Source organism: Cetorhinus maximus, chromosome 14 (assembly GCF_964194155.1).
Source record: "Cetorhinus maximus chromosome 14, sCetMax3.hap1.1, whole genome shotgun sequence".
In the NCBI taxonomy this organism is placed as follows: Eukaryota; Metazoa; Chordata; class Chondrichthyes; order Lamniformes; family Cetorhinidae; genus Cetorhinus; species Cetorhinus maximus.
Window position 1 is genome coordinate 48,137,233 of NC_135892.1, and position 72,089 is coordinate 48,209,321.

General features: G+C 44.8%; 1 long non-coding RNA gene across 1 annotated transcript; it reads right to left on the reverse strand.

The window, feature by feature from the left end:
- Positions 1–31,096: 31,096 nt before the first annotated feature.
- Positions 31,097–43,544, reverse strand: LOC144690126 (uncharacterized). Its single transcript, XR_013578758.1, has 3 exons — positions 43,208–43,544; positions 33,051–33,154; positions 31,097–31,182 (listed from the first exon to the last, which is right to left on the reverse strand). It is a non-coding gene; the product is annotated as an uncharacterized LOC144690126 (long non-coding RNA).
- Positions 43,545–72,089: the final 28,545 nt, after the last annotated feature.

Sequence of the window (72,089 nt, forward strand, 5' to 3'; positions counted from 1 at the left end):
TGCGTGCTATGCAATAACGTCTGGCTATGATCTCAAGGATGATGATTGTGTGCTGTGTGTTGCATAATGTTGCCTTACAAAGAGGCCTCACTGTGGAATATCCAGGAGAGCAAGGCATTTAAAGGCAGATCAGCAGCAAACTCAAGAGGGTGGCACTAAGTCACATATTGAGCATCAAAGGCTGGTACTTACAGGGTTTTAGTTCAGTAAATCAGAACTGCAGCTTGTGTTTGCTGCAGTAAGTCACATCATACTCACTACAAGCAGTCACTTACAACAAATGCCTGAGAGATTTGCTGAGGGCGGTTTTTCGGTTTTGCTCTATTTCTAGTTGAAAAGACCTAATGGATTTTGAATATGTATCAGTAAAGTTAGAAGCTGTCTTCTTTTTCTTTGTCTGCTTTTCTGCAGTGGCCAATTTCACCTAATTGTGGAACTATCAGCAACTGGGTATGAAATCCTTCCCTCTGCCAGTGCACATTGACTCTGGGAGCAAGTGCAAACGACTTTGTGAAATTTGCACAAAGGGATTGTCGATCCTGTCAGAGAGCACACAAGAATTGCTCAGGCAGTTGTAATATTTCCTCCTATGTTCTCTCCATGGATCAGGCAAGTCAAATATGACACTGTAAAGAAATATTGAAAATTACTGAGGACTACAATGCACCCCAAAGTGTCAGCAGCTGAGGATCATATTCTTTTCCTATTCTCACCCAAATAATCTGTTATTGGGTCGATAGAATACTGTCATTTTTCTCCAACATTAATTCTCGAGATGTGGGCATTGCAGGCCAGGCCAACATTTATTCATCCCTAGTTGCCCTTGGCAGGGCTCCCTGAATTGAACAGGCTAATCTACCCCAGAGGGCATTTAAGATGCAACAACATTGTTGTGGAACTTGAGACACACACATGCCAGGCCAGGGTCTTCAGTAAACCAGTTGGGTTTTTAAGCCAGTCTAAAGGTTTCATGGTCACTTTTATTAATTCCACCTTTTTATTTCTAAATTTTTTTAAAAACAGAATTAAAATTCTCAAACTACTGTGGTGGGATTTGAAGTTGTGGCAGAATTTTAACTGCTAACGTTTCAGTTGCAGGTGCGTGGGGGAGGGGGGGTCGGTGGCAGTGGGGGTGGGGGTCGGGGTGGCGTTGGCAGTGGGGGTGGCGGTGGGGGTGGGGGTGGTGGTTAAATGCACGGGTTTTACTATAAAGTGTTCAGAACAAGCACGGAACCTGGTGAAGCTGTCAAGTCAGTTTTAAATATTTAAACAGCCAAGTAATTGTGGCTTTTTAACCCAAGATTTTGGCTTTAATGGTTAGGACACAGGCTTTCTGCACTGCGTGGAACTCACCCAGATCAACAAGGTGACAGCATTGCAGGGAATCATTGACCAATGAAATTGACAGGCCGGAAAGCCTTTAGACAGTGAAACTACATAGATGCTGCCCTGCTTACATGCAAGGCTTGTGTGGGGGTTGACACCTGAAAGTGTTATGCCACTCACCTTTCCTGCCCTAATTATGTGATTGAACCTCTTGTAGCATTGCATCCAGCTGGGAGGGACCCACACCCCTGCAGCTCACTTACTCTGAGAACTCCAGGCACACCTGTTTAGATTGACATCATCTATCTGCCCAGACAAAGCATGACTTCTATATGTTTTTATAAGAACATTGAAACATAAGAGCATCAGGAGTAGGAGAAGTAGGCCATTCAACCCTTCGAGCCTGCTCTGCCATTCAACGAGATTATGGCTGATCATCTATTTCAACACCATTTTCCTGCACAATCCCTGTATCATTTGATGTTTTTAATATGTATAACTCTATCAATCTCAGTTTTGAACATACTCAGTGACTGAGCCTCCATAACCCTGTGGGGTAGAGAATTCCAAAGATTCACCACTCGCTGAGTAAAGAAATTCCTCCTCACCTCAGTTCTAAATGACCTGCCCCTTATCCTGAGACTGTTTTCTCTGGTTCAAGATACCCTAGCCAGGGGAAACATCTTCCTGCATCTACCCTGTCAAGCCCTGTAAGAATTTTTCATGTTTGAATGAGATCACCTCTCATTCTTCCGAAGTCCAGAGAATAAAGGCCAAAATAAATTTAATCTTTCCTCATAGGACAATCCCTCCATCCCAGGAATTAGTTTAGTGGACCTTTGTTGCACCCCCTCTATGGCAAGTATATCTTTCCTTAGGTAAGGAGACCAAAACTACACACAATATACCAGGTGAGGTCTCACCAAGGCTCTATATAATTGCAGTAAGACATCTTTACTCCTTTACTCAAATCATCTTGCAATAAAGGTCAACATACCATTTGCCTTCTTAATTGCTTGCTCAAAATGTTTATTTATTTCAAAATGTTTTGATTATTTATTTCTTTGGAAGGGCGTAACACAAGAGAAATAAAATTCTAACATAAGTCGCTTTGTTATGGAATAAGAGAAATAAAGTGGGTCCTGACATCAGTAATTTCATTAATATCATAACATAAGTGCAATAAGGTGAGTCCTGATACCAGTGTAACTTTATTAATTTAATATTGTTTTAAAAATGTCACATTGTGTGAGCTAAAACTGTTGTTAAAAATTGTCAGTCCATGGGAACTGGAATTCCTTGGACCTGCTGCAGTTTGAGTATCAAAATTATCATGTACAAAATGACTGATTTCTATGAATGTGAAAGGGACAGGTGGTGGAAGGTGTAATCATCAAGAAGTTTAGTCCCGATCACAAAGTGCAAGAGCAGCAGTTCCTATTTGTAGTAACTGTAGCTTTAAGGAAGGTAGTGACTTTAGCTTTAAGACTTATTGTACCATTAGTATCATGTGACAGTGTGAACGAATCAGCCCTAAGTGTGGGGAACCTTAGGGGTGGAGTTTGTATCTAGTTGTGGATCTTGATGGAAGCATATAATGGCTGCTGAAGCCCTGTAAATAAAGTTCACTGTTTCTCATGAGAAACCTGTCTGGAAAATCAAGTCTCTAACAACTGGTGACGCGGATAAATTGGTTCCAGCGCTGTCCCTCGTCCAGTGAATATGAGTATCTTGTTTTAAACAGAAGAAAGGGAAAATACAGTCACCAGGCATGCCATTTTTTAGCAGGATTGACCCCTTTGATCCATCCACAGAGGATTGGAGTCAATATATCAAACGCCTCGGTTTCTTTTTCCAAGCAAACAAAATAACGGTGGAGGAAAAAAAGAAAGTAATTCTCCTAAGTGTCTAGGGGAGTAAAATTGTTAATTTAATCCATAGTTTGATGGCTCCGAACGGTCCCGATTCGAAGACCTTCAGCAAATTGGTAGACCTCGTAGAGGGTCATTTTCAACCCAAACCCTCTGTAAACATGCAGAGGTTTGAATTTAACTTGAGAGTAAAAGCCCTGGGGGAGACCATAGCAATATACGTAGTGAAGTTGAAACAGCTAACTAAACATTGTGACTTCGGATAGACCCTGGTCTGCAGTGTGCACGATGATGCCGTTCAACGATGGTTATTAGCTGAAGTAAATATCGATTTTAAAAGAGCATTGGAAATAGCACTTGCGGTGGAAAGCGCCAAGTGGGATTCGCAGGCCTTACAGGGTGTACAAAATGGTGCCATTTTTCAGTCGGGGTGGGAACAAACCACCGGGCCTGATGCGAAAACCAGGGAGTCAGCCATGAAGTGAGACACAGTACAAAAACAAAAATACCTGGAAAAAATCAGCAGGTCTGACAGCATCTGCGGAGAGGAACACAGTTAACGTTTGGAGTCCGAATGACTCTTCATCAGAACTAAGGAAAAATAGAAAAGAGGTGAAATATAAGCTGGTTTAAGGGGGGCGGTGGGACAGGTAGAGCTGGATAGAGGGCCAGTGATAGGTGGAGATAGCCAAAAGATGTCATAGACAAAAGGTCAAAGAGGTGTTGATGGTGGTGATATCAGCTAAGAAATGTGCTAATGGTGACATTAAGGGTAGAAAGCAGGACGAGCAAGGGACAGATAGCCCTAGTGGGGGCGGGGTGGGGGGAAGGGATCGAAATAGGCTGAAAGGTAGAGATAAAACAATGGATGGAAATACATTTAAAAATAATAGAAATAGCTAGGAAAAGAAAAATATGTATAAATTATTGGAAAAAGGGGGATTGGAAAGGGGGTGGGGATGGAGGAGAGAGTTCATGATCTAAAGTTGTCAAACTCAATATTCAGTCCGGAAGGCTGTAAAATGCCTAGTCGGAAGATGAGGTGCTGTTCCTCCAGTTTGCGTTGAACTTCACTGGAACATTGCAGCAGGCCAAGAACGGACATGTGGGCATGAGAGTAGGGTGGTGTATTGAAATGGCAAGTGACAGGGAGGTCTGGGTCAGGCTTGCGGACAGACCGAAGGTGTTCTGCAAAGCAGTATCCCAGTCTGCATTTGGTCTCTCCAATGTAGAGGAAACAGCTCTTGGATCTGTTTAGCAAAGAAAAAGCTATCCCTCCCATAGCTTCCGCAAGAATTCAAAGATGGGCTTTGATTTTATCAGCATTTGAATATACTTTTATGCACAGACCAGGGGTGCATATAGCCAATGTAGATTCCCCAAGTCGCCTTCCTTCGCAGGAGAGCATTGAATATGCTCCAACTCCCCAAGAGATCGTATTAGCGATGAATTTCTTGGATTCTTCGCCGCTCTGCGCAAGACAAATAAGAAACTGGACGAACCGTGATCGAGTCTTGTCTAGAGTACGAGACTAAACATCGAAAAGATGGTCCCAGGAACCAGTCCCCAAAGAATTGAAGCCATCCTTATCTCAAAGGAATGAATTGAGTAGTCAGGATGATGTCCTATTATGAGGTGCACGAGTATTGATTCCTTCACAACGAAGGGAACCGCTCTTAACTGAGTTTCATAGCACGCATCCTGGAATTTCCAAAATGAAAATGCTTGCAAGCATCTGGTGGCCAGGTATAGACAGTGATATGTAAAAATGGTTAAACACTATCTCCAGTGCCAGCAACTACAGGAGTTGCCTGTTGTAGCCCCACTGCATCTGTGGGAATGGCTGATCGACCCTGGGCGAATGTGCACATAGATTATGTAGGTCCATTGCCAGGCACCTTGTTTCTACTAACAATTGATGCACATTCCAAATGGTTAGACACGTATGAAGTTAGATCGCCAAAGTCAGGTGCGACTATAGAAAGGTTACTCCAAAGTTTTTCGATACATGGATTGCCAGAAGTCATTGTCTCAGACAAAGGTCCTGCACTTACAAGTGCTGAATTTCAAAGATTCGTGAGCCTAAATGGTATCAAACACATAAAAACAGCACCATATCATCCGTCTTCTAATGGATTGGCCAAGAAAGCAGTACAAACTTTTAAAGTTGGGATGAAAAAATTATCAGGAGGATCATTGGAGACTAAACTTTCACGTGTCCTGTTTCACTATAGAATGACCCCCCCACACTACTACAGGTTCAACACCTTCAGAAATATTTATGAAGCGCCGCCTTCATATGGGATTCAGCCTGGTACTTCCCAATGTGGAGGGGAAGGTAGAGAACACTCAAGGGAATCAAAAAGTGACTTATGATTTGCATAGCCGAGAGCGAGAATTTACTGTCGGTGAAACAGCATTTGTACGAAGCTTCAGTGGTGGATTGATTTGGTTACCCGGTGTAATAGGTTCTGTGACTGGACCGTTGTCATACTACGTAGAAGTGGAGGGCCGGGTCAGCTGAAAACACATGGATCATTTGAGTAAGACCATAAGACATAGGAGCAGAAATTAGGCCATTCAGCCCATCGAGTCTGCTCCGTCATTCAATCATGACTGATAAGTTTCTCAACCCCATTCTCCCGCCTTCTCCCCATAACCTTTGATCCCCTTACCAATCAAGAACCTATCTATCTCGGTTTTAAACACACTCAATGACCTGGCCTCCACAGCCTTCTGTGGCAATGAATTCCATAGATTCACCACTCTCTGGCTAAAGAAGTTTCTCCTCATCTCTGTTCTAAAAGGTCTTCCCTTTATTCTGAGGCTGTGCCCTCGGGTCCTAGTCTCTCCTACTAATGGAAACATCTTCCCCACGTCCACCCTAACCAGGCCCTTCAGTATTCTGTAAGTTTCAATCAGATCCCCCCTCATCCTTCTAAACTCCATCGAGTATAGACCCAGAGTCCTCAAACGTTCCTCATATGTTAAGCCTATCATTCCTGGGATCATTCTCGTGAACCTCCTCTGGACCTTCTCCAGGGCCAGAACATCCTTCCTGAGATACGGGGCCCAAAATTGCTCACAATAATCTAAATGTGGTCTGACCAGAGCCTTATAAAGCCTCAGCAGCACATCCCTGCTTTTATATTCTAGTCCTCTCGAAATAAATGTCAACATTGCATTTGCCTTCCTTACTACCGACTCAACCTGCAAGTTAACCTTAAGAGAATCCTGGACTAGGACTCCCAAGACCCTTTGCACTCCAGATTTCTGAATTCTCTCCCCATTTAGAAAATAGTCTATGCCTCTATTCTTCCTACCAAAGTGCATGACCTCACACTTACCCACATTGTATTCCATCTGCCACTTCTTTGCCCATTCTCCTAACCTGTCCAAATCCTTCTGCAGCCTCCCCGCCTCCTCAAAACTACCTCTCTCTCCACCTATCTTTGTAGAAGGGAGATACCCCAACAAACTGATGTTCCCCTTTAACCATTGTAGAATTCTGTGGTCTGCGTTATGATTGATAAACCAAGGATAGATCCAGTGTCCTGGTTTGTTGGGGCTAAAGGATCTGGGTTGCACACTTGTTTCAGGGTGGCTGAGTTGGTACCAAGGCAGAGGAGATCAGTAGACCATTCTAAGAGGAAACACATTCTGTTTATTTACAAAAGGAACTTAGCAGCTACACTTGTGTACTTACAACTCAAAACTCTGTCTTTACTCTTCAGACTCTAACTCAAGACTAGTGACTACAGAGGTAGCCCGCACTTCTCTGCTATTGGGTACCAAGATCATATGATCTTAAATTACAAATTTGTCTTAAATGTATATTACACATCAGATTACTACATCCCTCCCCCTTTACTCAGAAATACATTTTACAATTTTTCTCAAAATATCAAATTATTCACAGAGATAAGTAATTTACAAAGCCAGTCTCTCTGATGGTTTCCTTATTTGTGTAGAACGTCTCAGCTCTACAGCTTCTGATGTTTGATCCGGAACCTCCCTCACTGTGGACATCTGAGCATCTGGTTCTTCAGTAGGTACCTGCAAATCGGTTTCTTCAATTCCTTCAGGTACAGTTGGCCCTTCAGACACATCTGTACTTAGTTGAGTTATTTCAACGGGAGACACTGATTCAGTCACGAACACTGGAGGAATCATTTCTGGGTATTTTGTTTCTCCTTATATGTTCTTCTTGTATGATCCACATGTCTCCATATGACTCGATCTTCTACTTTCACATGGTAGGAAAGAGGTCCCATTATTGCACTTATTTCACCAAACAACCATGTCGGTCCTTCTCTAAAATTCTTCACAAATACTTTCGCTCCTATGTTAAATGTCCTGTCATGACTGTGACAATCATGTCCAATTTTCTGATTTCCCTGACTCCTTTCCGCGTCCGCCCCAAGTTTGGCATAATTAGGCTCAATCTCAATTGGAGATGACGCTTCATTGACAATTCCGCATGTGTGACACTTGTTGTCATATGAGGGGTGGTTCTATAATGGAAAGGAAAACGTGCTAATTTAGTCATTATAGAATCTCCAGACAATTTCTTCATACCAGATTTGAAAGTCTGAACTGCTCTCTCGGCCAGTCCATTTGAAGAAGGGTGGTGTAGTGAAGTTCTCACATGAGTAATACCATTGCGGCTGATAAATCGGGTAAATTCAGCACTCATAAATACTGTTCCATTGTCTGATATGACCACTTCAGACAGTCTGTTGATTGCAAAACTTTGCCGTAGCTTGTCTATTGTAGCAGAATTATTTGGGCCAAAATGTACTAGAAGTGTAAATGATTGTAACAACTGTTTCACTTTTGTGAAAGCTTCTTCCTGCGGTGTTTGCTATGATCATCTCTGGTTTTTCTTGAGCAAGTTATATAATGGTGCCAGTTCTATCGACAAAATAGGCAAGAAGCGTCTATAGCAATTGATCATCCCCAAGAATGATTTCAGTTCGGATGTATCCTTTGCGCTGGTGCTTCTCTAATGGCTTTCACTTTTTCTTCAACTGGATGTAGGCCTTGTGAATCTACCTTGTGACCCAGGTAAGTTACCTCTTTCACTTGGAATGTGCACTTTTCTTTTCTCAACCACACTCCATCCTGTGAAAAATGTTTCAAAACTTCTTCCAACTTCATCAAGTGTTCCTTTTCAGTGAGTCCCGTCTCGAGAATGTCATCCAAATAAACTAGAATGTGGGGCAGTCCCTGTAGTAAACTTTCCATGGTTCTTTGGAATATGGCGCAAGCTGAAGATACGCCAAAAGGTAAGTGGGTGTACAGAAGCAGATGTCGGCGACCTCATTTTATATATGTCCATCCATTTTGAATGTGCATTGACGATAAGTAGAAATATTGTTCCCACAAAAGGTCCCACGTAGTCGATGTGTAATCGCACCCATGACCTTCCTGGCCAATCCATGTGTGTAATGGAGCTGTTGCAGGTAATTTTTGTACTTGCTGACACTGCGTACAATCTCTCACTAAGTTTTCTATTTCTCCACCCATCCCAGGTCACCATAGATAGCTGTGTGCTATGGCCTTTATTCTGGAAATTCCAGGATGTACACTGTGAAGTTCAGATAACAATGACTTTCGTCCTTTTGGAGAAACAATCACTCGCGCTCCCCACAATAAGATACTTTCTGGCTGGTTATTTCGTATCTTCTCTGGAAATAGTTTCGTTTCATCAGATTCTTGTTCTTGTGACCAACCATGAAGAACTTAATCTCACACTTTGGATAAGACTGGGTCTTGATTTGTCCAATCTCTAATATGTATAGCACATATCAGTGATGAGCCAAGGAAGTTCAATAACAAGAGGTATTCCTAAGTAATTGAAACATCCTCATCTTTTACTTGCTTGGGCAAATGACTCAGTGCATCTGCGTTTGCAATTTGAGTTCTGGGTCTATGAATGAAACTATACTCATACACTGCCAAGATCAATGCCCATCTTTGTACTCTTGCTGAGGCTATAGGAGGTATAGCCTTGTCTTCACCGAATAGTCCTAATAATGGCTTGTGGTCCGATATGATCGTAAAATGACTGTGTACACATTGGTGAAGCTTTTTAACACCGAAAATGATTGACAGGCCTTTTTCTATTTGAGAGTACCCTTTTTCTGCTGTATTGAGTGTTCTCAATACATATCCTATACGTTGTTCTGATCCATCATCCACTCGATGGAAAGGTATTGCTCTGACTCCATTGGGAAATGCATCACACATTAATATCAACTCTTATTTTGGGCCAAAATGTGCTAGAAATATAGACGATTGTAACAACTGTTCCACTTTTGTGAAAGCTTCTTCCTGTGGTGTTTGCCATGATCATCTCTGGTTTTTCTTGGGCAAGTTATACAATGGTGCCTGTTCTATCGACAAATTAGGTAAGAAGCTTCCAAAACAATTGATCATCCCCAAGAATGATTTCAGTTCGAAAGTATCCTTTGGCGCTGGTGCTTCTTTAATGGCTTTCACTTTTTCTTCAGCTCAACGAGGCCTTGTGAATCTACCTTGTGACCCAGGTAAGTTACCTCTTTTGCGTGGAATGTGCACTTTTCTTTTTCCAACCACACTCCAACCTGCGAAAAATGTTCAGAACTTCTTCCAAGTTCATCAAATGTTCCTTTTCAGTGAGTCCCATCACGAGAACATCATCCAAATAAACTACAACATGGGACAGGCCCTGTAGTAAACTTTCCATGGTTCTTTGGAATATGGCGCAAGCTGAAGATACGACAAATGGTAAACGGGTGTATTGGTGCACTCTGTGTGTATTAATGGTGACAAACTTCCGGGAGGCCTTCTCTAATTCCAATTGTTGATAAGCATGATTCTTATCAAGCTTTGTGTAGGCAGTTCCACCTGCCAGTTTAGCATACAAGTCTTCAATTTTTGGTATGGGGTGTTTGTCCAACTTTGCTATTTTATTGACTGTTAATTTGTAGTCCCCACAAATTCGAATGTTTCAGTCAGGTGTGAGAACAGGTACAATTGGAGCTGCCCAATCTGAAAACTGTACTGCATGTATCACTCCCAGTTTCTCTAATCTGTCCAGTTCGGCATCTACCATTTCCCACATTGTATAAGGTACTGGTCTTGCTTTCATGAATCTTGGTGCTGCCTCTGGTGCTACATGAATTTTTGCTTGTAGACCCTCAATCTTTCCAATTTCATCCTTGAAAACTGAGGCACATTTTTGTAATAGCTCTGATAGCCCATTAGTTCTCAGTTGGAAGATTTCAATCCATTCCAATTTAATTTCTTTCAGCCAGTTTCTACCAAGGAGACTAGGTCCCTCACCTGCTACTATCATTAAGGGTAATTTCACTGTTTGACCTCCGTAGTGTATTGTGACTTCACATATGCCCTTGACTTGTATGTCTTCTCCTGTGTAAGTTTTCAATTTGGCATCAGTTTCTTCCAAATTTAGTTTACTTTCCCCATGATTCAGGTATTTGAAATTTTGCTCACCTGTCACCATAGTGGATGCTCCAGTATCCACCTCCATTTTGATAGGCCTCTCATTCACTTTCATGGGTACATAGATAGGTTCTGTTCTTCCTACCTTTAAATAATATAACGAATAAATATCTGAATCTATTACTTCAGGCTTTTCAACACTGTGTATCTCATTGAGATTTTGCTTTTGTCTGAAAGTCTGCCTGATTCTATCTTTACATCATCTCATGAGATGTCTATTTCGATGACAGAAAAAACACTCCATCTTTTTAAACTGTGATTCATTACAAGGTTGTCCGCTTCCACCTCTGTCACCATTATGCCATGTTTTTGCCGCTAAGTTATCTCTTTTAATTAGTCTGTTAGCAGTGGCTGCTTCCCGCTTTTGAGTAAAGCTTTGCACTTTCGCGCTCTATTTGGCTGAGGCTCCCCACCCAATATGGAGGACGGTGCCATTTTGCACTCCCTGTATGGCTTTCAAATCTCGCAATGCACCTTCCATTGCCAGAGCTATTTCCAATGCCTTCCGAAAATCTAAATTTGTTCCAGACAGTAATCTCTTCTGAATCCAATCTTCATTTATACCGCACACCAAATTATCTCTAAGCATATCATTGATATATGTACCAAACTTGCAATATTCAGTTAATTGTTTCAGACCTGTCATATAACAAGCAACTGTCTCCCCCACAGCTCTATTCCTTGAGTTAAGCTTGAACCGTTGCATCATCACAAATGGCTGGTAATGATTCCTAACGAGGTTCACTAATTCATCAAAATTTTTTGAATCTGAAGCACTGGGTGCCAACAAATTCCGAATTAATCTATATGTCTTACTCCTACGTGTGGATAAGAGGATCGTGCACTTCTTCTCCTCCCCCACGATGTTGTTCGTTTGGAAGAAGAACGAAAGGCGTTCAACATAGTGAGGCCAGTCGTCCGAGGCTGGATCGAAAGGCTCCACTCTTCCAAGTTGTGGCATGCTCTGAGGGGATTGCTTTGATGGTCAGGAAGGAAATATTTTCTTTACTTACAACTATCGTGTGAGGTACAGCCGATTTCAGTTTTTCTGACTTCCTTCATTCTTCCTTGCTTTTTACCTCTTCCTTTCACGTCTTTTCTTGCTTTTTATTCTCGTCGCCAGTTTGTTGGATCCAGTTCCCAAGTTTGTTGGGGGCTAAAGGAATCGAATTGCACGCTTGTTTCAGGGTGACCAAGTTGGTACCAAGACAGAGGAGATCAGTAGACTGTTCTTAGAAGAAACATATTCTGTTTATTTACTAAAGGAACTTAGCAGCTGCACTTGTGTGCTTACAACTTAAAACTCTGTCTTTACTCTTCAGACTCTAACTCAAGTCTACTGACTACAGAGGTAGCTCGCGCTACTCTGCTATTGGGTATCATGATATGATCTTACATAACAACATTTGTCTTAAATGTATATTACACATCAGATTATTACAGATAGACATACCAGATGTCTCTGTCGGAGTGGATAACACTGAACTGCCTGCCCTAAGGAGGTACCTGATGTTGCTGCAGTTCCAGACAATGAAGATTCAGTAAGAGACTCTAAAGCTGTGGAGCAACGACGTTCCACCCAGATCAGGAAACCACCTGAGAGACGGAACTTATAATTTCATAACCCATGTATATATTTGTGTTGTCATGAATGTAGTTGTTCTTGTAAATATAAATTGTAAAAAAAAATTAAAGGGTGAGGATTGTAGTAACTATAGCTTTAAGGAATGTAATGGGTGTAGCTTTAAGGAATGTAGAGACTGTAGCTTTAAGACTTATTGTACTGTGTAGTATCACGTGACAGTGTGAACGAATCAGCCCTAAGCACAGAGAGCCTTAGGGGTGGAGTTTGTGTCTATTTGAGGTTCTTGATGGAAGTATGTAACTGCTGCTGAAGCCCTGTAAATAAACTTCACTGTTTCTTATGAGAAACCTGCTTGGAAAATCAAGTCTATAACACTGTTCCTGTTGTTTTATTGCAGTTTAACAACACAAAATCCAGCTGAATGAAGAAATGTTGAAACACCAGTCACACACCTTGTGCTAGACTTGGTACACTTCTGACAACAACTTGTATTTCTCGAGCACCTTTAACGTAACAAATCATTCCATGATACCTACAGTTATGGCTTCATCCAAAACTTGAAATATTATTGTGCAGACTCATGCACAGAGACAGAGCTGCAGAAGTTTGGAAGAAAACCAGTGTACTCAATCTACACACACACAAAGACACACACATACACACACACACACACACACACATATACAGATCAATGTTACTACCAGTGCCAGTTTACCAGCTGTTGGATTGGGAGGGGGCAGTGGTTACACTTGTGGTTTAAATGAAGGTGACTGGATTCAATTTACATATAACTGTGACAATTGGAGCTAAAGCAACACAAAAGCACCCAGGCCTTTGTTTTGGCAATAAGTGAGGTAAAGCTATTGTTAATCTTCAGAAAGCTAGTTGGTGAAGGATAGAACTGGAGCCAATCTTTATACACTTTTATATTTATTGACAGCTACATATTCCAAGCATACACCTCCTACCCCCAACAACAATTTCACTCTGTATCCAATTTTATGGACACAAGTAAATCCGCAGTTTATGCCCACCTACATACAATTAAACACAATTAACAACAATTAACAGATTCCCTTCTCTCTTTAAAGAAACATTAGAATTAATACACAGAACCAAAGTTTCAAAACAAGTTAAACCACAAAGCTCCATATTCTGTAAAGTTATTACATTGAGAAACAACCCTCTAGGAGCCCTAACAATCTCTTCATACACGCATTTCTGTTTTGTAAAACAATCAGTTGATGACTTGCATCTACCCATTTAACTTTAAAGATTATTCTTTCACTTCCGCAATTGTTTCAAGTCACAAAGCTTAGCCTGTAAACTTTTCTCACTCACACTTTTCGTAGAGTATTCATATATTATGTTTTCATGCATTATCCCACAATGAACAATTATATTCACTTAACATTCAGGTGGTACACTATCTTAACTATGCCCATTGTACAGAATCTCACTTAAAATATTTGACAAATAGAATCCTACACCTGCTCCACCTACCAGGTTGTCAAAATAACCCAGGTGGCTTAGGCTGGCACTGCTGCCTCTTCGCATGCTCCCATTCCTGCACCCAAACTCTGGGGCATGCAGTTGCTGTCGGCAATTTACCCAGTCAGAACACTATTGAACTCTTTAATGAAGCCTGATGTTTCATCAGAGCATTAGACAAGAATCAATGGCATAAGGTGGTAAGAATAAGTGAAGCAAAAGCAGATTGAAAGTTTCACGGACAATTTGCTCATCCTGCTTGTCAAAGATTAAAAGCCCTGCTAAAGGATGCAGCTCAGGTTGATGAAGAATATACAAGGCTAATGGAATACATTGGTGAGAAGAGTGAATTCTGTAAAATGTATCAGAGAATGTTGCCACATCCTATTGCAAGCCTTCCACTGGCCTATAACAGTAACAAGCATGGACCTAAAGATTTGGGATGAAGACAGAAATATTTTCGTTCTACATTTTTGCAAACCTGATGACCAAACTTAGTCTTTCTACAATAATACTTAGTAAGGACAAAAGGGTTATTATGGACAAAATCACAGAGAAATGAATAGGGATCAGACTTAGGGCATCAGCAAAATTTCTGACTGTTAATGGTGGGGAATTTGCCAATGATGAGTCCAAAGACATGTGTGAAACATGAACATCCTGGTCATAAATACCACATCTGGGACTCTGTGAAAAGAATCATACAGTGATGGATGAAATGTTGCATAAAACTTTAGCTAATCAACTAGACTGGAAGTTGACAATATCTGCATACAATTAAACCAGAGATTTACCAACACCAAATCCATAAGGTGATACAAAGGATCCCAGGAACAGCCAATATCTCAGATGACATCATTGTTCATGGAGCCAATAGGGAGGAACATAATGAGAGGCTGAGATTAGTATTGGCTACATTGCAGTCAGCAGGATTTATGGTAAGTGCAGACAAGTGCTTGCTGGGTGTGACAGAGCTAACATTCATGGGGCATAAACTCACAAGCAGTGAAATCAATCCAGCCAAAGACAAGATAGAAGCAACAGCAGAGGCAGTGAACCAGAAAATGCCAGTGAAATGCGGAGGTTTCTGAAATTTCTGAACTATTATGTGAGGCATATCCCAAACTTCACTGCCCTGGCTGATCCAGTAACGAAGTTGACCAGAACAAATGAATGGTTCAGGTTTGATGAAGAACAGGAAGCTGCCTTCAAAGATTTGAAGGACAGCTGGACAAGTGCTCAAACCCTGCGGTACTGTGACCCAAATACACCAATGAAAGTCATGGCAGATGCTAGTCCAGTAGGATTAGGCGCAGTGCTGGTGCAAATGCATGCTGAAGGCCTGAGAATCATTGTCCATACAAGCAGATCACTAACAGATGTAGAGAGGAGATATTCTCAGATGGAGAAAGAGGCCCTAGGATTGCTGTGGGCATGTGAAAGATTCCATGCATATTTGTTCAGCACTGAATTTGAATTAGTGATGAATCACAAGCCATTAGAGATGATTTATTTTCCCAGATCCGAACCATGTGCCTGATTCAAAAGATCCGATTTGAGACTCCAGCAGTACATGTACAAGGTGGCTCACAGTCCTGGAAAGATGAACATCACTGCTCTGCTGTCGTGACAAATGAGAGAGGATCAAACACACAGATCCTCACTAGGGAAGGAAGCTGATTCATTTGTGCAGCTTGTGGCAGTTCATGCTACACCCAGAGCAATGACCACTAGAGAGATTGAAAGAGTCAGGCAAAGGTCCAGAATTGGATGACATCAGACAAAGAATCCAAGCTGGAAACTGGGAGAATAGCCCATTCAAGGCGTACATTGCTATACGAGGTGAACTGTGCACACTAGGGTAGTGTGTTCTCAGAGGCAGCAGACTTGTAATGCCACAAAAGCTTAGGCCTGGATTGGTGACGCTAGATCATGAAGGTCACCGGGGAGTGGTTGGTACTGAGCAAAACTTACAAACTGAAATATGCTGGCCAGGGATGGAGAAAGATGTGGAGCAGTTTGTCAAAACATGTCATGGATGTCAATTTGTCAGCACAGCTAATCCACCAGAACCAGTAAGCAGCAACTGTTACTGGCTGCTCCATGGGAGGATGTAGCAATTGATTTCTTAAGCCCAGTTCCATCAGGAGAGTCCATGCTAGTGGCAATTGACTACAACAACCGTTACTGTGAGTATGTTGAGATGAAGTATACAGCAGCAGAAAAAAAAGGGTTTGCAGAGAATGAAATATTTGCAAAGTATGGTCTACCAGTCACTCTGTATTCAGACAATGGGCCACAATTCATTTCACAGACGTGTGCAGATTATGCACCAGTCACAGGCATTGACTACCGCATAGCAACCCCTAAATGGCCACAGGCAAGTCAGGAAGTGGAACACCAGAACCAATCCTTAGAGAAACGGATGAGAATTTCTCAGGCTGAGGGAAAAGATTGGAAGGAGGCATTGCTGTCATATGTGGCCATGTATAGAGCAACTCCACGCACTACAATGGGAAAGAGCCCAGCTGAACTGCTATTTGGACACAACATATATACCAAGGTGCCAGAGCTGAAGGACATGAGTGTTGATCAGGAGGTTCGAGATCATGATGCTGAGAAAAAGGTGCTGCAAAGTTTTATGCAGACCACAGAATGGGAGCTAGGCAGTCTGGCTTGATGCCAGGTGATGGAGTACTGCTGAGACAGGGCAGTCCCAGTAAGGTGGGTATACCATTTTACCCCAAGCCATACACGGTCATCCCCAAGAAGGGAAACAGTGGCCAGGATTGAAATCCCTGCCAAAAGTCAATGGGCGTTTTGCTGGATTGCAAAATTTTCCATCCCGCCTGCAACGGGTTGGGCAGGACTGGAAAATCCCAGCCAGAGTGACTGTGCAGTCACTAGAAGGAGTACTGTATGATGGAAATTCTTCATGTGTCAAAAAGTATCATGGTGACAGCAGATGAACCAGACGTAGGGACTGAGGTGAAGCTGCCATCCAGCAATCCAGAAGCCCAAGCCAGCGATGCTGATGGCAGACAGACAATTTGCTATCTAGAGGGAAAAACATTGGCTCCAGAGGGGACAATGACACTTCCTAACTCTGACACAGTGACCAGAGTTCCTCATACAGCAGGCAGACCACAGCATGAGAGGAGATCACCAAGCAACAGATTTTGTGTAATTTAGCGACAGAACATGAAATTGGAAATAGACATCCCAGAAAGTGAAATACTGAACAAACGGCTGAAATAATATTAGACTGTGATACCCTGAACTTACCTGACATTCCTAATTGAAGAAATTCATTTGCTCAGGGAGTGAGGGAAATAATGATTTGTTAAGTTTGTCTGCAAAATTTATTGCAGTATGTTCAGTAAGGGATGGAATCTAAACCACATACACCAAGCAAAAAAATCATGGACATGGTTGTAGTATCTGTGAGTTAAACCATTTCTTGCTGTTATGGGGATCATGTGACTGTACAGACCAATCAGCCCTAAGCAAGGGGAATCTTAGGGGGCAGAGCTTTTTAGCCTTGGCTTTGGATCAAGCATGTAGCCTCATCTGGAGTCTGTAAATAATGTTTACTGTTTCTTACAAGAAAGACGTCTTGCACTCCAAGTTTATTACAACTGGAATGAGCATAAATAGCACCAATGCAGCACCTCGACTGTGAGTGTTTCAATTTTTAAGGGAAGAAAAGAAAAGTATACTCAGCAGCAATGCCTCTCTTTGGCAGAACTGACTCATATGACTCACCTGTTGAGGACTGGAGTCAATACATAGAGCGATTAGGTTTCTACTTTGTGGCTAACCAAATAATGGCAGAGGAGAAACAGAAGGCAATTCTCCTAAGTGTCTGCAGGAGCAAAATCTATAACCTAATCTGTAGTTTGACGACTCCAAATGCGCCAAATTCCAGATCCTTCAACGAGCTAGTCAACCTCGTGAAAGGACATTTTTAGCCTAAACCCTCAGTGATCATGCAAAGATTCAAGTTTAATTCTCGAGTAAGGGCCCCGGTGAGTCGATTGCAACGTACATTGTGAAGTTAAAACAGTTAATGGAGCACTGTGACTTCGGTGATATTTTAAATGACAGGTTGTGAGATTGTTTAATTTGCAGCATAAACGACGATGCCATTCAGCGCCATTTGCTTGTGGAAGTTGAGATAGACCTGAAGCGCGCCATGGAGATAGCGCTAGCAATGGAGAGTGCTGAGAGGGGTGCGCAGGCTTTGCAGAGTGTGCAACATGGCGGCGTTCTGCAGTTAGGGCAGGAACCTGCCTCTGGGCATGGTGCGAAGACCAGGGAGGCGACCGCAAAGCGGGACACGGTCTCTACAGCTAGAAAAATAAAAAGAAATACTGGAAGCAGCTCACCAGTAACACAGAAGTTAAAGTGTTACAGTTATGGGGGAAATCATGCAGCTGAAGTCTGTAAATTTAAAGAGGCAGAATGCCACTACTGCCACAAAAAAGGGTATGTTGTTAAACTTAATCAAGGCAGCATTCAGACATCAAGTCAAGTTAAAGGAAGTGCACAATATAGATGAGCCAGAAGTTACTGAGGCTGACATTTATTCCCTACACAATCTGAAGGCCAGGAAAACTGAACCAATCTCTGTTACCCTTCAAATAAATGGAAAACCTCTGCTCATGGAGGCTGACACAGGAGTGTTGACCACAATAGTGGGAAAACACATCTTTAAATACCCCAGAGAAGGGACCCAGCCATTGAGTTTGGAGAAAATCGCTGCTCAGTTAAAAACATATACAGGAGAAGCAATACAGCTGAAAGGCATCATCTCTCTACTTGTATCCTACAGGCACCAGACAGCTGAGCTGCCAATAATTGTTGTAACAAGAGAAGGACTTAGCCTTCTGGGCTGTGATTGGTTGAAGGAAATCAAACTAAATTGGTCAGAAATTTTTCAGGTCAGGACAGGAGGAATTCCAGAGTTGCTGAAAAAGTATGACAGAGTATTCCGAGATGAGTTGGGGAAAATCAAAGGTCTACAAGCTAAAATATAATAGGACCCTGAAGCAACACCCGGTTTTTTAAGGCAAGACCCGTGCCTTACGCTCTGAAAGAAAAGATGGATGCGGAATTATGTTGTTTGGAGAAATTGGGAATAATACAGCAAGTCCAATTTTCAGAATGGGCAGCACCCATAGTCCCTGTGTTAAAGCTGGACCAAACCATTCGCATTTGTGGGGATTATAAATTACCTGTGAACAAGGCTGCAAAATTAGACAAATACCCAATCCCAAAGATTAAAGATCTGTATGTTGAACTGGACATGAGTCATGCATATCAACAGCTCAAGCTGGACAACACATCCAGAGGGTATGTAACAATCAACACGCACAAGAGCCTGTACCAATGTACACGCCTACCCTTTGTTGTGTCCTCTGCCTGTGCAATTTTCCACAGAACCATGGAAGGCCTACTACAAGTACATCCCTGAAATATAGTGTACCTAGACGAAGTCTTAATCACAGGATCCATGGAAGCAGAACATGGCAAACCTGGAAGAGGTTTTGAAGCGATTTTTAGAGGGTGGCATTCATTTAAAAAAGGAAAAGTGCACTTTCCAAGCTAAGGAAGTTACGTATCTGGGTCATTGAGTGGATACCCAAGGGTTGCATCCATTAAAGGAGAAACTCAGAGCAATCAAGGAAGCGCCCTCTCCTACTAACACCACGGAGCTCAAGTCTCTTTTGGGCAGGGTAAACTATTATGGTTAATTCTTGCCTAATCTATCTACAGTGTTAGCCCCTTTACACTTAATATTGAAGAAGAACCACCGATGGTCCTGGAAGGGACAGCAAGAGGAAGCCTTCACAAGAGTCAAGAAGCTTTTACAGTCATCGTGTCTGCTAGTGCACTATGACCTGCCTAAAGAATTGATACTCATTTGTGATGCCTCTCCCTACAGATTGGGGGCAGTATTGTCACACAAGATGGAGGATGGATCTGAAAGACTGATAGGATAATGTATCCAGAACCCTTTCTGCAGCCGAGAAAGGTTACTGTCAAATTGAAAAAGAGGACTTATCTATTGTATTTGGAGTAAAGAAATTCCATCAATATTTGCACGGTCGACACCTCACCATAGAGTCAGATCACAAACTACTGTTAGGGTTGTTTGGTGAAGATAAGGCAATCCCACCGATAGCCTCTGCTCGAATTCAAAGATGGGCTTTAATTTTGTCGGCCTACGAGTACACTTTTAGGCATCATCCGGGTGTTCATATTGCAAATGCGGATGCCCTCAGTCGTCTCCCTTTGCCCGATAGTGTTACACATGTTCCAGTACCTCAAGAAGTAGTACTTGTGTTGAATTTCCTGGACTCCTCACCAGTCTGCGTGAGACAGATAAAGAATTAGACAAATCGGAATCCAATTTTAGCAAGAGTCCACGAAGAGGTACGACAAGGATGGTCAAATACATAAGTCCCTGAAGAATTAAAACCATTCTTTGTACGTAGATCTGAACTGAGTTGTCAAGATGGTATCTTGTTATGCGGAGCAAGAGTCATTATCCCTTTGCAAGGAAGAGAACCATTATTGGAAGAACTTCATAGTTCGCATCCTGGTATTTTGAAAATGAAGATGCTCGAACAAAGTTATATCTGGTGGCCAAATATAGACAATTAAATAGAAAAAATGATGAAACACTGTCTCCAGTGTCAGCAACAGCGGAAGTTGCCCATTTCAACTCCACTGTATCTGTTGGAGTGGCCTGGTCGACCCTGGGTTAAACTATATATAGACTATGTAGGTCCATTTCTAGGTATCACGTTTCTTGTGATTGCCGACGCACATTCAAAGTGGATGGACGTGCTTGAAATGAGATCTACATCGTCTGCAACCATTGAGAAATGGCACTCGAGTTTCAGTGTTCATGGTTTACCTGAAGTTATTGTGTCAGATAATGGTTCTGCTTTCACTAGCACTGAATTCCAAAGATTTGTGAATCTAAAAGGGATTAAACATATCAGAGCAGCACCGTATCATCTGTCATCCAATGGGTTAGCAGAAAGAGCAGTACAAACCTAAAAAACAGGCTTGAAGAAACTATCAGAGGGAACATTAGAAACACAAATTTCAAGGTTCCTGATTGGCTATCGCACAACTCCTCATGTGACCACTGGTTTAAAACCTTTAGAATTGTTAATGAAGCGCCAACTTCATACAAAATTGAGTCTAGTATTCCCTAATTTAGAGGGGAGGGTGAAGAAAAACCAGGGTAATCAGAAAGTGAATCATGATGTTCACAGTAAAGGCCGAGAGTTACGTGGGAGAGATAGTTTTTGTACGAAATTTCGCAATTGGACCGAGATGGGTCCCAATCGTCTCTGGAACAGGACCTTTATCTCATCAAGTAGAAGTGGAAACAGGATTGTTAGGAAACACGTGGATCATCTCAGAAGTCAAGAAACCTTCCAACAATCAGTTAATCCACCTGAAATCCAAGTCGTAACTTTGACACCTGAGGTGCTATATTGATAAAGGATAGGCATACCAGATGTCTCTGCTGAAGTAAATAATTCTCAAATGCCATTGTCTTGGGATGTCCCTGAAGATACATTTCTTGTTCAAGTCGATCCAATGGAAGAACCTCCAGTTGTAGAGTTGCGTTGCTCCTCCCAATTCCGAAAAGGTCCTCAAAGACTAAATTTATAACTGTATATCATTGTATATACTATAGGTTAAGATTTTTTATAAATAAGAGGGTAAAACAAAATTAAAGAGGGAGGAATGTAGTAATTGTAAGTTAAAGCATCTCTTACTGTTATGGGGATCATATGACTGTATAGACGAATCAGCCCTAAGTGCAGGGAATCTTAGGAGCGGAGTTGTAGCCTCATCTGGAGTCTGTAAATGAAGTTTACTGTTTCTTCCAAGAAACCCGCCCTGCACTGAATTTATTACAATGGTTTTGGTCTAATAAGGGAGAGATATCAAGATGATTTCTGATTGTGTATGTGGACTTGAGTATTAGATACTATATGATACTCGGATAAGATACTGTAAGGTACACTCTGTACTACATATGAGGTCACCTGACCTGGGGGTTGAAGGCTAGATAGCACGTTAGGGAGTTAGCCAGCATGGTAGATTAAATGATGTTGTTCTTGCAGTTAAATCTGTAACTTTGAGTGTTGTTCTTTCATCCTGAGATGTGACAACTTCATCTCAAGATAAGAGATGGCCATTTGAGATTGAGATGATAAGAAATTTCTTCACTCAAAGGGTTGTGAATCTTTAGAATTCTCTACTCCAGACGGCTGTAGATGCTCACTTGTTGACTACATTCAAGGCTAAGATCGATACATTTTTGGACTTGAAGGAATCAAGAGATATTGGGGTTGGGCGGCAAGTGGAGTTTAGGTCAAAAATCAACCATGACTTAATTGAATAGCAGAGCAGGCTTGAGGGACCTGTGGCTTACTCCTATTCTTTATTTCCTATGTTCTTATGTTCATTATATGCGCGCATGTGCATCTTCTGTCTCTTTCTAAATCTCTGTGTACAACAACAACAAATTGCATTTATATACTACTTTTAACATAGTAAAATATCCAAAGCTGCATCACAGGAACATTATGAAACAAAACCACATAAGGAGGTATAAAGGCAAATGACCAAAAGCTTAGTTGAAGAAGTAGGTTTTAAGGAGTGCCTTAAAGGAGGAGAGAGAGGTAAAGATGTTTGGGAGGAATTCCAGTGTTTAGGGCCTTAGCAGTTGAAGAGACGGCCACTAACTGGAGAGTGAAGAAAATGGAGATGTGCAAGAGGACAGAATTAGATTTGCCCAGAGATAGTGAGCTGTGGAAAATTATTCCCCATGGTAATCAGTCAATATTTGCCATGGATATCTGTCAATATTCTCCGTGGGAATCATGGCATTAAAGTTTTAACTGAGTGCTCAACAGATTAACAAGGGATGGGTGTGATAAAATTTAAGGATTTTAATCTATGATTTAGTTTAGAAGTGTCTTCTATAATTATTTTATGGTACATAAGAAGCTGAAAACCAATGATCCTGTTCTCAGCTGAGAGCTATACACTTTCCAATAAAGGACATCAGCAGCAGAAACCCTGGCTGTTTTTTGCCTGCCATGGCTAAGGGCACTGAAGCCAATTATAATATCTCTACTGCTGTCCTGGATGATCTCAGCCACCCCAACACACGAAAAAAGGATTGAGCCTGGCACCTGTATGTCTCTGCGGCACCTCAGCATTGTGCTTAACCATTGAGCTGTTGCATGGATCCATAAGCACCTTTCTTAAACAATATAAGACAAAGTCTTTTTATTAGAGGAACCAATTTCTTTACCATTTTGAACGTAGAATTGAACAGCTACAACATACCTAATATAGTGGGGGGAATCTGACAACAAGTTAACCAAATCAACCTCTACTCTGTTGTTATTCAGAGTCCAGGTTGTACTTCATTCCTTGGCTCATCCACAAAGCAGTATGGCAGTCATTCCTTTGTTTCTTCACTTTTATAACTCACACCCAGGTGTCCTCAACAGGAGTTTACTCAGCGCCGTGGCCAGAATAACAATACATAATCATTGATAAACACCTAAGACTCATGGTAATAATTTTAAAATGATATTGGTGAAGGTGACATGCATAACAGTAATATACCAGTGCATTGCGCTACAGGTTGAGAAGAGGTGGGTGTAGCCAGAGCAAGAATTAGTTTAGATTAGATTAAATGATTGGTGAGTTGTAGTCTACTTTTTCTGTAATTAATAAGAATGTAAGTTAATTGTTACAACCACTATCAGGTTTTTAGGTGCATCACAATAGCAAACATCATCCATCATAACTATATACACTTCAGAGCACGCACTATTCAATCTGACTGCTGGGTAGGTTAACGCAGTTGGCTAGAGTTTGATGCAGGATGACCCCAATGGTAAGGGTCCAATCACCGTTCTGGCTGTGGTAGCTCATGAAGGCTTACCTCCTCATCTTGCCCCAATGCTTACATTGTGGTGCCCCTCAAGCTATATCACCAATTATTCAGAAGGAGCTATGAACTAATCGTATGCGAATTATATCCCATGGTGCCACATTCACTGTTGCACTGCAGTCATGTGCTGGGTAACATTCTATAAGTCTACTAGCCACATGGAGACCTAAATACACTCGATGAACCTCCAGAATTTTGAGCCTAAAAGTGTGATTGTTTCTAACTTATGGGAACCAGAAGACATAACATGGTGCCAATGGGGTGTCTGTGAGTAAAAGCCCAAACATTTTCAACAAATTTAATGCTGGAAGGGATTGAAAAATCAACCCGAGTTAGTGTGAGAGAGAGAGTGAGGCAAAAAAACTGATGAATCGTGCAAAAACAAAATGGTTGCTGCAGCAATGGAACAGCTCCAGCCATGGTGAATTGGGAAGCTGATGATGTCACAGAGGCATTTGAGAAGTTTAAACATTCAGTAGCTTTCTAAAAAGCAATAATGAAGAGGAAAGGGTCAGCTACATCCTTTTGTGAGCAGGAGAGAAAGAGTTAAATTTATTTGATAACTGGGAACTCAGTGAAGATGACAGCTGAAATCCAGACAAATTTTTTGAAAAATTCAGCACACATCTTCATCCAACGTCAAATTATCAGATTATCGATATGAATTTTAAGGCCTGAGACAGGAATCAGGTGAGCCTGATGACAATTTCCTAACAAGACTGAAGAAGGTATCCAGAAAATGTAAATTCAGGGACCTGGATGAAAGGCTGATAGATCAGTTCATTTGGGGCTCTGTACACCCTGAAGTACAAAAAGAGTTGATTGGAAATGACAAGCTCACAAAATTGCAGGCTGTCGACACTGCCAATGCACAGGAAGGTGCAAGCAGCCAGATGAAAACACTGACTACTCAAATGGCTGGCTTTCAGTCAAGTCAAGAGAAAGGCAGCAGAACTGGCATATGAAACAGCAGCAGAAGAAGGCACACCAGAGAGAGAGGAAGATGAGCAAGAACTGTGGATGACCACATGAGTTCACAGACAGTAGGAAATATCCCGCATATGGAGCAAACTGCAGAGCTTGGAGGAAAGCCAAATCATTGGGAAAAGATGTGCAGGACAAAGCAAGAAGATAGTAAATGAGTTATCAGGGATGGAGTAACAGGGTGTATGAGAAGGAAAAGAAACCAAAACATCCATACACTGGAAGATGACAATGAGTTTGAGAACACAATTGGCACAGGAAGCACACAACTGAAATAGTTGGGAACTGCAACAGTTCCCACAGAAAAGAAATTCACACAACTAAGATCAGGAAGAGAGTGAGAAATAAACCCACAACCATAAATCTGAATACTGGAGCACACAGTAACATCATCCTGCTCAGACTATAAGATATTTCCTAAAGATTTGAAACAAAATGGTTCCTCAAGGAAATATGCTCTGAAGCCGAGCAATGTCATGCTAATGGAACACTTGGGAACTGAGATTCGACAGTCAGGAACAACCCAAATCAGAGGGACACACAAAGGAAAAAATGTTAATTGTATGTTCTAATTACTGAAACAGATGATCCTGGAGTTAAGCAGTTGCAAATAGTTGCAGCTTAGCTCAGTAAACAATGAAATAAAAGATCTAAGTCTAAAGATCCATCACCTAGTGAATGTAACACCACTGAAACTGACTCAAATTAGAGATGAGACCAGCAAAAGTGAAGAGTTACAGATACTCTCTCAGCAAGTGACCCAGGGATAGTCTGATAACATACAGCAAGCACAGCCAGCAATACGGCAGTACTGGTCTATCGGAGATGATATCTCACTGGAATATAGCCAGTTCCAGAATAATCATACCTGAAACAATGCACGGAGAACTTCTCCAGAATATACATGAAGGCTACATGGGAATGAAGAACTGTAAGCTCAGAGCCAGATCAGCTGTGTACTGGATAGAGATCTACAAACACATCAGGAGGATGGTGTCTACCAGCAGCGCATGCCTGAAATACAGAAATACACAGCAGAAAGAGGAGATGGTAACTATTGACGTGCCACCTACCCCATGGCATAGTGTGGGAGCCGATTTATTCACACGCAATCAAGCATGGCATCTCATAGTTGTAGTTTACTACTCAAAATTGCCTTATACCTGAAAGTTGAAAGATTTGAAAGTTATAACAATCATCTCAGCAGTACAAGTTCCGTTCACTGAGCGAGGAATTCCTGAAAGAACAATATGTGACAATGGAACCCAATGTATCTCTGGACAATTTAAGGAATTCTTTTAACAGTATGGGGTTCAAAATCATCACCACATTACCAAAGGTGACACGGATTTATAGAAAGACACATCTAGACAGTCATGAGAACCTTCATGAAATGCCAAGAGACAAAGGAAGACCCAAACTTGCCTTATTGTCACCCCAATCTACACCTCTCAAGGCTGACATGAAATCAGCTGCAGAGCTGTTGAATGGTAGAAAGTATAAGAGAACTCTGCCAAGCAAGATCCTCTCTCCAAGTGATCAGGAGGAAGTAAAACAACTCACTGATGCACAGGTAGAAGGAGGTCAACACTTCAATAGTATGCCAAATCCCTGTTTGAGCTGTTCAAAGGACAAACTGTACATGTACAGGTTCAAACCATGAAAACCTGGAATCCAAAAGTTGTTGGTGAAGTTGAGACTCCAAGGTCATACTCATTGAGAATGAAAGGAACAGAATTCACATTTGACCCACATCTGAGCTGGAAAAGCAGAAAAGATTATCAATATCACCAGCAGCATCACTAACTATTGAGAGAGCTTAGTAGTATCATCAACAAGTGGTACAACATCAACAACGTCACCAGCAAGTGACACAACATTAGCAACATCAAGGACGGCTTCTAAAAAAACAGGAGCAACATACACAACACGGCCTGTGCAGCATGCAAATTCATCACTGAGAGTGACGAATACCACATCTACAAGATGGAGGTACAACATCCTACCACCTACCTCATACCATGAATAGTATTTTTAGAAAAGAATACAAGCTATATAAGAATCTTAAGGGGTTCAGTGTATTTATAAAAGCCGATTGTTAATCTTCTTTAGTTTAGAAAAGCAGTTAATGATTGGAACAGTTATATTGATATAAGGGCACTGTGTACTCTTTTAAAGAAAGAGGGATGTTATATTGTTATATTATTCTGTTATGAAGGCCAGCTTACCCTAAGGGTGAGAGCAAAGGTCGGGAACTTCAAGTCCCAACAAATCTCAGACTAACTGCGTTTGCACAGACTGGAGAGGACTGCACAAGCGCAGTTTGGTCGTGTAAGTTCTTTGGGCTGAGGGCAGGCTCAGTGCGCCAGCAGAGATGGAAAACAACGCAAAAACCCAAGTATTGTGACCAGTAGTGGAACACCATTGAAGCTAAGAGTCCCAGACAGGGGACAGGAAGATTTCCCAGTTAAGTTAAAAAGTAGGAAAAGGGCTTCAGTAGGCAGACTTAAAGTGAAGAGGGCCCAGGGAAGCCCTGATAATTGAACAGGTTTCAGGGAAGCCCTGGTAATCAAAGAGGGCTCAGGAGAAGGTTGAAACCCTGCAAAGTGGACTGTTGTTGATGCCATTTGAGCTGGATCAACTTTTGGATAAAATTCCAAGGTGATATTTTTGAAGGTGAAGACTGGAATTCCTCGTGAGAGAGACATACTTTCAGTGAGATTGGTTGACTCACAGTGTTCACTGATGTCTGGGTGGGTTGTTGAGAAATCCATGGACTCTATCTTGGTCACACCTGTCATTTATGGTGCAGTGTGGTATGTTCACCCACAGTTTGCTTGTTAATTCACATGTACCTCATACTAACCCTGAATGTTAGAGTATAAGATAGATACTTTAAATTGTTTTATCTTTCCGACCCTGTATAGAAACTTTTTTTTTGTTTATTCAAAACCCGTGGAATCTTGTGGCCTTTTTCACTGAGCAAGTGTCTTGAATTTCAAATTTTGTCTCTTTTAAACAAAACGTTATTGGTCCCTAACCAAATCTTACCAAAAACCTGGGGGTATGGTCAAGGATCATAACAATTCGTTATGAACTAGGAACTAATTATTATGTGGATATACATTCTGGGGTACCACAATCGCTGTTGCATTGCTGTCACATACTGAGTAACAGTTTATCAGTCTACCAGCCCCATGGAGAACTTAAAGGAATACACTCGATGAAGTTCTTGCATTTTGAGTCTGAACTGTGATTATTTTTAACTTATGGGAACCAGTAGATAACAGTTGCCAATGTACCTGATTGGGAAGCTATGAATCAACTGCCCCCTCTAGTGGCTGAATATTGGCAGTATGAGTCCAGGAACGAGTTTCTCAAAAAGACCAAAAAAATTGCCCAAAATATAAAACAGTAGCAGAAAATACTGGAAACACCCAGCAGCTCAAAGAATAGGTGAGTTAATCTGTCTGGTCTGGACTCTTTGTGATAAACATATTGACACACATTCACCTCCAGCACCTCTATATACAAATTTTTGCTTTTACCTCTATATACAAATTTGTTTGTGCAAAAATATTTACACTTTTTGGCAAAAACTTTGAATAAACGGCTGCCATTTTAAAGACCATTCACATTTTCATATTAACCATAATGGATTACAACATTCCTTCACTGACTCCTGGACTATCTCACCAATTGTTTGCTTCAAGCTACAGTTTTATTCTTCTGCTGGATTCTAATCCACACTTCTTACATTCCAACTGCAATGTAAGACAGGTCTAGAGATTGGGCTGGTTACCATTTTCATATCAATCTCTCTCCTCACCTCCCTTTCTGCCAGTCCATGCTATCCAACATCTCCCCTCCATGTATCCTCCTCTGGATATTGTTTGTCACTCCGGGCCTGAGCCTAGTCCAACTTTTCCTTTTCAGGTGCAGGCCCAGCTCTGCTCTTCTCTCTATATCTGGCCCAGTTGTGCCCCTCCTCCAGCACAGTGTTCAGGTCCCCCAATCCTTCCACCCTTAGCCTACTTAATGCTTTTCTGCTGCTATTGCAGTCTTGGTTCCTCTTGAATGAGGCCATCGCCTTCATTGAAATTCTCTGTCATGTCCATTGTGATACTTATTACAGACCAGATATTGCCTGATGCCCCCTTGTTCCCAGTAACTATCTCACCCAGCTCACTCCCCCTTACTCTTCCATAATCACACACTACCAGCAGGGCCTTCAGCCTTGTGCCCTATCATCACAATTAACTTTTGAAAATGAATATTGTGCATTAGTATTTATAATTACAGATTTATTTTACATGAAAAAGGAGAATACTATGAACTAATTGTACATTCTCATTGTTCTACGCTTTTCACAGGATATGTGCTAGAAGAAATACACATTATAATGTGTAATATGGCTCACATGATGTAATTCTATGTGTTCCTGCAACAATTACCAGATGATTTAATGCACAATTTATAGAATCAATAATCATTACTGTAGAATGGGCTAGATTAAATTACATTCTTTGACATTATTTACTAGTTCACAGTTTAGGAATAGTCATGTAGATGTACAAATTTGTAAAACTGTTGCAAAAAACAAAATGAGGAATACAATATGAAAGTTTGGGAAAGACTGCATCGTAAATACATGGAAATCCATATGTATGTCAGTATATGTGGATGCATATCAGTAGGTCTAGATCTTTCATTCCCACTGCTAAAGCCTGGGTATGTATTTTCATGAATAGTTCATTCAGTTTTTTTGCCACCCACCCACCACCCCACCCACAAATTTTGCTGCTCTAGGCGACTGCCTAGTTTGCCTAGTGGTTTGACCTGACTTTGTGCTGAGTTTTCACGGCCTCGTGGTGGCAGGCTTGGAGACAGGTGGCCAGGATATAGGGGGAAACTGCATCTAGATGGCTCCCTGATGTATTTCTGTTCTCGGGAAACTTTCTCAGTGATAGGTTGGGAAGTGAAATCATTGCCCACTACTGGGAGTCGGGCAGCCAATAAACATCGTTAAGGCCACTATTAGGGGAGAATTTGTGACTTCCTCAGAATTTTACTGCTGACGGAGTGCCCCCCTCCCCCACCACGTGCAGAGGCTGCCAGCTCAATGCAGGCAGCCAGTCCCTCTACAGCAGGCCATAGGCTCCACGCCCAAATGACGAGGGCGCAGGCAGGAGTGCAGAAAATACCATCGGAGGGGTTTCCCATCCATTCCGAGGGTCCTACCACCTTCACCCCTCTGAATTTTTCACCTAAACCCATGCCTCCAGGGGATCTCCGCCCTGCTTCACCACCGTCCACCTCTCTCTAAAGCTGCCAGCCCTCTGATTGGAAAGGCAGCATTGAGTGATCACCTGCCATCCTAAATAGAGCAGTGAAGGCAGAGGTGGCCAATTAGGAGGCTGCTTCCAGGAAAATTGACATTCTGGTCTCACTTTTGGTAAGTGTGGACTCGGGGGGGCCCCATTTGGTCCTGTCATCAGGGTCTGGAAATCTGTGGGGAAATTCTATGCTATGTCATTACACAAGTTCTGAGCAACTGCATTTATGAAAAAAATTATTTCTTATGTTTGCTAATTTTATCCCTTCCCCAACTAAGGTGTTGTCTTTGTGCATCCCTGATTGTTATTGCTCCATCATTGGTTAGTGTGTCTTCAGCTGCCTTGGCCTCTGTTCTGAAAAACTCTCCCTAAATCTTTCCATCCCTCCATCTCTCTTTTAAGTTGCTCCTTAAAACTAACCTCTTTGATCAAGCTTTAGGCCACCTGTTCTAATATCTCCTTATGTAGCTCAGTGTTAAACTTTGATACACTCCTGTAAGGTGCTTTGCAATGTTTTACTATGCTAAAGGTGCTATATAAATGCAAGCTGTTGCTGTTGTTGTTGGCTGGGCTACAGCTTTGCAGTTGTTCGTCTCATCCAAGCACATCAGCCAAGTTGCCATTCTTCATCCTCATTCCTCATCGTTAACAATAACTTGGCAACAGGGAAAGGGGATCGCAGCTAAGCTTTATCCTGTCTTCAGCCATTGTTCATACACAGATGCTTCCAGCACTGGTTGCTGGAGAGGGTTCATGAGTAGGGACCCTGGTTGATTCACCAGTCCTTAACCAAGGGACACTAGGCCAATGTGGCCCCGCCATGTGCACATCTGGCTGGGCTCAGCCACCACTACAGTCTGGAGATCAAACCTGGGACTGTCCTTATGGGTCAGCGACTTACTAGATAAAGACACTAAGAGCTTGAAATTCTTTTGCCTAGCGCTGCTTCTAGCAGACCTACCACCATTGTAGAAGCGCGGAAGATGCTGCTGACTGCTTCCCGCATGCCATGAGGTGACTGGAGTGTACACAAAGGCATGACACCTAGTGTAACTTGAGGTTCAAGCACACAAACTGCAAGAAGATAATAAAACAGGGGTTCTTTATTCTACTGGCATCAAACTTTCATAAGCATTAATGGGAAAGCTTAACTTAGATGAGCAAACTATTTACGATGGATATTCACGGCCGATGCTCCAGATCCACCCAAATACCGTCAAAAGCTTAACTCCTGATCTCTAATCAGTTGGTGAAACTCCTATTGCTAATTTCCCGTAACCACATGAACCAGATTACCTAGTCTCCCAGGCACAACAGGAATCTTCCTCTCCTTGGCGCTTCTCAAACTCAGGGATACTGTCCAGGCTGTTCACCTATGTCTTCAGCAGCTGTTCACCCACTCCGCTGCTGCTTCCTGGCCCTTTAGCCACCGTCAGATGCCTCAGTGTGTCCTATTTATAGCCTTGGCTCCTCAATGCTGCGACTTGCACCAGCACAGGCGGAGTGCTGCCCATGTATTAGTGCTACCACTACAACACTGATACATGGGCAATACGCCACCTGTGCTGCAGTGGAAGCTGAGACAGAAGCTAGTGGACGTTCCATCATGGGTCAATCTGGCAGTGCTGTCATGGAGGTGCCCATTCTGTTATTGTGGGTTTATTTGGGTTTCATTGGCTTCTTACTCTAATAGAGATCTTGCTGGAGGTAATGGTCCTTGGTTCAAAAACATTTATTTTCTTGTTAACTATTTGCAAAGGTTAAATAAGACCAAGACCAATGGGAGCTACTCTCTGAGATGCTTCCCACTCAACCCTTCTCAGTGAGTGACGTCACTATGACATAGCTCCTTATGCACATGCCCAGTAGCTATCATTAGAGTTAACCCTTTACTTTACATCGCACCCCCCCCCCCCCCCCCCCCCCCCCCCCGAGTCTTTATCCCCTTTGCTATTTTACACACATTTCTCTACACCTCCCCAGCCTAGGGCACCTCGAGTGAAGACATGTCTTCCATGCTGTGCCCAAATTCAGTGATGCCTCACTGGTGAACCTGTTGGATGCAGTCAAGGCCTGACGCGATGTCCTCTACCCCCTCTCTGGCTGCAGGATTCCTAATCCAGCTTGGGAGGCGGTTGCAGCAATGGTCAGTGCAAACACCCTGCAGAAGTCAGCCACCCAGTGCAGGAAGATGATGAACAATCTCTTCCGTTCCACCAGGATAAGTCAGCCATCTCATTATTCTCAACTCTCACACTCAGAAGCCCATCATACATTCACAAGGATCTCACCTCAAGGGACATCACAACTCACTTCCACACACCCTGACATCTCCATCTGGCCTCACCTCCTCTGGAGTTTGTGTCCTAATCCTGTCCACGACTCCACTCGCCACCCACACATGCTAGACATCCTTATCATCTGCCCCCACATGCACCTTGCTCACACTATCTCCATCTGTCTTCAACCAGGACAAACTGGCTCACAATACAGAGGAGAGGTCCCAGACTGGGGTGGAGTTCCCGAGATCAAGGTTCTCACAGACTTTGAGAACAGAACCACAGAGCTGGCCGGAGAGGATGTGGACCATGCCTGTGCTGACGGTGAGATCGATGGTGCACATCCAAGTGAGTATCCTGCACTGTAACATCCATCAGACAACCAAACTGAGGGATTTCTCCTGTTTCAGAGTCACCTGACATGCACTAATTGTCCCTCCTTTCTTTAGCAGGCGCCTCTGGGAAGCTGCTGAGGGCATCCATGAACCAAGCCCTCAACTCCAGCCCTGAACACACCTCGGATGAGGAACCTGAGGATAGCACCTTTGAAGACACATCACAGCACTCACCCAGACCCACTACCAGGGCAGAGCCACATACCTCAGTGCGACCTAGTTCTAGATTAGCCTCAGGGTCACAATCTGGCGAGCACAGAGCACCAACCTGGTCCACAGCAGGCAGAGACAGGGACATCAGAGATCGCCAGCATTGGAGGCCACGATTCTGCTGAGTCCGAGTCCAATGACGAGCTAAATCAGTTGCTGGAGCTGCAAAGACAAGCATAGGAACATCAGCCGGGGTGTCAGCTGCACTCCTCAGATTGCAATGCACAATGGAGGAATCTGTACACCTTCAGTCTGAGGCGATAGCGCTGGCATGCCAACTCACTGAGGTCCACACTGGTAGGATGACGGCCGCCATGGAGACCTTGGACCAGGGCATCGGTCCTGCACTGCTGCAGGAGTTTAAATCCATCGCTCTAGCCATTGGTGGCATCCACCAGTGAGAAGGCTGCGGGGCAGTTCAATCTCACTCCAGCTGCCCCTTCTCTTCAAGGAGTCAACCAGGGACCCTCGGACACCCATAGGGAGGAGGACCAGCAGCTGGACACCCTGGGTCCACCCACCCAGGTGATTCCCGGAGTGTCCGGCTGATCCTAACCCCCTTTTCCTGAGACCCCATCACCTCCAGCTCCACAGGCTGAGGAGGGTGCACCTGCCCCACAGCAGGACAACCAGAGCAGGCCAGGGCCCTCCAGGTTTCAGCCCTCCAGAGGACGCCCGCCAAAATCATCACAGACAACAGGGCGCAGCAGTCAGCAGGCTGCCCCCACCTCCCTTGTGGATGTCAGGGAAGCACCAAGACGTAGCGGTAGAGTAGGAAACTTAAAAAGATTTAGGGGCAAAACGGTGGCACGGGTGTTCACAACATGTATGTAATGTTCAAACTGTAAATAGACTCGCAATCAGTTCATTTCTCCTCTTGTCTATGCCTCCTTCTTACGATGAGCTGTGTTACTGTCAGTCACGTGTGATACCTTGGTTCTTGCACCCACTTATGGCAATGGTCTCTATCCTGGGCCTCTCTTCTGTGCAGTGTGCTACCTGGGCCTCTCTTCTGTGCAGTGTGCTACCTGGGCCTCTCTTCTGTGCAGTGTGCTACCTGGGCCTCTCTTCTGTGCAGTGTGCTACCTGGGCCTCTCTTCTGTGCAGTGTGCTACCATCTCAACATGGTGAGTGCCCCATTTCAACATAATTCTGCATATAAGTAATGCCTGTGCCTTCATGTTAAGTGTGCTTGTGGAACGAACCTCGTTCCCATGCCTCGCAAAGTCCTGTCATGTGCACTCTTGGCTCTGTACGATTGAGGCAGAGGTGAGCCCCGATCTCGTCTGTATTCTTGAAAGCTGAAGGTGTGTTGTTTAAGGAAAGATGTGCTCACGCACGGAGGAGACTCATGTACCATCCAACTCCAACTGCCCGCCATCGCTCGGCAGGGTTTTGATAATATGAGCTTATACACAGAGCTTATGAGAGCTGCCCTCAGCCAAACAGGTTTCCGACATTCCCTGTGTCAATTTGCTGATCTCAGCAAAAAGTAGGAGCACCTTAACATTTCGAGGTGACAAAGCAATGGCACATTTTATGTGCAAGTGCTGAGAGGTCCAACCTTAAGCATCCCTCACCCTGTAATTGTGACAAGTGCAGGGAGAATGGTCTTGTCACAAAGTTGGTAGACAGCCCTGTCGTCCCAACACCTTGACACTCCAAGAGGTTACAGATGCTACTTCCAAATGGTGATTTCTGGAGGTCAAAACAGCCTTTAAACATGCTCTGGAATTGCACATCGTTGCTTCAGACAATGTGGAGGGGAGCAATAGGATAGGAGCGAATATGTGATGAAGCAGAAGTGCTCGTCATTAGCAATGGCGCATGCCTTTGGGGGCTTCAGGTTGTCTGATCATCTTGGACTTTGCAAGGGCCAGGGCTGGCCATGAGGGCACACTGGCTGTGTGTAAGAGGAGGCATCTCAAGATCAGGCAGCCAGTGTCTGATCTCGTCATGCTCAGGTGCTCCACCTCCATATCAGGGTCAGGATAATTGTAGCTCAGGATCCCTAACTTAAACTGCCGGACGTCAGTGTCATTTTAGGGGGTGTACCACAGCCGACTGAGTCATCTCTAAGTGCAGTCACAGCATCGGTATTTCATCAGCTGCCTTGTCCCAAGTGTTAAGTTTCTAGTTCACCAGCAATGTAACACATTGTGTGTGGCTGCGTTGGTTCTGATGGATCTCCATGAGGAGTCTTGCCAGATTGAAGGCAATACAGCCACTGGCCCACTGAGGATCGTGCCAGTGCCCCTGCATCTTGTAGGTTGCTATTGTGACTGGGATGCTGGATGGATGTGGGAAGACGCAGCACTTTCTGATGTCTGATGCCAGAACGCCCTCCTCCAGATAGCATCACATCTCAGCACAGACACATGCCCTAGAGGCTTGCTCATCCTTCAAAGCATCAGAGCTATATGAGCATTCTGTGCAATGATGCACTGTCATCTGAAAGTTCATGGGTGAAATTAGAAGAGTAGCTATGCTGGTGTTCATGCTGGCCCATGACGGAGGAGAGTTGTCCAGGAGGATCCTCAGTGCATCTCGTCATCCTCCTCCTGGAATCTGCTAGCAATGAGAGCCTCACATGCACGCCTGCCTCGCCTAGCCCATGCAATGGCCTTTTCACCTGCATCCTCGGATTCCATGACCTCATCGCCATCATCCCCTTCAAGGTCGTCCTCATTGGAGGAGATGTGCAGCTCTTCCATCTCACCATTTGCCAAGTCCTCCCCCCTTTGCAGCACCAGGTTGTGTAGCACGCAGCAAGCCACGATGATAAAGGAGACCCTCTGGGGAGTGCACTGGAACATTCCGCCAGATCTGTCTTGGCATCGGAATCGCATTTTCAGGAACCCTATGGTGTGTTCCACCAATGTCTGGATTGCAGCATGAGTCTCGTTATACCTTCTCTCAGCAGGAGTCTGAGGCTGCCGCATGGGCACCATTAGCCATGTCGTTTGTGGTTAATCATCGTTCCCGAGAAGCCAACCCTGCATCCTGTGCGGTCCCTCGAAGGCGTCAGGGATCTGAGACCTACTCAGGATGTACGAGTCATGGACGCTTCATGAGTATCTGGCACAAACCTGCATGATAAGTTTGTTATGGTCACACACGGCTGCACATTGAGCGAGTGGCAGCCTTTCTGAGTGACATACTGGACTGCTTGTTGCCAGGAATTTTTATAGCCACATGATATATATATGTGCAGGACATGTGGGAGACCACAAATCTCAGCAAGGCCCAGTGCTCTCGCGTCCTGGCTTGCTTGATTTCTGTCGACGTTGACAAAATTGTAGGTCTTTGCAAAAATGGCATCTATGACCTCCTGGATGCATTTGTGGGCGGACGCTTGGGAGATCCCGCAACCTGGAAGGAGCCACTGATGTAGAAGTTGAGTGTGGCCATTACTTTCACAGCCACCGGTAATGGATGCCCTCCTAGTTCCCGTAGAACCAAATCCTGCAGAATGTGGCAAATGGGAGTCACCAGGTCCCTTGACATGTGGAGGCGTCGGCGACACTGGTTCTCACTCATCTGCAGATAACACATGCGACATCTATACAGCCCGGGTCTAGCGAGGCACCTATGATTGGCAGCTCTCTCAGGGTCATCCTCTGCGTCCACAGGAGAACCTGCAGCCCTTGGTCTTGAGGGTTCTGCTCCTCTCCTTTGGAGAACCAGGTACCTCCATCACATTCTTCTCTCCTGCCTATAAGCAATAATGCAGGCAGCGATAACACCAGGCTCCATCTTCCTGATGGTCTCCTCACTGCAGTATCAGTGAGAAACACACAAGAGTCAGCATTCGTTTCCAAGTGTCCACCTTCTGTTAAAGAATCATCTGTGATTATGGGCTCAAGGCTTTTTTCGCATGCCTGAGAGTACAGGCCCCTGAACTGCCCAGTTCGGGGTGTGCATGAATGTTCACCACAAACCCCCACTCCCCAACCCACATGACCGACTGCCGACAGCTTCGGCCAAGCGACTGGATGTCCTGCTTTCAGCCCAGGCACTGGGATCATCACTGCCTGCACTCCAGGACTGCACTGTTTGGACTAAACATGAGGGGGAATCTTCAGTGACTACATGAGATTAATTTAGGGGGTCCGAGGCTTCTCCTCTGTGAGTGGTGAATGGCTGCATTTCCAAGGGGGTCCTCAAGCTTGTCCAGTCGCCCAATAGTCCTGCAGTTCCATAATACTCCGGTGAATTTGAAGGCTGTGAATGAGAGGTTAAAACTAGAGGAACAATCATTTGCACTTTGAGGGATCAGTATTGCATGATTGGGCCTTATTGCTTCACTTTCCTGACTCCCTACATGTCAACTGAACAGCTGCTAACCTGTCTCAGCTGTGCCTTTGTCCTCATTTTACAACTATCATTTCAGTTGGGTGACACTTTAGTGCCCCCTCCAGTCATGTGTCTCAGTGTAACCTTCCCTGCTTGTTGCCCCCAGTGGAGCCCTTGCCCAGCAGCCCCTTCCCTTCCCTCAGTCCTGTCTGGCCCCTTCCCCAATGGAGCCCTTGCCCAGCAGCACAGTAAAAGCCACCTCTGCCTTAACCGTGGTGTGCTAGCTGCAGACACTTGCCTGTAAGACCCCCCTGCAACCAATGTGGTGCAGCCTGTGAAGCCTGGCGCTGACCCCTGCAAGCACTGTACGATGCAAGGCATGTGAACTAACCTCGGAGTCTCGAGCATAGTGCAGGTTGCCAGCTGCTTGTTGTTTAAATCCTGTTGTGAAATGGGTCGTTCTAATTGCACGCCGAAGTGGGCTCTTAATCCAGCATGGAGGGGTAATTCTGGCGGGCAGGCGTGATAATGAGATGCTGATTTATGCTAATTGGGTTCACAACGTTCGGGGGTGGGAAACGCGGTCTGTCACTGACAGCTGAAGCGCACAATCGCTTCCTTGTTTTACGTCATTGTAAAACCGGTTTTGGGCCTTTCAGCGAGATTTAGCTCACGCACCTGCCGCAATCTGGAGCGAAAAATCCCAGCGGAAGTGTGGGGTAGGAAAAGAAGTCAGGTTTTTAGCCTGCAGCCCATCAGGAGCTCACATGGGGCTAACCCATCATGTAATATTGTGGAGCGATAACTAAGCAGAGTGAGCTCAATGTTGTCATTCTTCTTCAATAAGTTTTTTACGGTACATACTCCTCGCTTAGCTTGTCTGTTAGACTGTTAGACTATTTTGGGGAGCTTGTGGCACAAATCCATGCGACATCTCAAAGGATTGAAAACACTAGTTGGAGAATTGTGGCCCATTATCAATGTCTGGAATGCCAAGTGTAGAGGATATTTCCTTCAAAGAGGCAATAACGGCTTCAGAGGTCAGGCCATGTGGCTGTTTTTTTTATTCATCCATGGGATGTGGGCTTCGCTGGCTTGGCCAGCTTTTATTGCCCATCCCTAATTTCTGTTGAGAAGGTGGTGGTGAGCTGCCTTCTTGACCCGCTGCAGCCCATGTGGTGTAGGTACACCCACAGTGCTGTTAGGAAGGGAGTTCCAAGATATTGACCAAGTGACAGTGAAGGAATGGCAATATATTTCCAAGTCAGGATGGTGAGTGGCTTGGGGGGGAAACTTCCAGGTGGTGGTGTTCCCATGTGTCTGCTGCCTTTGTCCTTCTAGATGGTAGTGGTCGTGGGTTTGGAAGGTGCTGTCTAAAGAGCCTTGGTGAGTTCCTGCAGTGCATCTTGTAGATGGTACACACTGCTACCATTGTGCGTCGGTGGTAGAGGGAGTAAATGTTTGTGGATGGGATGCCAATCAAGTGGGCTGCTTTGTTCTGGATGGTGTCAAGCCTTTTGAGTGTTGTTGGAGCTGCACTCACCCAGGCAAGTGGGGAGTATTTCATCACACTCCTGACTTGTGCCTTGTAGATGGTGGACAGCCTTTGGGAAGTCAGGAGGTTAGTTACTTGTCGCAGGATTCCTAGCCTCTGACCTGCTCTTGTGGCCATAGTATTTATATGGCTAGTCCAGTTCAGTTTCTGGTCAATGGTAACGCCCATTTGTAGGGGATTCAATGATGGTAATGCCATTGAATGTCAAGGGGCGATAATTAGATTCTCTCTTGTTGGAGATGGTCATTTTCCGCCACTTGTGTGGCATGAATGTTACTTACCATTTGCCAGCCCAAGCCTGGATATTGTCCAGGTCTTGCTGTATTTGGACATGGACTGCTTCAGTATCTGAGCAGTCGTGAATGGTACTGTACATTGTGCAATCATCAGCGAACATCCCCACTTCTGACCTTATAATGGAAGGAAGGTCATTGATGAAGCAGCTGAAGATGGTTGGGCCGAGGACACTACCCTGAGGAACTCCTGCAGTGATGTCCTGAAACTGATCTGATTGACCTCCAACAATCATAACCACCTTCCATTGTGCTAGGTATGATTCCAGTCTGTGGAGAGTTTTCCCCCTGATTCTCATTGACTCCAGTTTTGCTAGGGCTCCTTGATGCCACACTCGGTCAAATGCTGCCTTGATATCAAGGGCAGTCACTCTCACCTCACCTTGGGAGTTCAGCTCTTTTATCCATGTTTGAACCAAGGCTGTAACGAGGTCAGGAGCTGAGTGATCCTGGCAGAACCCAAACTGAGCATCAGTGAGCAGGTCATTGCTAAGCAAGTGATGCTTGATAGCACTGTTGATGACCCCTTCCATCACTTTACTGATGATGGAGAATAGACTGATGGGGCGGTAATTGGCCGGGCTGGATTTGTCCTGCTTTTTGTGTACAGGACATACCTGGGCAATTTTCCACAAAGCCGGGTAGATACCAGTGTTGTAGCTGTACTTGAACATCTTCGCTAGAGGCGTGGCAAGTCCTGGAGCACAAGCCTTCAGTACTATTGCCAGAATATTATCAGGGTCCATAGCCTTTGCACCTCTATCCAGTGACAATAGCAGTCTACTACTAAAAGAAATATTTTCCCTTTATTTCTCCTAGGAAGCTGATTACCCGTTTTGTCAAGGTCTTGAAGTTCTTGAATGGAGGCTATTTTAACAGATTTCTCCTTTGGTCTAGTAAACACAGATTTCCTGGGACGGCAGACCACTTTAAAGTCGCCTAACGGCACTGTACAATTCGGGCAGGACATTCTTCCCACCCGCCATTCTAACTTGTGTTATTTAATTAATTGACTTTAATTACTTTATTCCTATGTATGCTACAATTTACTGTGTTTATTGAATGCTAATACCACTGACAACCAAAGGTTATATGCTTCTTAATTACTAAGGTATGTGTTTTAGATGTTTGTTTAAATTACTTTATTTTTATTACTTTTTTATCTTTATTATTTTATTTTAATTTTAAAGTTTTCAAATTTTGGTTTATTATTTTAAAGTTTTAGTTCTTTTTATTTATAGATCTACATTAACTCGCCTGTCCTAAGCTGGTTTCTCACACAGTCTCTTAGACTGAGCACTTACCGGCCAATCAACTTACTGGCCTCCTGTGACATCACAGTTGCTTTCCCCCTCCCGACTGCAGCTTCCCAACAGCTGAAACGGTGAAACACAGAAACAATGCACTGCTCAGCCACGCTCCGACCCCCAGTGAGGTAGGCCGCTCTGCAATCCCCATTCTGTATTTATAGGCACTCCTCAGCTCCCAACTGTCTCCTGCAGATCCGTTCCGACTCCCAGCAAGGTATCTCATCCACTTGCCCAGCTTCATTTCCTAAGACTAAATCTAGAATTGGGCTTGTTACGTGCTGGGTAAAAAAGTTCTCTTCAATGCAGTTCAAGAATTTTGCGCCCACTGTTTGTATCCCAGTTGATATTAGGGTAGCAGAAGTCCCCAACCATTACTGCCCTATTGTTTTTGCACTCAGAAATCTGCCTACAAAGTTGCTCTTCTTTCTCCCTCTTACTATTTGAGGGTTTATAGTACAGTCCTAGCAGTGTGGCTTCCCCTTTTTTATTTCTGAGCTCAACCCATATGGCCTCATTTGATGCCTCATTTAGTATATCATCCCTCTTCACAGCTGTAATTGATTCTTTAACCAATAATACTACACCTCCAGCTTTTTATCCGCCTCCTTACCCTGCCTGAGAATCCTATATCCAGGGATGCTGAGCTGCAATTTTTGCCCCTCCTTAAGCCAAGTTTCTGTTCTAGCAATGATATCATGCTGCCATGTGTCTATCTGTGCCCTCAGCTCATCGGCTTTGTTTGCTATACTCCTTGCATTTACATATATACCTTTTAACACTGTCAAATTCCTGTGCTGTACACTTTTTAATCTGTGCTTCTTCTGTCTTTCAGAGTCACTCACTAATTCTCCATCTCCCATTTTCAGTGTTGCTGCCTTGGGTTTTACAACCCACAAATTGGACGACTTCATTGGGCTGTTTTTGGGGGATTCCCGTCACATCCCTGACATGAGCCTCATTCTGCCGCCACTCTTCGGCCTGTCTGGCCAGTTGTGCAGCTTTACTTACATTTAAATCTTCCCGAGATTGTAAGAACTCAGAGAGACTTTCATCTAAAACGCCAGTGACTATTCTAACTCTCATCTGGTCCACTATTAGTGTTCCAGTGTTCCATACTCTCAATTTTCGGCTAGGCGGTATGACTCGTTGCTAAATTGACTCAATCCCTTCACCCTGTTTTTGAGTGCGTCGATTACATTTCACCTTCTCTATGACAATAATTTTACAAAGACTGAAGTATGAGTCAAAGGCTGGATTTTCCTGTCCCTTCAGGTGTCATTGGGGCCGGGAGGTGTTGGGGAACTAATATGACGAGAAGGCCAAAAATCAGTTTTACACCGTCGTGAAACCAGTTTGCAATTGTCTGCTCCACCTGTTAATGGCGGGTCACTTTTCCCACCACTGTACATCGGGAACCTAATTTCCATACATAGGCATCTCATTATAAGCTCTGCTGGCCAGAATCATCCCCCGACGCTGAATCATCCAGATCACGCCGACATGTTTCACAATTGTACATAAGCGACGTGCACCTGGCGGGCTGCATTTCCACTCGGACCTTCAAGGTTTGTCTGCACACTTTGCTTCAGTCAGCACTCGCAGTCATCAGCGCCAGTCTTCACAGGCAGCATCACATCACTTTTATGGGGGCTCAAGGGCAGGTCCCTACCCACCAGCCGGGGGTGACTTTTCAATGGCTGCAGGGCTATGGCTTGTTTGGGGAAGAGGGAGAAGTGGCCTCAGGCAAGGGAAGAGGCTGCAGGACAAGGGCTGTACTGGGGAACGAGGAGTACCCCAGGGTGTGTGTTGAGAGCACATGTTGACCTGTGCAAGTGACCTCAAGACGGTGAGGGCTGAGGAGACAGTCTCTAAAGGAGATGAGGCCAGATGGAGATGTGAGGGTGTGTGTGAGAAAGCGAGCGGTGATGTCCCTTGAGCTGGCAGTGAGTGTGATGCCAGTGGATGTGTGATGGGCTTGAGTGTGTAAGAGTTTAGAGTGATGAGATGATTGCCTTACCCTAGCGGCATGGATAAGATCATTTATCCGTTTTCTGCACTGGATGGCCGACCACTTGTGTGCAGCATTGGCACTGACCAGCTCTGCCACCACCTCCCAAGCTGGAGTGGTGAAACTGATGGGCCTCCTGCAGCCAGAAGGGGGATAGAGGACATCACAATGGCCTCCACGGCATTCAGAAGGCATCCCAGGGATGTGTCACTGAATTGGGGAGCTGCACTCTTCTTGGCTTTTGGGGCCATGTCTTCACCGGAGCAGTCCTGGCCTGCAAGCATTGAGAAGTGTGCATGTGGCTACAGTACAAATATGGCGCCCTGTGTGAGGGTGCAGAGAGGTAACGGTGTGGCGAGCAAATTGGAGATTGCCCGCCAGCGATACGGTGTGTTTCTTGTGGCTGCATAGTTAAGGAGGCGGGAATGGGAGGATATGGTGTGAAAACCCGCCATTGAGGCCGGCGGGTAGAATGACTTATTTCTTGCCCACTACCGCACTTAGTGCAAATCTGGGACGATTCTGCCCAAAGGCTCCGATGACACCCCCTGTCTGGCCAGCACGCTGTCCACTATGTTTCCAACAGCATATAACAAAGTGCTAACTTGATCTTTGTTCTCTTTGCTCGCAAGACCTGAATCATTGCAACATGGGGTAAAACATCTTCACCAATTTTGCCATTGCTCAGCCTGCCTGGGGCCGTCTATTTTGTGAAGTTATTCTGGTAGGGGTAAAGTAGTAGCCATTTCTCACCCTGGTTTGAGATTGTCTTTTCCCACGCAGCTTGTCTTGCCAGTCGCTGGGCTGCCCTTGTGTTTCTGTCATTTCCAGTGTGGTTGCTGGGTTGGCCTCAAAGTCCTTCACCCGCTGCTCTGCCTTGTTACTGGGTCTCTCTTGTGGCTTTTCCCGTTGTTTTTTACTGTTTCTTTGTGGGTGCCACCATCCATTGTTGTGGGTTTGTCTCGGGATTTGTTGGCTTCTTACTTTAGAAGAGATCTTGTTGGAGGTAATGGTCTTTCATTCAAAAACATTTATTTACATGGAAATTATTTACAAAGGTTAAGTAAGACCAAGACATGGCTGGATTCTTCCTCATCTCCTCTCAGTGAGTGACATCACTGTGACCTTGCTCCTTACGTACATGCTCAGTAGTTATCTTTAGAGTTAACCCTTTACTCTGCACCCGCCACTTCCATAGTGGAAAGGATGGGCTCCAATCTCTGCGTGATGCCCTGTGCCACGTTAGAGCCTGACATCTTCATGCTCTTATCTTCGAGCCAGTGACTAAAGGTCTGCCCAAGCACCAAGCACTTCAGTTTGCATTGCCAGTCTGCCCCAATGAGCTCCTAATCTGAGTCCCCTGCAAGTGATTTGCGACTTCACCCTCTGGGGAGTTTTTACCTGAGCTAACCTTTCCCCCTGGTCTGGCTACAATTCTCATATGACCGGTGACTCACCACATGCTGATTCCGACCCTAAACTCACCTCTATGTTACACCAAGTGCCAGGATCTGAGCTGGGGGCTGAGTGTTGGGTCAAGTGATGGCATTTTCTCCTCAAAGCTCTCTTCCTCCACTCAATCTTCCACTTGCTTCTGCAGCCAGCAGTTCCTGGCCAAGTGAAGGCACAAGAGCATAAGAGGAGGGTAGGACTGAAGGAAATGGGGGAGGGGAGGAAGTCCACGGTCATGTTATCTACAGTTTCTATTTCATGGCACCTTTCAGGATGAGGGTTAGGAGTTAATGGGAAAGATACATTAGGCAGCAACTCACCTATACCCCAAATGGTCTCCCCTGCACCAGATGCCACTAGCTCTGTAAAACCTTTGCCCATGATCTCTTCCAGGGAGCTGTTGGCACATAGCCACCCCGGTCCTCCTGTCTGTCACCTTCTCCTGCAAGAGGGAGTACACAATGTCACTGATCGTATGTCAGTGTGTTTGGGTGATGCCTGCCATAGCTGAATAGCTGGAAGTATGTGGAGGCAGTGAGAGCTGTGTGTGTTCAGCTGGTATGCTTCAAAATGTGTGTGGGTGAGATGTAGGGCAGGATTTTATGGGGTGACGTATTCTTGGCCCCTCCCAACTAAGAAGTCGTTAGGGAGACCGCCCACCAAAAAACCACCTATCCTGCAGCCATTTTATGCTGGAAGTAGTGTTAAAATTGCCTAAGGTTGAAACTTCAGCCCCCCCCCCCCCCCCACACTTCCCGACCTTCTGGGCAGGAAGTAACTTGGCCAGCAGCTCTGTTGTTCCAGCAGCACCTGGTTCGAGCTGTGGCCACTGCTGGGAACACGGGCAGAACCTGAAGAAGAGGAGCTAGACTTCAGGATATGTTCAGGGTATAGGTGGAGCCTGGCTGGCAGGCACCAGCATGAAGTGTGAGGTGGGGGTGGGGAGCTAGGTTTGAGAAGCCAAAGGGTAAGGGTTAAGGGGGAGTATGACCTTGGACAAAGGCTCCAATGGACACAGGGGCCTCCCAAAGGAAATTCCCCCCACTCTTGCCCAATACCAGTTGTAGGTTACTCACCTGGAGTGAGCCTTCGTCTGCTGTGGGTACAATAGCGTGAAGGTGAAATGAGGCACTTAAGTGGCCATTCATTGGTCACTTAAGGGTCCAAAAGGCCCAAAGAAGGGCGGGCTGTTTGACACCTCCTGTAAAATGGGAGGCAGGTGAAGGGCAGGCGGGAAGGCAGTGGGAAGGCCACACACTGCATTTTACAAGCCACCCTGAATTCAAACATGCTGGCGGGAGAGCATAAAATCCACACCATAGTCTCAGGGTGTTAGAGGTCAGTCCTGAGTGTCAGGGCGTGCTGCTGGATGAGTGAAGTGGGTGTGGTGCATTGACCAGTGTGAGAGTAGAGTGTGAGATGTCATGTGCAGATGCATTCACTCACATTGACCACCTAACTAAAGACAAACTTTCTTCGGCCCTGCTGCCAGGCCCATGGTGTCACATTCTGGGCACTCACTACCCTCACCACATGCCCCCACTCCCTTTCCCTTTGGAGAGATTTTCGCCTCCTGCCAGAAACATGGCCTCCCTCCTGATTTCAACCTCTGGACGGGACAGTAGTGCTAAGTCTGGGAGCCCGCTGCCTCCCTTGCTGTGACAGGCCTTCTCTTTCAGTGGCCAGAAGTAATGATCCATCAGCCTGTAGTGTATTGCTGAAAATTCCCTTTTATTGGGACTGCCCTTTTGAGAAGGGAAAGTACCTGGACATTTCCGGTTTGTGAAGAAACAGCCCCCAGGAGTGTGCACAGGACGTCTGCACAGAAATGGAGTCTGGGGCTGCTGGTGGCCACAATACAAAGGTGGAAGTGAAATCAGCAGGCCAACTTCCTGCCTTACCCACCCCATATCCAATGGGCATGGGCATGCTGCCAAATGCAACCCCGTGTTCAAATATCGGGGTGAATGAATTTTGCACGCTGAGCATTTAGGATTAGAGTAGAGAAAAGATTTGCATATATGTAACTCCTTTCACAACTTCATAATGTCCCAAAGTATTTTACAGCCAATGAAGTACTTTTGAGGAGTTGTTGTGTAGAGCAAACCTGGCAACCAGTTTGCTCACAGCAAGGCCTTACAAACAGCAATGAGTTAATGACCAGGTCATCTGTTTTCAGTGATGGTGACTGGAAGATAAAAACTGAGAGAAATCCTCTTCTCTTCAAAGTAGTGCATGGGGTCTTTTTCTGGTCCCCTAGAGGGCTGATGGGGCCTCAGTTTCATAGTTCATTTGAGCGGCAGCACTTGTGACACCGCAGCACTCCCTCAGTAGGACACTGAAATTTCAGCTTAGGTTTATATGGTGAAGCCCCCTGAATAGCTTCCCTCTCCCTGAGGCCTGATGCCTCCCTACTATTTTATAGAGGCTCCACAGACCCCCTGTAACAAAAACATAAATTCTGAATAAAAGTTCATTATACAATGAAACATATTTATTATTAGCATTGACTTATCTAATGTGAAACTTGCTGCTGACGCTGATGCTGAACTCTCCCTTTGTTTCTTGGACATGTTATCAGGGAAACTGTCTTTGTTCTTTTTTGTAAACATGCAACCAAATTATACTATCCGTCAATATGTTAGCAATAATGAGAGATATTTTTAATTAATGGTTTGTTGCAAAACCTCAAGAATAAAAGAATGACCCAATTATATGTGTAGCAGCTTCTTCACATGGGCCAGTAGCACATTCTATTTCCAGTGATAGTGCAGACCCACAAATAGGTGTTTTTAGCAGATGTGGAGAGGATGTTTCCTTGTGTGGGAGAACCTGGAACTAGGGGTCACTGTTTAAAAATAAAGGGTCACCCATTTAAGACAGAGATGCGAATTTTTTCTCTCAGAGGGTTGTGAGTCTTTGGAACTCTATTCCTCAAAAGGCAGTGGAAGCAGAGTCTTTGAATATTTTTAAGAAAGATCTAGATAGATTCTTGATTAACAAGAGGGTGAAAGGTTATCAGGGGTAGGCAGGAATGTGGGGTTGTGGTTACATTCAGATCAGCCATGATCTTATTGAATGGCAGAGCAGGTTGGTGAGGGGCCTACTCCTGCTCCTAATTCATATGTTCGTATGGTCAAAGGTAACTCCATGTCTTGACAGAATTATTGCTCAGCATCAGCAGCAAGTTTCACATTAAATAAATCAATGATAATAATAAATATATGTTTAATTGTATAATGAACTTTTATTCAGAATTTATGTTTTTGTTACAGGGGGTCTGTGGAGCCTCTATAAAATAGGATAGAGGCCTCAGGCAAAAAAATGGTTCAGAACCTGTGCTCAACACAAGATGTTACAGAGTGGAATCAGAGTAAACACAGAACATTAGCACTTTTTTTTTAATGGATGAGACTGCCATAATTTTCCAGCATTTTCTATTTTAATTTCATCCATTTCCAGCATTTGCACATTATTTTCTTTGATTTGTGGATCTATTTTAATGAACTTTGCTGCCACCTGCTGACTATTCCCTCAAATATCACAAGATCAGGAAGTATTGGTGGAGACTAACAGGCAGAATTTTACCGGCCCATGGCAGCAGTTTCAGAAGCAGGGGGACCTGTAAAATGGCATGGGCCCAGGGTGTGCTAGCTCCCCGACATTGTCCCGCATTGGAACAATTTTCCAAGATGCAGGTGGTGAGACAAATCGGTGGCAGACAGGTTATTAAAGACAACAATGAAGTATTTTTAAAAATGTATTCTTTCATGGGATGTGGGTGTTGCTGACAAGTCCAGCATTTGTTCCCATCCCTAACTGCCCTTGAACTGAGTGGTTTGCTAGGCCATTTCAGAGGGTTGTTCATAGTTGACCACATTTCTGTGGGTCTGGAGTCACATGTGGACCAGAGCAGGTAAGGACAGCAGATTTCCTTCCCTAAAGGATATTAATAAACCAGATGGGCTTTTAACAACAATCAATGATAGTTTCATGGTCACCATTACTGAGACTAGATTTATGTTCCTGGTTTATTAACTGAATTTAAATTCCACCAGGTGCCATTTGCACCCATGTCCCCAGAAATGTAATCTGGTCCTCTGGATTACAAGTCCAGTCTCATTACCACTACGCCACCATCTCCCTACTATTTTCCAATTGTACGAACAGTGCATGGGATGCACCGAGGATGTACAGGTGAACCTTGCCTACTCAAAGGAGGTGAAACCTGAGTTGCAGTAAAGCTGTAGAAAACCTGTGAAGCGGTCTGCAGGCTGTGTATTGGAGAAGCGATGCTATCAGGCCTGGAGGCACTGCAGATGGGGCCAAAGTGAAGTGCTGTTAGTGGAAAGGTCTTCCAGACAACAGTAGCCATTGGAAGCAGGAGAAAATTCTTGAGAAGCTCATCATAGTGGAAGTTTCATTTGACCAAAACGGCGAATCTTTCAGACTCTGACTCCTTCAGTGAGGAGGAGAGTGGCCCAGAGATGGGAATGCAGCCACATGAAGCAGCTGTGGAGCGGTCAGGAGAGCCCCAGTGGGTTGAGGGAGGTATTGGATGTGGACACGAAGGGCACATGGGGGCAAGAGGGCAGCTTCATGGTCTCTGAAGTCACTGTCCAGCTCAAAGGCTGCACTTTCAGAGGCTCATCTCCATGGAGGTGTCCAAGTACCAATGTCTACGAAGACTGTGTCTCTCCAGGGAGGTAGTGGTGGATCTGTACATTATTCTAGAATAGGGTTTGCTGCCAATGGGAAGTGGAGAATGTCTATAGCGTTCAAGGTAAGGTTGGCACTCAACTTTCTTGCTTATGGTTCACTCCAGGGATAATCAGAAGGTCAATGTGGCATCTTTCAGTTCGCAGCTCATTGCTGCATGAAGAAGGTCTGAGATGCCATGTACCAGACTGGCCAATACATCAAGTTTACAACCGATCAGGTCAGTCAGGCTGAGAGGGCGAGCAGCTCTCAGGTGCCATGGCTGGATCTCCCCAGGCACAGTGGGTCATTGACTGTACTCATGGGTCCATCAAGGCTCCCTCAGAGCTGCCAGGTACCTTTGTCAATAGGGCAGGGATCCCCTCCCTCAATGTTTACGTTGTCTGCGACCACTGTAAATGGATCCTGCAGGTGTATGCAAGGTGGTCAGGAAACTACCACAACTCCTACATCTTTAGACAGTCTCATGTGCCTCAGCTCTCCAGGGCACCCGAAAGCCTTCATGGCTGGATCTTGGGGAACAAGGGATAGTCACTGAAGGCTTCTAACCTTTGTACATAGCCCCAACACACAGGCAGAGGACACATACAACCACTGCCTTGTGGCTATAAGGGCCAACATCAAGCAGGCCTTTGGCCTTTTGAAGATGAGGTTTAGATGCCTTGATAGATCTGGGGGAACACGGAAACACACTCCCCTTAGGGGAGTCAGAGGTAACAAGAAAAATGTTTGCATTTTGCAGGACTTTATAGGTAAACAAGTAGTGAGGATTTGACCTCACTATTGACCCAAAGGTAAAGACAAGATGGAAACATGAAAGATCTTATATTTGGAAGGGTTTGAGTTTCAAGGGAGTGTGAGAACAATGGAAATAAGATGAAAGGGAAAAAAGGTATATTAGAGTTATTGTTGATAGCTGTTGAGCTAGAGGTGGCTGTATAGCTGTTAAGCAGGAGGTGGCTGGAGCTGTTTGAGCTGTTGAGATAGCTGGGGCTTTGGGCTGGAAAAGGAATGCAGTTTGAATCACGTATCCAGTCAAGCCGGAAAGGTCTTGGGCTACAGCAAGCAGGTTTATCCTAAAGTGAATTCCACTGCAAAGTGGAAGAGGGTAAAGATCATACGGTACAACTTTATTGAAGCTACAGCAGTTTGCCTTGTGTAATATTACTGGATTTATTTCATATTTGAATATCTATAAGTGTTTACTTTTGGGTTTGACCAAATGGAGAGTTTTGGGGGAATGTTTTGTAAGGCTAACTGTAATTGTGTAACTGTAATCTTGTGTGATTAAGTTTTCTTTTATTTTTGTTAATAAAAAATTACATTTAATTTTTAAAATCCCAAAAGTGTTACTGGACCTCTTACTGCTGAGATTGTTACACCTTCTCATTATTAGAATGCGAGAAAAAAGGTTGTGGCCCATAAACCAAGTTTCCCTCTGGGATTTGGTTTGCGCAACAATTAACATCGGCTGTGGTCAGAACACTACTTGGTTCCACAACATATTGCTACAGAAAATGTCACAAAAGCATTCTACAAAACCTTTGCTAATTTGATTCATCCAGTCTATGCGAAGATTGAAATCACCCACAACTATTGCATTGCCTTGGTTACAAGCTCCAATAATTTCTTGTTTAATGCTCTACCCAATGGTATAACTTCTGTTAGGGGGCCTATAAATTACTTCCATGGGTGGTTTCTGACTCTTGTTATTCCTAATCTCTATCCATACTGATTCTACTTGCTGATTTTCTGAGCCAAGATTGTTTCTCACCAATGTCCTTGCATCATCCTTTATTATCAGGGCTACCCTTCCTCCTTTTCCATTCTTCCTGTCTTTTCAAAATGTTGTACACGTGGAATATATTTTTCCCAGCCATGGTCACCATGTAATCATGTCTCTGTAATGGGGATTAGACCAATTATATCTACTTGTGCCATTTGTTTATCTATCTTATTGTGGTTGCTCCATGCATTCAGATAAAGTGACTTCAATTTTATTTTTTTTACGACTATTCCCACTATTCCCTGCATGAACCAAACTCAGTGATGCACTATTAATGTTAACCTCTCTGTCCCTTCCTGTTTCACTCAGCTTGTCTTTACCCATATTGATATACTCTTTCTTCCTATTCATTTACAGGATGTGGGCAATGCTGGCTGGGCCAGCATTTATTGCCCATCCCTAACTGCCTTTGAGAAGATGGTAGTGAGCTGCCTCCTTGAACCGCTGCAGTGGTCGTGGTGCAGATACACCCACAGTGCTGTTAGGAGGGAGTTCCAGGATTTTGACCCAGCAACAGTGAAGGAATGGCGATATATTTCCAAGTCAGGATGGTGGGTGGCTTGGAGAGGAACTTCCACGTGGTGGTGTTCCCATGTATCTGCTGCTCTTGTGCTTCTAGATGGTGGCAGTCGTGGGTTTGGAAGGTGCTGCTGAAGGAGCCTTGGTGAGTTTCTGCAGTGCGTCTTGTAGATGGTACACACTGCTGCTACTGTTCGTTGGTGGTGGAGGGAGTGAATGATTGTGGAAGAGGTGCCAATCAAGTAGGCTGCTTTGTCCTGGATTGTGTCAAGCTTCTTGAGTGTTGTTAGAGCTGCACTCATCCAAGCAATTGGAGAGCATTCCATCACAATCCTGACTTGTGCCTTGTAGATGGTGGACAGGCTTTGGGGAGTCAGGAGGTGAGTTACTCGCCACAGGATTCCTAGCCTATGGCCTGCTCTTGTAGCCACACTATTTATATGGCTAGTTCAGCTCAGTTTTTGGTCAATGGTAACTTTTAGAATGTTGATTGTGGGGGATTCAGCAATGGTAATGTCATTGAATATCAAGGAGCGATGGTTAAATTCTCTCTTGTTGAAGATGATCATTGCCTGGCACTTATGTGGCACAAATGTTACTTGCCACTTGTCAGCCCAAGCCTGGTTATTCTCCAGGTCTTGCTGCAATTGGACATGGACTGCTTCAGTATCTGAGGAGTCGCGAATGGTGCTGATCATTATGCAATCATCAGCGAACATCCCCACTTCTGACCTTACGATGGAAGGAAGGTCATTAATGAAGCAGTCGAAGATGGTTGGGCCGAGGTCACTACCCTGAGGAACTCCTGCAGTGGTGTTCTGAAACTGAGATGATTGACCACCAACAACCACAATCGTCTTCCTTTGTGCTAGGCATGACTCCAACCAGCAGAGAGTTTTTCCCCTGATTCCCATTGACTCCAGCTCTAAATCTCCCTTCACCTAAACCCTCCTCCCTCTCATATAGCTTAAAGCAATCCTTCCCTACTCTGACCATATTTGCTGGTGCATTCTTATGTTTGTGCACTCTGCCACACTCTGGTTACTGTTATCCATGTCGCTACCCTACACTATTGTCTTCTTGTTTCTCTTTAAATTTCCAAATCTCCTCTCATGTGAAAGCACCAGCCGTTCCCCAGCACCCCGTCCATGCATCTGTCCGTTACAGTACTGGTGGGCGTAACGACCACACAGATCTTGCAGAGATGAAGTCCCATCTTCAAATTGAGGATGCCCTCCATTGTGTTCTGTGGCACTATCACCGTGCTAAGTAGAATAGATTTCAAATAGATCTAGCAACTCAAAACTGGGCATCAGTGTGGCAAGTTAGGAGTCTGGTGGAACACTCCATCACCAAGAAGGACAAGGGCAGCAGATACGTGTGAACACTGCCACCTGGAAGTTCCCCTCCAAGTCACTCATCATCCTGACTTGGAAATATATTGCCGTTCCTTCACTATCGCTGGGTAAAAATTCTGGAACTCCCTTCCTACTGTGCACTGTGGGTGTACCTACAACACATGGACTGCAGCAGTTCAAGAGGGTGGCTCACCACTGCCTTCTCAAGGGCAATTAGGGATGGGCAATAAATACTGGCCTAGCCAGCCAAGCTCACATCCCATGAAAGAATAATTCTTTAAAACTGCTAATGGTGCCAGCGCCCCATGAATTGAAGCCTCGTTTTTGCAAATAAACTAATGTTTTGACTTTATCCTACCTTGAGTTTGCTTTGGGGTTATTAATAGAAAATTGGATCACTCTAAAACCAAGGGGTTGAGAATTATGCCACTGCTTATAAAGGGGGGAACAAATCAAAAACACCTTTCTGTTTATGGACAGGAGGTGAGAGGAGAAATGAGTGCTGTTTAAATTAACCCCCTCCCGTCCATAACACTATACTGACCCCTACTACAACTATATTCCTTTTTATTCAATTCTGAAGAAGAGTTATATTGGACTCAAAACATTAACTCTGTTTCTCTCTTCACAGGTGCTGCCAGACCTGCTGAGTTTTTCCAGCACTTTCTGTTTTTAATTCCTTTTTACTCCTCCCACTTGAAATGATTCCCACACGATGTTGTTGTGGCCAATTTGCTCATCCATGTGCTATGCTCCATGTGCTCCATCTGGCAGCATCTGTGGAGAGTTTCAAATTCTAATGGGCAATTCCCCTGCTCCAGGAATCCTCCAAAAATGTCTCCAATTCTGAGTTATTGTGGGAGACTTCAGAGAATTCTGACTCAGTTACTTGGATTGTTAATGCTGGACAGAAAGGAAAACATGTCTATCTCCTGGTTAACTATACAGCTCACAGTCTGCACCCCTGACTCCCTACTGACCACCATCCAGACACCCCCCTCTCACCTTCCAACACCCCCGACCCTCCCCGATACTCTGACTCCCCACTCACCCTCCGACACCTCCGATCCTCCGAACACCCTGAACCTCTGATGCTCCCCCAAATCCCCTGATGCCCCCAACCCTCCGACTCCCCCTGACCCTTTGACTCCCCCATCCCTCTGCCCCCCCCAACCCTCCGACTCCCCCCAACCCAACCCTGCCACCCTACCCAGCTGGCACTCTACCCATCCAGCCACATTAACACCTACCATCTTGTCACCCAGCTACCCTACCCACCCAGCTATCCTACCTACCCTGCACCTATCACCCTGCCACCCTACCCACTCTGCTACCTTACCCACCCTGCCACCTACCACCCTACCCACTTACCTCATTCACACCTATTCACTAACACACTGAAAAGCTATTTAAATGTCCCAAAGCTTTTGTGTGTTACTGAATGAAGGCTTGTCAAAATATGGCAGCTACAGCCAGAAAAAAGGGGGCATGGCCTGGCTTTTCCCGATGATCCTGCATTACCAAGAAAGACTCCCAGAACAGGTACACCCCGCAGTTTTGAAGAAGTCTGGTTCAGAAGTCTGGGTGAGAAATGAGGAGCTCCATCTTAATGTAGAAATATAGGAGTGGAGTAGCAATCCGACAGTTATTCCCACTCTTTGGAAGACTCAGCCCATCATTTAAGTGAAACAGTTGCTCCTTCAAACAACCCCTGGTGTCTACCCTTGGCCAGGAGCTTACAGTATTGTTAAAGTCCCACACTGGAGGCCACAGGTTTCACATGGTCTAGGGAATGCAGGACGCAACCATCACTTTACTCATCCCCCACAGCTTCCACATCTGCCTTGCTCTCACCAACAGGCTGCCCTAATGTGATTCATCCAATCTCCATTGCCTCCTCGTCCCTCAGTCTCACCATGGTGATGAAAGGCTCTCAGCCTCCAGTATGTTGACACTTGCTGGCATTCTGAGTACACTTTTGCTGCAAGCACAGACATACGCAGTGTCACTCCTGTCCCATGGCTCACCATGCTGGTAACTCTGAGACACTGTAAATGTGCAGCACCACACTGTGAGGATGACATGGTGAGGTGGACATTCAATCATCTCAATGCGGCACTCACTCATCACTGACCATGGGGTTTTGGGTGTGTGTGAACTGGGGGCCTCAATGTAGATGTTGGTGCCTGTTCGTGACTCATTCATGGGTTAACCACCTGGCCTCACATTTCATGGACATCTTTTAACTCATGCTGGGCTTCTAGGTCACAATTCTAAATGCTATTACCTTTCCAGCTTGCATCAGGTCATGAAATTTCTTCTGACACTGGATTCACATTCTTGCAACCATCATTATCTTTGCCATGCCTTCTTCATTCAGCTCCTCCCGTCTGCTGGAATCAGAATATCTTCCCTTTTCCTTGTTGCCTGCAGGAGTGCCTCCAGGGAGGCTTTGCTAAATCATGGAGCTTCTGCTGAAGCTATTCCTCCACTTCTCCCATTGCTGAAGACCCCTTCCTTTCTAGCCTATGTCTGCAGCCTGCCTGAATGCTGCATGAAAAATGGCACCTCACAGCAAGCTGTTGTCACTCGGACCTGCCCGCCACCCTTAACTGGCCAGCTCCTCCATCTGCCAGTCTTTAATTGGCTCTTCCTCATAAATTCACCAAGTAAGTCCCACCACCTGCCAACCTGGTTATCAGCCTGATGTGGGGATCCCCCTTCTGATTAGTAATAATCAAGCCAAAATTTCAGGTCAACAACCTTTCATCAGAACTGCAAAAAGTTAGAAATGTAATAGGTTTTAAGCAAATGAAAGTGGGGGGAAGGTGGAAAAAGGAACAAAAGGGAAAGTCTGAGCGAGGGTGGAAGGCAGGAGAGATTAAATGACAAAAGAGTTGGTGGTGCAAGGTCAAAGGGAGTGGTGATGGGACAAGAAAAGAAAAAAAGATGTGTCTAGAGGAGGTGTGAATGGCAGAGTGATGAAGAGCTGCCATCTGAAACCAAAAATAAGAGGAAGTGAAATATGTAAAGTGAAAGAAAACAAAATGGGGGCAGAGATTACAGTCTGAAATCATTGAACTCAATGTTGAGTCCGGAAGGCTGTAACAGACCTAATTGAAAGATGAGGTGTTGTTCCTCAAGTTAACATTGAGCTTCATTACAACACTGCAGGAGGCAAAGGACAGAGAGGTCAGCGTGAGAGCAAGGTCAAGAATTAAAATAACGGTGACCAGAAGCTCAGGGCCACGCTTGTGGTCTGAACAGAGGTATTCAGCAAATTGGCTACCTAATCGGTGTTTGGTCTCCCAGTGTAGAGCAGACTGCATTATTTACTAAATTGAAAGGAGTACACATAAATCACTGTCACAACTGGAAGGAGTACTTGGGGCCTTGGACGATGAGGAGAGAGGAGGTAAAAGGGCAAGCTATGCATTTCCTGCATTTGCACAGAAAGCTGTCATGGGAAGGGAGGGAGTGTTGGGGGTAACTGAGGTGTGGGCCAGTGTATCACAGAGGGAACAGTCTCTTCAGAATGCTGACAGAGAAGGGGAGGGGAAGACGTGATTGGTGGTGGCATGATGCTGGAGGTGACAGAAGTGGCAGAGGACAATCCATTGAATATGGAGGCTGGTGGGGTGGAAGGTGAGGACAAGGGAAATGGTATCATGGTTCTGGGAGGCAGGGGAAGGGGTAAGAGCAGAAGTGCGGGAAATGGATGGATACAGTTGAGGGCCCTGTTGTTCTTTTTTCACCCTTCCCCTCTCCACTTACTTAAAACCCATTACGTTTCTGACTTTTAATATTCGTGATGAAAGGTCATCAATCTGAAACATTGGCCGGAATTTCACCAGCCCTGAGGTGACTGGCTGGGGGCGTTGGAGTCAGTTAAATGTTGGGGAGTCATGTCCACACAGTTTCTGACGCACACCTACAGCTGTGCCATGTTACCAGCAGCAAGACCGGTAGAGTAGCAGTCGCCCTCTGACCAGAGGTGGCAAGCAAATTTAAATAATTAAGGACCCCTTAAAGGGATATTCTGAGGGGCTGCCAGCATTTTCCCAGAGGCGGTATTGCCACCACCACCACACCACCCCCCACACCCGACACATGAGGAGGCTGCCAGCTGCAAGGAACCAGCCTCCCTACAGCTTTCTGGGAGGGGCTATCAGAGCCAGAGCTGCATGACACCAGGAGGGGAGCCTCCCAGCAACAAAGCCTGGACCCATGGCCCCAAAATCGTTGTTCGAGGGGTTACCCCTCCGATTGCCAGGTCCCAGCAGTGAAAAATATTTTTTACTCCCTGTGAGGTGCTTCAAAATAGAGTTACTGTTCAGGACTTGACTCAGCTAATGAAAAATTTGAAGCTTTGCTAAGAGCAGAGAAAGAAAGAGAGACAACATCATACACATACAAATGCAGAAAACCATAGCAAGGCTTTGCCAAACAAGGCCTTGAGACTATTTACAACAAGCTAAGGACACCTGCATACACAAAAACAAATTAAATGATCCTCCAAGAATTCTAAAACAAAGAACCCTAAGAATTAGATAGACAATAGTTATGCAAAAAAATTTCCTTTAAATAAGGCTCTTAAGGAAATATCAGATCACATTGGAATGCAGACACATAGCTGAGATTTTATAAATCTGCTCTTAGCTGAAACAAGACGGAAACTACACTTTATACTTTGATTTTGAGTATAAACTTTGTTAGTTGTTTGAATATCCCACATTTATTTTCAAGTGGATTTGTATCTTTCATTTACTTCTAGATGGATTAGATTATTTTTAATTTATATTTTAGACAGATTAGTTTATTTTACTTACTTTACACTTTTAATAATGCAACCATTATGATAATGTAAGCTAAGATTTAAGCTTATCATAGAATATTATTAAGTAACCATTATAAAAAGCTCTAGACTCACTTTGTATACCTAAGGACCCTGGTTTTTCTAGAATTCTTCAATGGAGAATGCTATGTATGAGAGAGGCCAATTTAGAAGAGTTATTTCTGCTATAATATACTTAATAAGTATATTTTATTCTGAGATATCTTTGTTTAGTCTAAAGGCCCCTGGGAGGGAGGACATTTTATTTTAAGATGAAATCTATAGCTAGTATAGCTGGCTGAGCTTTTATAATGATTTAAAATCTCTCCTACTCATGGATTAAGACTGACAATAAGTTTGACTAAATAAATTTACCTTGCCGAGGTTAAAGACCCTAAGAGCGTCTTCTCATTCACCTTGCAGCCTCAGCAGAGGCCACCTCTCTCAGTGGTGCTGTAGAGCTGCAGCGCTGCCAGCTCTCTGGTTGGGTCAGCAGGGTGGAGTAGCATTCCATCATCCTTAACTAGAACCTTTGCGGGCTTAGGACCCACATATGGTCCCAGCGTTGGGACTTAACGCTGAGTAAATCTTAGCCATTGGGTGGAATTTTCTGTGCCCATCGGTGGTGGGCGTGTTCAGCAGAGTGAGTGGACAATTTTTGGCGAGAAGGCCAAAAATCAGTTTCACGACATCGTGAAACCAGTTTGCGATCGTCCGCTCAGCCCATCAATGACGGGCCGCGTTTCCCACGGTCAGATGTCGGGAACCTCATTGTAATACATCTGCATATCATTATAAGGCCAGCCCGCTGGAATCATCCCCCCAAAGTGGATCATCAGCCCACGTTGGTATGGTTGCATGCTGATGTTTTTTCACAACAGCATATATAAGGCCTGCACTTGGCGGGCTGCACTTTGAGGGGAACTCAGAGGTAAGTGCACAGTAATAACTTTGCGCAACACTCGTGAGGGTCGCACACACGCCGCTGACAAGCCACAGCAAGCCATTGCTGGTCAGTGCCTAGCTAGGCCCATGGTCACCACCTTTCATTCCTGCAGATGACCGAGAACCAGTGTCGTCAAAGAATTCACATACCTAGGGAACTGATCGGTCACATCTGCCACCTGCTGCAGGATAGGGACATGGAGGGCATCCACTGCCCATGGCCGTGAAAATAACCATGGTACTCAATTTTTATGCCAGTGGCTCCTTTCAGGGATCCACAGGTGACCTCTGTGGGATATCACAAGCCTCCACCCACAAATGCATCCATGAGGTCATGGATTCCACCTTCACGAGGATACACAACTTTGTACATTTCGCCCGGGACCAACAAGCAAGAGCAATTGGATTTACCCAGATCTCAGGTTTCCCACAGGTGCAGGGTGCCATCAACTGCACTCATGTGGTGCTCAGATCTCCGTTACAACGGTTATGATGTGGCAGGTGATGTGTGACAGGTGAACCAAATCCACAATGGAAATTTGGCCACGCTATCACAACGATTTTGCAACTTGTATTTATTACGAGAAAGTTTGAGCACTGATTTCAGGAGTAATGAGTCCACCAACACCTCAACACCTTTAGAGATTTTAAAAACTAAATTAAAACATTTATTAACGAAAGAAAAGGTTTCAGGCACATACGTAAGATTACAGTTACTTAATGCTATAACAAATCCCAAGGTCCCTAATTAACCTGACTCCCATCTGCACACCCCTACAACAATCCAAAATATATTTAAATTTAAAATAGGCAAGCCAGCAAGTTTACCATAGCACCCACTCAACGGTGGAATTCCAAAGGCTTTCCTCCGTCTTTTATTACTGCACAGACTTCTGCAAAAGTGGCTGGAAGCTTCCCCAAGGCTTTTTTACACAGTCATTTTAGATCTTACATGGCCCCCCAACATAACCTTCCACCCTTCTTGATATATGTTTCTCTCTCTTTGATCTGTAAATTCTGTTGTTCTATATGTCTTTGGGAATTTACTTTTTCAATAATATAAAAATCTTTCAAGTTGCCATACTGCTTGACCTTGCTTATCTTTTTAGTTGTAAACACCCTATCACCCCCTTGAAACCTAAACAACCCCTTCCCTTATCTAAAAATGCAAATTTCCTTCACACCCTACATTCTAAGCCCTCATCCATGTTTACTCATTACTCATTTTACCCCTAACTTCTTTTGATAATTTCAAGCTTGCAGTCTATCTAACTCTAATTCAATTAAATCACACTGACAGAACAATCTATACTCACACCCATAAACCTACTTTACAATAAACCACAATAAAATAATGAAAAAAAATGTTAGTTTCATGACACAACAAACAGTCAACTATGTAAACTGCAAGGGATTCCATTCGCTGAATGTGCAGCTGGTGTGCAACCACCACAAATGCATCCTGAAGGTCTGCGCACAGTTTCCAGGGAGTGTGCACAACTCCTACATTCTCAGTTGATCACAGATCCCTGACGTATTCCAGGGTCCACAGGATCTGCAGGAATGGCTCCTCAGGGACATGAGCTACCCAAAGAGGCCATGGCTGATGACACATGTGCGGCGGCCTCAGACTTCAGCAGAGCGATGGTATAATGAGGCTCATGCTGCAACTCGCAACTTGGTGGAGCAAATCATCGGGATGCTGAAAATGAGGTACCGGTGCCTGGACCAGTCTGGTGGAGCCCTGCAATATAAGCCACAGAGGGTGTCATGCATCGTCGTCATCTGCTGCAGGGTGCAGGGTTTTCAACCTGGCGCTGCAACGGGGAGAGGAGCTGGTCGAGAAGGAGATGGAGGAGCTGGAGATCTCCAATGAGGAAGATGTCGACAGGGATGAGTGTGAGGACGTCCTTGAAGGCAACAATGATGGCGATGAGGTCCTCGCACTGGCTGGATGAGGTAGACGCGCTCAGGAGGCTCTCATAGATGCTGGGTTTATGGAAGATGATGACGACATGCAGTGAGGAGACACCATAGACCCTCACATTGCATCTGTGAACGTTTAACTCCAGTCTGGCTTATGGTGGCGCACATGCCCCCTATGATAATGCTCCTGTCATGGAGACACAGTGGTGGCCCTAATAGTCGCTCGATTGCAGGAGGATGATGACAACATGCAGTGAGGACACTCCATAGATCTTCACATAGCCTCTGAGAATGTCTGACTCCTGTTTGGCTGAGGGCAGCTCGCTTGCGCTCTGTGATCAGGGTCATATCATGGAGACGCAGCCATGAACCTTTAAAAGGACTTCATCCTTTGTCCACCTTCAGCACCTGACCCCTTCAGGAGCACAACGTCACTGGTCACAGATGCTGGCGAGATGGGGGCCAGCCCCACTTTAAAGGTGCTGAGAGCGCACAGAGAGAATGATGGAACTCTGTGACATCTGCCTACGACTTTCTGGCAGCAATGGTGAGCACCATTGAGGTGCGGGCATCATTAATATATCCAGGAAGTGTGAGGCCGGACCATCATTTTGGTCCAAAGGCTGCACAAAGCAGAGTGAAGAGGAGCCTGGACTGAGATGCCTGCCTTCATCTTGTGCAGAAACGTTTCACAAACACTGCTCATCAGAACAAGGAGACGTTGCTGAGGGTTTATTGACAATAGTGAACATTATGTTCAAGTGATTAACACCCAGGCTGTGCAACGACATCTTCTTGGCCTTGTGGGATCCGTGGACTATGCTTACATTGGTTGTTGTAGGCTGCACCCCCTTTTTAGTTACTTGAGAAACCCTTTACTGTTGTTTTGTTTGAACTTCAGTCCCACGCTCCTGATCTACGGACACCCGGTGCGGAGGGGGGCCGGAAAGGAGGAGAACCTCCTCGTGAACCTGCTCCTGGGCTTGGCCAAATTAGCCATGAACAGGTCCAGGCAGCGGGCGATCGAGGGGGTCGTCCCACCCGACTGTTTGGCCCTCTTCCGCGGCTACGTTCACGGCCGGGTGTCCCTGGAGAGGGAGCACGCGGTGTCTGCCGGCACCCTCGAGACCTTCCATGCCTGGTGGGCACCGCAGGGGTTGGGGTGCTTTATCAACCCTCTTAATCACATTTTGATTTGTAAGTTTTCTTTAAACTTTGTCTTTGGTTTTTCAGCTAACCTGACTTAGGGGCTGTGTTTACTTTATCCCTCATTTAATTTAGTTTATTAGGTTGGCTTTAAAAGAGCTGTATCTTCCTGGCCTTGTGGGATCCGTGGACCATGCTTACATTGGTTGTTGTAGGCTGCACCCCCTTTTTAGTTACTTGAAAAACCTTTTACTGTTGTTTTGTTTGAACTTCAGTCCCACGCTCCTGATCTACGGGCACCCGGTACGGAGGGGGGCCGGGAAAGAGGAGGACCTCCTCGTGAACCTGCTCCTGGGCCTGGCCAAGTTGGCCGTTAACAGGTACAGGCAGCGGGTGATCGGGGGGGGTCGTCCGACCCAACTGTCTGCCCCTCTCCCGTGGTTACGTTAGCAGCAAGGTGTCCCTGGAGAGGGAGCACGCGATGTCTGCTGGTACCATCGAGGCCCCCCGTGCTCAGTGGGCACCGCCGGCACTGGGGTGCTTTATAGACCCCTTTAATCACATTTTGGTTTGATGTTTGTAAGTTTCCTTTGAATTTTGCCTTTTGTTTTTGCAGCTTTCCTTTAAGGAACTGCTTTTATTTCATCCCTGATTTTGTTAATTTAGTTTAATTGACTCAAAAGAGTTACATCTTTGTAACCTCCCAAACCCTGCCGCTACATCTTGTGTACCCCGGACTTTCACAGCAGAGGTGGAGACAGCCTGCTGACTGCTATGCCCTGTCTGTGATGACTTTGACAGGCATTTTCTGGAGGTTAAGACCTGGAGGGCCCCGGCCTGCTTTTGGGGTCTCATTGTGTGGCAGTGGTACTCTCCTTGGCCTGGAGCTGGAGCTGCTGGGGTCACAGGAAGAGGGGTTTCAGATGGGCTGAACACTCCTAGAGTCACCGGGGTGGATGGCCCAGGGTATGCACCTGCTTATCCTCCTCTCTATGGCTGCCCAACAGTCCCAACAGTCTGCAATGGAGTTCAGCCCACGCAACAGTGCAAGAGTAACGTCCTGGACCAAGGTCTCCATGGCAGCTGCCATCCTACCAGTGTTGCCTTTGGTGCACTGGCATGCGGTGCTACCACCTCAGCCTGAAGGCGACCGGACTCCTCCATAGTGCCTTACGTCTGAGGAGTGCAGCGGCCATCTCTTCCTGATGTTCCTGAGCTTGCCTTTGCAGCTCCAGCAACTGAGGTATGACCGAGTCCAGAGGCTCCTCATCTGACTTGGACTCAGCAAATTTCTGGCCTCCCGCAGTCCTCCAAGGGCCAGACACCTGGGAAGTCCCTGCTGCCGCCACTGACTCTGGAGCAGACAGTGTGATGTGCTCACCAGATTGTGATCCTGAGGCTACTCTAAAGCTAGGTCCCACCGAGGTGTGTGTCTGTGCACTGGTGGAGGGTGTGAGTGAGCACTGTGATGGGACTTCAGGGAGGGTGCCTTCAGGTTCCTCTTGAGAGGTTTCTTCAGGGCTTGATTGGAGGCCCTGGGTCATGGACTCCGTCGGCTGTTTGGCAGGTGTGCCTGCGAAAGCAAGGGGAGATAATTAGTGCGTGGCAGTGGCCTGGCACGGCATGGTTATCTGATGGATGTTGCACTGCTGGATCCCCACTTTGTAGAGCACCACCAACCACATCGTCAGCACACGAATGGTCCAGATCCTCACTGGCCAGCTGGATGGCTCAGTCTTCAAAGTCCGTGAGGACCTTGATTTCAGGCATTCCTCCACCAGCCTGCGACCTCTCCCTCTTGTGTGCCAGCTTGCCCTACATGAATAGAGATGGAGAGAGTATAAGCAGGACGCCTGCCAGAACAGATGATAAGTACGCCTGGCATGTGTGGGTGGTGAGTGGTCCCATGGACGGGATCAGGACAATGACGGTGAGTGTGAGAGAGTGAATAGTGATGCCCCTTGAACTGGCAGTGAGTGAGGCCCTGTGAGTGTGTGAGTTGAGAGTGATGAGAAGAGTGACTTAGCCCGGTGGAACAAAGGAGATTATTCATTCTCTTGCGACATTGAGTGGCTGTCCTCTTTTGCAGGGCGTTGGCGCTGACCACCGCTGCCACCACCTCACCAGCCGGACTGGTGATGTTGCTGCCCATCCTGCAGGCCTCCACTGCATCCAAAAGCGCTTGAAGGACGCATCATTGAACCTGGGGAGCTGCAGTCTTTTTGCCTTTTAGGGCCATCCTGTCTTCCATGCAGCACTTGTGGACTGGAAGCACTGAGTGATGTGTGTGCAACTGCACTTTAAATATGGCACATGGCATGATGAAGCGGCAAGGTGATGACGTGGTGGGCAAATGACAGCCCGCCTGCCATTGAAATGGCGTGTTTCCCGGGAATGCATAATTAATGCGGTGGGATTGAGATGATACAGCGTGAGAAGCGGTCATTGTGGCTGGCAGGTAAAAGGTCATTTTTCCCACATGCTACTGCACTTAGTGCAAATCTGGGATGATTACGTCCATTAACTCTCTTTCTCTCTCCACAAATGCTGCTAACCCACTGAGTATTTCCAGCAGTTTCTGTTTTTATTTCTGATTTTCAGCATCTGCAGAAATTTGGTCTTATCTCAAATACCATCTTGTGGTACAATTTGTAATTATGTACGGTACATGACAACATGCTTTATATGTCAAACAGTAAATGTATTTATTATGACTGGATACTTCAGAGACACCCAGGTCTTTAACATCTTTTCATTTATTTTGGCCATCCTGCTATCTGATCAAAAACATCTGTTTTGTCCAGTTCAGCGTTAACAAATAATCCATGGTCCCATGAAGTGCTTTGGGACATTTTACTACATTAAAGGTGCCATATCGATCCAAATTATTGTTGTTATAAAATGGTAAATCAAATTATTGAAAGTAATGATTGGGCAGAATTGCCTTGGCCTTTCAATGCTATTGTTGTTCCCTATTTTCTTAAATTTATTTTGAAGACTTTTACTGTTAAATTCCACTTTGTGCTGGAAATTAACCTCTGACATTAAACACAGCTATTTCAATAGAAAATCACCAATTAAACCAACAATTAATAGACAAAATGAAGTACAGTAACCCAATTAAGGACATTGCTTTTTTTTCTTTTTAACACTAATCATGTGAGCAATTGTTGACCCATTTATATTGTAAAAGTGGTCCTGCAGGCTGGCACTCAAATATTGACAAAATATTCTCCACAGCTTAAATTTCCTCCTCTCATTGATCTGAAAAGAAAAGGAAAACAGCTCAAAGTGGTTTTATAGGCCAAGGATCTGAACATTAATCGATCGCATATGATCTTTTTCTGCTCTCTGCCTGAAGACAAATCATTGGTGATCATTTGCTGAACCACAGCAAGCACTGTGATTTTTACTACGGGTAGGGCATGGATGCAGGCCTCAAGTCTATCTTAGCTAGAAGAGAGATTGAAACTTGTGCTGCTAAGCCACATGTTGCTGTGCAGCCAATTGAGCTAACTTGCACTACACTATCATTTCTGCCTCTACCGGTATTTTGTTAGCATTCTCTTCCTTAGTAAAATGCAGTTTTTTCAACTTCCAAAGGATCTTTGATAAAGCATCAGGTAAGAGACACCTTTATATTCTAAAGCCAGTGTAGCAAGAGTATGAAAGTAAGACTAGCATTTATATAGGCCACTTCAACAACCTTAGCAAATCCTGAAGTGCTTTCTTTACAGCGAATGAAATGCTATCAAAGTATAGTCACTTTAGTAATGTAGAGCATGGACATGGATTGCTAACTGACTACAGAGGAGGAACCTGAGATGGGGTCAGAAGAGGAACTATCATAAGCCAGTTGGCATCCTTCCATCTACCAGAGATGATGGACAGGAAGCAAACAATCCATTGAGGTGGGATGTCTTCATTTGGTGCAGCTTTGCTGATGGCTCTGAAGGCCAACCCTTGAAAGGCAGATTCTGCCACAAGTGCTGCACATGAAGCTGACAAGTTGTGGGTTGTTTTAGGCGGGCTGCTGTGGCCACTGGTCTTGGTGGTGGTGCATGCCAGTGCACAGGAGGTGTCACCATTTCTCTCTTTCACAGCTAGTGAGTCCCTGGTGCGATAAGACCATAAGACATAGGAGCAGAAGTAAGCCATTCGGCCCATCGAGTCTGCTCCGCCATTCAATGAGATCATGGCTGATCTGATAATCCTCAACTCCATTTTCCTGCCTTTTCCCCATAACCCTTGATTCCCTTACTGATTAAAATCTGTCTATCTCAGCCTTGAATATACTGAATGACCCAGCCTCTACAGCCCTCTGCAGTAAAGAATTCCACAGATTCACTACCCTCTGAGAGAAGAAATTCCTCCTCATCTCTGTTTTAAATGGGCAACATCTTACTCTGAGATTATACCCTCTGGTCCTAGACTCTCCCACAAGGGGAAACAACCTCTCAGCATCTACCCTGTCAAGCCCCCTAAGAATCTTATATGTTTCAACGAGGTCGCCTCTCATTCTTCTAAAATCCAATGAGTACAGGCCCAACCGACTCAACCTCTCCTCATAAGAAAATCCATCCATACTGGGAGTCGACCTAGTGAACCTTCTCTGGACTGCCCCCAATGCCAGTATCTCTTTCCCTAGATAAGGGGACCAAAACTGTTCACTGTATTCTAGGTGTGGTCTAACTATTGCCTTTTATAGTTTTAGCAAGACTTCACTATTTTTATACTCCATTCCCTTTGAAATGAAGGCCAACATTCCATTTGCCTTCCCTATTATTTGTTGAACTTGTATGTTAGCTTTTGGGGATTCATGCACGAGGACTCCCAAATCCCTCTGTGCTGCAGCTTTCTGCAGTCTTTCTCCATTTGAATAATATTCAGCTCCTCTATTCTTCCTGCCAAAGTGCATAACCTCACATTTTCCCACATTATATTCCATCTGCCACTTTTTTGCCCACTCACTTAACCTGTCTATATCCCTCTGTAAACTCTTTGTATCATCCTCACCACTTGCCTTCCCACCTATTTTTGTATCATCCACAAATTCGGCGATAGTACATTCACTTCCCTCTAAGTCATCAATATATATTGTAAATAATTGAGGCCCCATTGCTGATCCCTGTTTCACTCCACTAGTTACAGGTTGCCATCCTGAAAGTGCCTCCATATCCCAACTCTTTGTCTTATATTAGTTAGCCAATCCTCTATCCATACTAATATACTACCCCCAACACCATGGGCTTATATCTTATTAAGTAGTCTTATGTGCAGTATCTTATCGAACGCTTTTTGGAAATCCAAATATATTACATCTACTGGTTCCCCTTTATCTACCCTGCTAGTTACCTCCTCAAAGGATTCTAACAAATTTTTCAGGCGTGATTTTCCCTTTATGAAGTCATGATTCTGCTTGATTAGATTATGTAATTCTAAATGCTCTGCTATTACATCCTTTATAACAAACTCTAACATTTTCCCAATGTCTGATGTTAAGCTAACTGGCCTATAGTTACCTGTTTTTTGTCTCCTTCCCTTTTTGAATAGGGGCGTTAGGACCTTCAAGTCACACTTGAAAGCATCCTTGAAACAAAGCCTTGGGCGCCCACTGGTCATCTGGCTCTGGCTACCTCACCATACAGAAGGTCCTTATGTATGTGACCATCTTCCATCCTGTAGACATGCCCAATCCCCTGAAGCTGCTTCTCTTTTATTTGTGCCAACACATTTGGAGTTTTGTCTTTGAGAGGACTGCTGTATTCGTGACTTTGTCCTGCCAGAAGATACCCATATTACGTCACAGACATTGAAGATGGAAATTATTGAGCTTCTTTTCCTGTTAAGTCGCCCATGTTTCACAGCCATTCAGCAAGATGCTGTGAACACAGGCCTTATAAACCCATCAGCTTTGTACACAGGGTCAGCCTGGTGTTATCCATGCACACTTCACAAGTCAGCCAAAGGTGGTAGCTGCTTTTTCTATGAGTGTATCAAGGGACAGTTTGTCTCTCACTGTGGACCCAAGGTTTCAGTATTTGCTAACCACTTCCAGTGGGCTGCTATTTAGTGTTATTGGGGCAGAGATGCAACACCTTCACATTATCTCAGAATTGTTACAGCGCAGAAAGAGGCCATTTGGCCCATTGTGTCTTCACAGGCTCTATAAATGAGCAACTCACCTAGTACCATTCCCCTGCCTTCTTCCTGTAACCCTGCATTTCTTCCTTTTTAGATAATTCCCTTTTGAATGCTTCAATTGAATTTACCTCCACCAGACTCTCAGGCAGTGCTTTCCAAACCCTAACCATTTGCTGCATAAAAAGGTTTCTCCTCATATCACTTTTGCTTCTTTTACTAATTACTTTAAATCTTGTTCTCAATCCTTTCATGAGTGGGAACAGAACCTTGTTGCATGACCACGGTTTTCTTGACGGTTATAGTCAGGGAAACATGTTACAGGCATGGGAAAGACTGTCCATAAGTCTTTGTAGCTGAGTTGCCATGTCGGCAGTTAGCACAGCACTGTCAGCGTAGAGGAGTTCCCTGATCAGGATGCAGGCGCCACATGCTTTGCATAGATCCAAGAGAGCTGGGCAATTTCTGGGTCCATGTATGAGACTGCACTACCTGCATTGCTTACTAGGTTTGTGTGTGTTGGCTATTGTGTCAATGGTGGATGAATTACACACAGCCTGTAGACTCTGTCTGCTCAGCAGTATGGCTTCGTACTTGTGCCTGCTTTGTAGTAGTGCTTCCACAGTGTAGCCTTTGGGTCGGTCCAAGAGATATTTTTGGAATGCTTCTATGGAGGTAGCAGCTATCACGAGCTGAATTATTCTGTTGGATGGCTCTGCTCCTGTAAAGTTGCAATCATGCCCCTTCTCTTTGTATCCGCTTACAAATTGATCTATGGCCTGCTTTGGTTGTTGTCTAAAAGACATGGGCCAGAATTTTTCAGTCAGCGTGCGGGGGTGGGCCCAACACGCCAACGCGTAAAATGATGCACAATGACGTCTGGCGTACATCCCGACATCATCGCACTGTGTTGCAATGTTTCATTTGGTGGGCAGGCGCCAGAGTCGGCTGCGCACCCACCGATATGTAAACGGCCTATTAAGGCCCGTAAGGAAGTATTTAATGTAATTGTTAACACTGCCCGTTCAACCTTAAGGTTGGCAGACAGGCAAAAAGCTCAAGCAGCCTTCACGTTTTTTAGGAAACATCATCCACGAGCAGAGATGAACACCTCAAGCTAACTTTTGGGATACACGAACAACGGCCTTATTTGGATTCCCCCCTCCGACAGTGTAGGGAACAAGTCACATGATCAGCAAACTCTTTTGTGTATTGAAAAAGACACATTTTGCAGAGAGTTGAGGCTGAGATGCTGATAAACTGAGGACAAGGAGCTGAAGCTGTTGACCTTGCTCTTTCTCCATGTTTCCTGGTAATCTTTGAGCCCTGTTTGCTGATTGAGACCAGCCAGAGGCATACCTATTCCGAACAGAGATCTTTTAAAACAGAAATTCTGCTCAACACTGCTGTCTCCTGAGGAACAACCAAATTAATTGACTGCAACTTTAAACCAAAAGATCAGCACCATGATAGGAGCACCTGACCAGCAGAGTCACAGACTGTATATTCCTTTTACCTTTGGACTCTAATTTGATCAACCTATTCTTCCTCACTCTGTAATCTGTATTTGTGCATGCGGGGCCCCACCAAGTGTGTGTGTGTGTGTGAGTGCATGTGGAAGTTGGTGTGCATTTTATTATTTTACTCAGATCAGTGTAAGTGCAATAAAACTTCCCTCTTTCTATGTTAGACTCAAGAAACATCTCCTATTGGTTCGTTTATGATCACAGCACATAAACAGTTAAGCACCTACAGAATTGGCAAGGTACATCCTTTTATATGATAAAAAAACCCTGTTACAATCAAACAAGGAATGGGAAAAGAGGAGAACCACTTAACCCTTCTTCACCTCCTCGTAAGAGAAATTTAGGGGCTAGAATCTGGCATGAATCCACTGACAAATGAAAGAAATTGGAAGTGGGGAACCAAATTGATCCCTGAAAGTAATTTCAAAAATTCAAATACAGGTTTTTCTGTGGTTTGCAGTGCTAGAGTACTAACAAAATGTCCACATTCAAAGCTAGTACCTTCCTGGAACAGAGTGGATAAGCTTGGGACAGTTTAAAAGTCCTATCCCTTCAAGAATTAAACAGTATAGCGGGTCATTGGAGTTGGAGATCTGTCCAAAGGAAAACAGACATCTTAAAATATGTGGCCAACCACTTGGGCAATGAACTTGCAGAAACTGAAAGAAACAGAATGGCCTTAGCAAAGGCACAGCTGGAGCAGCAGAGACTAGAGTTAGAACACAAAGGAAAAGAATTCCAGGATGAAGAGTGAGAAAGGGCATTCCAGAGAGAGGCACAAGAACAGGAGTTGAGGCTGCTCAAACTGAGAAAGGAAAGGTCCACAGTGATCACTGAAGGCACCCCTCATGAGGGAACCACCCTCCCTTTTTGAATAAGGGTGGTACATTGGAAGTTTTCCAAACTTCTGGGACTTTTCCAGAATCTAAAGATTCTTGGATGATTATTACCAGTACATTCACTATTTGTGTAGCTACTTCTTTTAATATCCTAGGATGCAACCCATCAGGACCAGGGGACTTACCGGCCTTTAGCCCCATTAGTTTCCCTAGTACAGCGTCGCCTTTAACAGTGGGAGAGTGCAAGAAGGAGCATGGCCTTTAACAGTGAGAGAGCGAGAGGAGCAGCAGGGACATTGACAGTGAGAGAGTGAGAGGAGCAGCAGGGACATTAACAGAGAGAGCGAGAGGAGCAGCAGGGACATTAACAGAGAGAGCGAGAGGAGCAGCAGGGACATTAACAGTAAGAGAACGAGAGGAGCAGCAGGGACATTAACAGAGAGAGCGAGAGGAGCAGCAGGGACATTAACAGAGAGAGCGAGAAGAGCAGCAGGGACATTAACAGAGAGAGCGAGAGGAGCAGCAGGGACATTAACAGAGAGAGCGAGAAGAGCAGCAGGGACATTAACAGAGAGAGCGAGAGGAGCAGCAGGGACATTAACAGTAAGAGAGCGAGAGAAGCAGCAGGGACATTAACAGAGAGAACGAGAGGAGCAGCAGGGACATTAACAGAGAGTGTGAGAGGAGCAGCGGGGACATTAACAGAGAGAGCAAGAGGAGCAGCAGGGACATTAACAGTAAGAGAGCGAGAGAAGCAGCAGGGACATTAACAGAGAGAACGAGAGGAGCAGCAGGGACATTAACAGAGCGTGTGAGAGGAGCAGCGGGGACATTAACAGAGAGTGTGAGAGGAGCAGCGGGGACATTAACAGAGAGAGCGAGAGGAGCAGCGGGGACATTAACAGTAAGAGAGCGAGAGAAGCAGCAGGGACATTAACAGAGAGAACGAGAGGAGCAGCAGGGACATTAACAGAGAGTGTGAGAGGAGCAGCAGGGACATTAACAGAGAGTGTGAGAGGAGCAGCAGGGACATTAACAGTAAGAGAGCAAGAGGAGCAGCAGGGACATTAACAGTGGGAGAGTGTGAGAGGAGCAGCAGGGACATTAACAGCAAGAGAGTACGAGAGGAGCAGTGGGGCGATTAACAGTAGGAGAGTGTGAGAAGAGTGAGAGGCCATTAAAGAGCATGGAGAGCAGCTGTTTGGTGAGTAGGATTGGTGAGTATTTCTAGTCTTTAAAATAAAAGTAAGGTATTTAGTTTGTGTTTGGATCTCTAGTTTTTTTTTCCTTTTTTCTTAAAAATAGCATGTTAAGTATAAGATTGATACTGGTGAGTGAAAAAATTACAATGAAGTGTAAAAAGCAGTGTATTCTTCAGGTGTAAAGAGTAGTAATTAATTAAACAATTAAATAAAATATGATAGTGATGGCAGGACGGGTGATGTGTTGCTGCTGCAGCATGTGGGAGCTGCTGAGCACCAAGGTGAACGCATCTGTGGTAAGTGATGGCAGCTCAAGAAACTTTGGATCCCAGTTAAGGAGCTGGAGTCCGAGCTGCAGACATTGCATCATATCGGGGAGGGGGAAAGTTACCTGGACACTTTGCTCCGGGAGGTGGTCACAACCCTCAGATTAGCTAATTCAAATTTGTTCTGTGATCAGGGTGTGACTGCAGGTGAAGCAAGTGTGGGGAGCCAGGGGGTAGCGTTCGAGGAGCCTCGGCCCCTGCAACTGTCCAACAGTTACAAGGTTCTTGTAAGTTTTATGGACAAGAGCGGAGACTGCAGGGAGGATGAGCGAACTGATCACGGCACCATGGTACAGGGAGCCATGCAAGTGGGGGAAGGAAATAGGAACACAGTACTGTTAGGGGACAGTATAATTAGGGGGATAGATACTCTTCAGTCATGAGCGTGAGTCCCGAAGGCTGTGCTGCCTGCCCATTGCCAGGGTTATGGACATCTCCTCAGGCCTAGAGAGGAATTTGGAGTGGAATGGGAGGGATCCAGTTGTCATTGTCCATGTTGTTGCCAATGACATTGATAGGACGAGAAAGGAGGTTCTGCTGAAAGAATTTGAACAGTTAGGAGCTAAATTAAAAAGCAGAACCTCCAAGGTAATAATCCCGGGATTATTACCTGAGCCACAGGCAAACTGGCATAGGGTAGATAAAGTCAAGGAGTTAAAAGCATAGCTCAGAGATTGGTGTTGGAGAAATGGGTTTCAGTTCATGGGGCACTAGCAGCAGTACTGGAATAGAAGGGAGCTGTTCTGGTGGGATGGGCTTCACTTGAACCATGCTGGAACCTGTGTCCTGGCAAATCAAATAACTAGGGCTGTAGAGAGGGCTTTAAACTAAATAGGTGGGGGGATGGTTCTGGAGGGGGGATTCATAGGCTAACAAAACAAAAGGATATGGCAGCCTTGCGGGGCAGGTATTTAGG